At 40.0% G+C, this 71,483-nt stretch overlaps 6 protein-coding genes and 1 long non-coding RNA gene across 11 annotated transcripts in view; 5 read left to right on the top strand and 2 right to left on the bottom strand.

Moving 5' to 3' along the window:
- Window positions 1–110, top strand: part of itpr2 (inositol 1,4,5-trisphosphate receptor, type 2) — a 94,001-nt gene extending 93,891 nt beyond the window's left edge. For all 3 annotated transcript variants that reach the window (XM_017690590.2, XM_037539905.1, XM_017690580.2), the window contains one exon: window positions 1–110. This exon is cut by the window's left edge and continues 1,020 nt beyond it. The gene's annotated coding sequence lies outside the window, so the exon portion shown is untranslated.
- Window positions 111–4,205: 4,095 nt separating this feature from the next.
- sspn (sarcospan (Kras oncogene-associated gene)) lies at window positions 4,206–15,294 on the bottom strand. Its single transcript, XM_017690606.2, has 3 exons — window positions 14,618–15,294; window positions 12,093–12,179; window positions 4,206–6,132 (listed from the first exon to the last, which is right to left on the bottom strand). Exons 1-3 carry the CDS (start codon window positions 14,828–14,830, stop codon window positions 5,773–5,775), a joined length of 660 nt encoding a protein of 219 aa, XP_017546095.1. The 5' UTR covers window positions 14,831–15,294; the 3' UTR covers window positions 4,206–5,772.
- Window positions 7,921–10,223, top strand: LOC119263725. Its single transcript, XR_005130484.1, has 2 exons — window positions 7,921–8,032; window positions 10,078–10,223. It is a non-coding gene; the product is annotated as an uncharacterized LOC119263725 (long non-coding RNA).
- A 2,535-nt stretch (window positions 15,295–17,829) lies between the features above and the next one.
- Window positions 17,830–22,696, top strand: bhlhe41 (basic helix-loop-helix family, member e41). Its single transcript, XM_017690623.2, has 5 exons — window positions 17,830–18,066; window positions 18,180–18,243; window positions 18,396–18,503; window positions 18,636–18,747; window positions 19,204–22,696. The coding sequence occupies exons 1-5, from the start codon at window positions 18,005–18,007 to the stop codon at window positions 20,097–20,099; spliced, it is 1,242 nt and encodes a 413-aa protein (XP_017546112.1). The 5' UTR covers window positions 17,830–18,004; the 3' UTR covers window positions 20,100–22,696.
- Window positions 22,697–36,559: 13,863 nt separating this feature from the next.
- Window positions 36,560–42,846, top strand: ctsd (cathepsin D). The gene is made up of 9 exons (XM_017690658.2): window positions 36,560–36,751; window positions 37,754–37,910; window positions 39,103–39,226; window positions 39,881–39,999; window positions 40,096–40,295; window positions 40,580–40,702; window positions 41,288–41,432; window positions 41,672–41,770; window positions 42,075–42,846. Exons 1-9 carry the CDS (start codon window positions 36,690–36,692, stop codon window positions 42,234–42,236), a joined length of 1,191 nt encoding a protein of 396 aa, XP_017546147.1. The 5' UTR covers window positions 36,560–36,689; the 3' UTR covers window positions 42,237–42,846.
- slc6a15 (solute carrier family 6 member 15) lies at window positions 42,519–62,431 on the bottom strand. Its single transcript, XM_017690639.2, has 12 exons — window positions 62,284–62,431; window positions 60,382–60,871; window positions 55,600–55,757; window positions 55,252–55,378; window positions 54,877–55,058; window positions 51,371–51,481; window positions 49,312–49,553; window positions 48,878–49,067; window positions 47,233–47,425; window positions 46,912–47,071; window positions 45,130–45,292; window positions 42,519–44,799 (listed from the first exon to the last, which is right to left on the bottom strand). The coding sequence occupies exons 2-12, from the start codon at window positions 60,680–60,682 to the stop codon at window positions 44,404–44,406; spliced, it is 2,223 nt and encodes a 740-aa protein (XP_017546128.1). The 5' UTR covers window positions 60,683–60,871; window positions 62,284–62,431; the 3' UTR covers window positions 42,519–44,403.
- Window positions 62,432–68,715: 6,284 nt separating this feature from the next.
- The window catches only part of lrriq1 (leucine-rich repeats and IQ motif containing 1), a 44,535-nt gene continuing 41,767 nt past the window's right edge, over window positions 68,716–71,483 (top strand). For all 3 annotated transcript variants that reach the window (XM_017704446.2, XM_037540254.1, XM_037540255.1), the window contains exon 1: window positions 68,716–68,837. The gene's annotated coding sequence lies outside the window, so the exon portion shown is untranslated. The remainder of the gene's footprint in view (window positions 68,838–71,483) is intronic.

Genomic DNA, 71,483 nt, shown 5'->3' with positions numbered 1-71,483 from the left:
GCCAGGAATGAGAGTTATATGTACATCAGAAGAAAAGACATTTGTTATCTTCTGAAAGGAGGGTGTATTTTATGTGGTCAGAATACCTGTAATAAATATGTATGAATGTGCATGACTGTCATGTGACTTGAATTCCATGGTGCACCTGTCAAAAACACACACAGTTGTGTGTTAAGTCGCCTACAAAATGACCCACACATGACCATGTGACATTTACCCCCTCTCAGTATTTATAGACACGAGTTCCGCCTCTCTCAAGGCAGTAGTAAATGATTAACATCAGTAAACGTAAACCTGCTGTTAGCCATCATATCTGCCGGGGTTATGAAGTGGCCTGTGAGGATTGCAGAGTATTTGTTATTATTAAGTGTTTTGTCCAGGAGAAGCCACATGACCAGAATCGCCTCCCCATCAAGTGATTTGTTCGAAATTCTTTCCAGATGAGCAGAGAAAGAATCAGGTTGCCTCGTCTATTTAACCTGTCCACTTTGGAAATCATATACAATATTCCACACACACAGGACCCTGAAAAGTCTGCTTCCTGAAATCATGTGTTTGGGGTTAGTAATGCATGGTACGTGTTGTGTGTGGGTAGGCCGCCTGGCCTGTTTCCAGAAATGGCAGACTGGTACGTGAGGCCCGTGGCTGCTCATGCTGTCTCTGTGACACAAGTTAAATTTAGCCCCTGACTGAGCTAGTAGCACCAACAGCTGTCATTTAAGCAGGAGAAAGTCTAACATTTCTAGAAGGCTCCATCTGAAAGGAGAAGACAGTGGGTGGCAACACTGGACTCAAGCGTACACTGGCTAGCTGTGTGAAGAGGGACAGGAAATGAAGTTGTATTCAAACTGTCATACAGACAATTGGTACTTAGGTCATACATTTTTTTTAATGTCTAATTTCATTATTTTCTTAATCAGAAAGGTAGTCGATACATGAAGTATATCACATTATTCTGCAATATACAATAAAGTGAATAGCGTTTCAGTAAAATTGCTTATAGGCTCTTAAAGTGAGGTGGTTGCGACCACCATATACGCAGATTAAGTAAACCTTTGCAGTAATTTATTCATTTACACTTTGAAATAGTTTGACGTGGTTTTATATTTGAAATCTTCAAGTTGTTGACAAAATGGAAGCTTTCAATGTACTTACCTCATCATTGATTCCCATAACTCAGATGTCATACAGCACAACAGGCAACAAAGACCTTTTATTCATGCTTTAAAGACGGAATAGGCTGGGTTGTGCACCATAAAGATCTCAAGCGACCTTTATGGTGCAAGGCCAAGGTCAGTAGCTATTTCACAAGTATTGAACAAATGTCATTTTTGAGTCATGGTTAAGCTGGCTTAGTTTAGCAGGTCAGATGGTTTGACTCCCTAACCCCCCCCGCCCCCCCTCTTGGTGACAGACAGTGACTAGTTCATACATATTTTTTAGTAGTAGACAACTTTAAATTATAATATTTTCTATTAATGTTTGGTGCCACCTGACATTTTCTGGGTAGTAAAATTGATGACACTGTTTAAAATTATTTCAAAACATAAAAGCTATGAAACAAATTTCAGTATTTTGATTGAACAAGTTTCAGTATATTGATTTTCAAGAATACAAAATGCACATCCTATATAAAACATATCCTTTTTAATAAGAAATTTTGCCTGATTTGTCAGTGACCCCTTTATATTTGCACATCTGCACTACCGAATTAACAGTAGACGATGCATATTGATCCACTTTCATAATCTATTGCTCTGTATTCCAGATCCATATGTTAATACTGATACATTTTTCATTCCCTAATCAGTCGAAGCTGAAACATGGGTTCTTCAAAATGCTCAGGTCAATTTAGACCCTGCCTTGATCAGATAGGCGCTCTCGGTAACAGCAGGAGCGAAGAAAAAACATCAGTGAAAAACAAGCAGCATAAACACATATTAATCTAAATGCATCCTCTCTCCTGCATGTGATAAGCCTGCATGTGACGTCTTGTGTCATGCTGGAAGGATGCGGAGCAGATCAGAGCCGTCACATGAGTGTGTTTCTGAGTGGCGGCGGAACACCCCTGCGGCCCTCTTCCTTAAAAACACAGTGGAAAACATGAGCCACATTTTTTTTTTTTTTTTTTTTTTCATTTGACTCAGCGTTCCTGCCTAATCTGATAAATGGCAGCAGAAAGCAGTGAAGGCTTGCTGCTCATCCAGTGAGGAAAGGTCAAGGAAAGCTGTCCAAGGTTCTGGCAGGACACTTTTCTGTCCCAGAGGGGGCCTGGGGGAATTTCACAAAGCAGGATTTCTCGCTTAACCAGATAACTTAAGATGAAAGTTTAGTCAGTCATGTGGTTCAATCCCCTTGGCTGACAGTTCATGACTGAAGTGCCCTTGAGCAAGGCACCTAACCTCCAATTGCTCCCTGGGCGCGGTGGATAGGGCTGCCCACTGCTCCGGGCAAGTGTGCTCACTGCCCCCTAGTGTGTGTGTTCACTAGCGTGCATGTATGTGGGTGTTTCACTGCACAGGTGGGTTAAATGCATAGGTCTAATTTCACAATACAGTGCAAACACATTCTAAATTCTTTCTAGTCTGTTTAATAGGAGGAGAGGTATGGGACATATAGGGCAGTTCACACAGTTGTCTGGCTTTCTGGAATGCACCCAGGAAGTGGAGGGGTTCAAGCACTCAGTTCGTCAAGGAAATGTTGACCCATGGTCCTCCTAATATGTTGTCAATAATTATATTCAGAGCTAATGTCAAGGTTGGTTAGGGTAGGTCCAATGTAGTGTTTTATTTTTCATGTAATCAAGCTAATGCTAGCATAGTTAGCCTGTCACAATTATTTAAACTTACTAGTTATTTTCCACAGCTGTCTTGACTTTCACAGTCATGTTTATTTCACAACAAAGAGAATGTATTTCGGGGTTTTTTTCATCACCTGGTTTGAAGCAACACGTAAAGAAAAGAATGCAGAAAATGCATTTATTGAGACGTCTGAATCTGAAAACTGCTCAGGCTCCTGACTTGGTGCTACAACACCTTTTAGAGAGCAGGGGTTGAGCTTGAGCTGTGTCTGTCGTCAGCTGAGAGCTCCTAAGTATCCACGGATAAGCTTATCAAACAATTTGGCCATATTAGGCTAATACTTCAAAGCAACACTATGTGGGATTTGGGGATTTGGAGACCTCTCTGGTGGAAATATGTAATTACATGCAATGTGCAGAAAAACATTTTGTACTGTCGGGTGTGATTTGGACTTGCACAAGTGGATGAGTGACTTTTATGAGGGCATTGAAAGAGTATTTGAAGAGAGCACAATTTGGTGAAGGGTGCGTCTTTAGAGTATGTGAGTGAATGATATGCTCAGTAATGCCCTTTCAATTTCAAAAAAGATGTAGTGCTGCTTTAGTAGACCAAAAACAACACGATTGTTGATCGCAATTATTCATATGGCCATTAATAGTCAGACAAAATTTAAAGGTTATGACGGGCCTACATTGTGGCAAATTTGTCTTTGTTGTTTCCAAACTGCCTAGTTATAACATCACAGTCCAGCTTCTGTTTGAAAATGGAATCTGTGTTTCTTAGTAGGTTGAATGGGCTTTTGGCCAACATTAAACAAACTTTTTCATTTATTTACAGACATCTAAACTCTTCTGCAATTCACCGTAACGCTTTACAAAAGAGCAACATTCGTAAGGCTACATGACACCAACATAAGCACGTTTTGGACCACTGACATAAACCTACATTAACATTTACAATTGCTTATTCCAGAGAATGTTATGTCATACTGCCTTTTAAATGCTACTCTTCAGTAAAGGATACCACATCTAAGTAAGTAAGTAAACATGAATATCCCCTTGCATTGCCTTGCTGTGTTCTTATACCATCCAAAGTCTAAATCTGCAACACATGCATACTGGCCTATCTTTTATGAACTGTCTGAGAAATCCAGCTATTTTAGGAGAGGAGCATCTAGATGGTGAGGGAAAGACTTACGTAAATGTCTTTTATTAGAAAAAAGCTAGAAGGAAAGATGAGTCATAGATGAATTTAGGGGTCTGTGTTTTTTTTTCTTTTCTTTTCTTACCCAAGCACCCATTCTGAATGCTAGTTTCTAAGCATCGGTCTAAAGAGTTGAGGCCATGTAAAAGCTTCACACACTTAGAGCTTATTCTGTAGTAAAGCCCCTGTTTTCAGACAGTCCAGTTGAATAAACACTTTAATCCAAGCATACAATTTTACCAAATATCACACATTCAACAAAGTCCAGACTCAGGTTCATTTAAATGTGCTAAACCTGCATTGGTGCTTTTTTATTATCTAGAAGGAGAAATGATCAACTCAGTCAGTCTGCTAAGATTCCTGCATTGCCCTGTTGCCTGTTCCAGTACCCCCTCTGACCTCCCCCCCATTGCTCTGCACACTCACAGTGGCGGCTGCTGTTTACTGCCTGTGAGTCAAGGCTTCTAACCACAAGCCTGGCCAGTCCTTTTACTGGACATACCTTACAACCCTGACTGCTGGCTGTCTGTGCATGTTGTCCATTACTATTTCTGTTAGAGATGGTCAGAAAAACAAAAAGAGAAACAGTAACCTGTTATATTACAAAGGTATTATGATCGTTTGTTGACTTAAACAACATTAATGGTTAATAATTCATTCTTAATTATCAATGTATTTATCATTATTGGGGTATTTTGTAAGAAATACAACAATATGCAAAGTAAAAGGCAACAAAACTACACTGAATATGTATGATACTATTGTGATTGTTAATATTATGTTTTTTAATACTGACATATGATATCAAATGAGAAGTGTAATTGTAGGCAAACCCAGTTTTATGTTGGATTGCTGTGTTAGTTAAAATCTCCTGATGTTGGCTCCCCCCACTTGTCTGACCACATTTGTGTGCGTTTGTCCAGCACAAAAAATGATAAAATGAGAATGCGTCATGAGTCTCACACACACACACACACACACACACACACACACACACACACACACACACACACACACATACACACACATGCGCAAATCAGTCAGACAAGTGTCAGTGTAACACTGGTATATTGACCAAAACAAAACATGGCAAAACCACATATAAAACAATATGTGCTACAAGTTGGAAATGCTTTTATGTTTTCTAGGTTACACACAATAATCTTTATCAACCTGTTTACAATATTATTTAACATATCTTTAGAAAAAGAGAACAGATTGAAATGTTAGGTATAAAATTCTTAGCAGTGCTTTTTGCTGAGAGGTTAACAGTGGTGATTTGTCATTTGACTATACTAAATCTTAAGGCCATCAGTATAATAAAAATCCAATGCAAACAGTAGAGCAAATACATAACGCTCTCAGAATTAATGCTCTCTTATAGCATCTCAAATTCAGCTCAATAGACAAAAATATCCTCCCTGACTCTAAAACACACTGGCAAAGGCAAGTACAGATTTACATTAGTGGAAATGTCCAGAAGCCACTGTAGAAAAATACAACAGCTCTAAAAAGGGACCATCATTTGCCACAATAGAGTGTGCCAATAGCACTGTTTGTAGGTATGCTCTCCCACCACCACCTCCCTCACACACACGTTTACAGTACACATCAGGCACACACAAACAAACACACAGCTCAGAAAGGGCAAGTTCTGACCTTTCCCTCAACACACCCGCACCCATTCCACACATTTCCTCCCCAGGAGAACTTTCTTCCTCTTTTCCTTCTCATTCCTTCTCCCAGTTCCTCACCCTAGGCCCTGCCCCTAAACCTTCTGCCAGTGTTGGCTGGTGGGGGAGCCCATCTGGAGCCCCACAAAGAACACCTGGTAGCGGTGCTTCCACATGATGAAGGCTCCCACCATGCAGACAATGGCCTGGGCCAGGTTCAGCACCATCTGCAGCAGGTAGTAGAGCATGAGCGTGCTCGTGATAGCCGAGCAGTTGCTCACCTCAACGTAGGTGAAGGTACGCGCAATGGGGTCCTCGGGCTCCAGCGTGCACACACAGTTTTCACCCATCTCCCTGCACGCGAAGCCATTGGTCAGGGAATAGTGGTGTCCCTGGAAGGCGATGACCAGGATGGAGATGACCACCCCCACTGAACACAGGAGGAAGTAGAGAAGCTGAAGCGAGGGAGGAAAGGACAGTTATCCAACAAAGCACCAGCGGCAGGTGTAACAGTTTTGAAAACAGCCATCTCAGTTCTTCACTTTCATAACTACGTAATTTACATATTAGCTGTACAGTAATCTTAGCTTATGTATAAGAAATATAAAAAGTAATAGCTTAAATACTTATCCAAAATGTAGTTGATCAGCCAAGGCATGTTTGTTTCCATAGTTTCTTTAGACTGTAGTCCATCTATTTCTCTGCATACTTTGTCAGCCCCCTTTTACCCTGTTCTTCAGTGGTCAGGACCCCCATGGACCCTCACAGAGCAGTACTATTTGGGTGGTAGATCATTCTCAGCACTGCAGTAACACTGACGTGGTGGTGTGTTAGTGTGTATGGTGCTGGTCTGAGTGGATCAGACACAGCAGTGCTGCTGGAGTTTTAAAACACCTCAGTCACTCCTGGACTGAGAAGAGTCCACCAACCAAAAATATCCAGCCAACAGCATCGTGCAGCCTGCGTCCTGTGACCACTGATGAAGGACTAGAAGATGACCAACACAAACTGTGCAGCAGCAGATGAGCTATCATCTCTGACTTTACATTTACGAGGTGTACTGACGAGGAGTGTCTAATAGAGTGGACAGTGAGTGGACATGGTGTTTAAAAACTCCAGCAGCACTGATGTCTGATCCACTCATATCAGCACAACACACACTAACACACCACCACCACGTCAGTATTACTGCAGTGCTGAGAATGATCCACCACCCAAGTAGTACTTGCTCTCTGAGGGTCTTTGGGGGTCTTGACCACTGAAGAACAGGGTAAAAGGGGGTAACAAAGTGTCAGAGAAACAGATGGACTACAGTCTGTAACTGTAGAACTACAAAGTGCAGCTATACAGTAAGTGGAGCTGATAAAATGGGCAATGAGTGTAGAAACAAGGAGGTGGTCAGAATGTTATGCCAGATCGGTGTATACCTTAAAAATCATTAATAAGAAATAAGTTCCAAGTATAGTAATCCAATAATAATTGGATTTCTGCAGATATCTGATTATCAAAATGATCATGTAAACAGCATAGTCCGATTTCTTAGATCAGAGTAAGGTCTAGTAATCCAATTGTGAAATTCGATAAAAAGTGCGTTTACATGCATTTAATAATCTGATAACTGCAGAAAATCAGATTTTGTCAGTAATCCAATCAACGTGTTTACCTGCTCTTGGGTTATCAGATGATGGAAAACTCCAGGTCTTCTTGATACCTGGATTTCTGCTTTGCAAGCAGCCAAAAAACTCACAGAATAACAGGTGATGTAAACTTAGCGTACACCTCAAACAAATAATTGAGCCACTTTGTCTGAAGGTATGAACATGCATCATCTAGAAGATAAAGAACATTTATATCCTGTTTTTCACTAAGCATGTAATCAGTTTCAGTGTCACTCCAGAAGTGTTTTGTTGCTGTCTCGAGGATGCTGTGCTAAACACTGCTTGCTTATTTCTGGGACAGTGGACTTTTTTTCACATGCACAGACTGAGAAATCCGAAAGAAATCAGACTGAGAGCATGCAAGTGCTAAGAAATCTGTTTATTGAACTAAAATCCAGCTCTCCTTGTGCAATAACTTAATTGGACTTCTAGACCTTACTCCGATCTAAAAAAATCATACTATTCTGTTTACATGACCATTTTAACCCCTTCGGACCCAACGTTCATTGCAATGGACATGACATATTTCTGTCTCTAAACCAATAAATACCTTGTATTTGAATGATGTCAGTAATGCTGGTTACTGATTGGATCCTGATTATCCAATCACAATCATGTCATGACTTTGAGCATGCTCTGAGAGAGTCACAGACATCGGCCAAGACAAGCATGGCGGAGCAACTGCAGAGAGGGAGAAGTAAGTACCCATTTTCAATCAAAAATATACATTTATGCTCATGCTAACCAAACAAATTTGCTGTCAGCATATGTGTAACTGTTGCAGATGATAATATTTGAAGTTATTTTGAACAAATATATTATCATTAATTTACAGGATTTTTTAAAAGTACGATGTCCATTGCAATGGACATCAGGAGTTGGGCGAGCTAAGCTAACACTCATATGTTTAGTGTCAGTATATACAGAAACAAAATACTTGTAAGCTTTCCATAAGCAAAGTGTGGTGTCACAGTATATTTATTCATGATTATAAATTTGTAAATATATATTTTTTGTACAAAATGTTCTTATAGAGTATAGAGTCAAAGACTTGAATGTCTTGTAAATGGAGAGTTATCTGAACTTGACTCCTTGAATTCAGGAGATGAAGATGACACTTCCTTTGAGAATCCTCCAATTCATGAGGATCATCCCATGAGACCCTTTGAATACTTCAAACGGTGTATACCAGATGAGATCTTCAATTTGATGGCTGACAACACAAATGTTTATGCCTTGCAAAGTGCTACATGATGTTTCAAACCAACAAGTTCAGGAGAAATCAGAACCCTAATTGGTCTCCACCCTGCTATGGGAGTGATGAAAATGCCAAGAGTTTCCATGTACTGGGAAGCTGGGATGGACACTGATATTTTTCAAAACACCATGCCCTGTGACAGATTCTTCCAGCTTCGGTCACATTTGCATTTGGTCAATAATTTGGAGAAGCCAGCTGAGAACAGTGATGTGTTTTTCAAGGTACGTCCTCTCTATGATGCCATACGCAGTAGATACTTGGAGCTTCCACTAGAGGAGAACCTTGGCATTGATGAACAAATGGTGCCATTTCGCAGAACTCTGTCAAGCAATTCATCAAAGGCAAGCCACACCCATGGGGGGTGAAAATATACTTCCTGTGTGGGAAAAGTGGCATGGCCTATGACTTCCTGCTGCACCAAGGTACTACAACTATCACAACAGCACAGTAAGCAGCTGGGACTTGGAGCGGGAGTGGTGTACCATCTTAGCCAGCGAATCACTGGCCAACCACAAGTTGTATTTTGACAACTATTTCACAACGTACAATCTTCTGGAGCTGCTAGCTGACAGGAAAATTCATGCCGCTGGGACAGCAAGGGTCTCTCGCTTTGCCAGGCCTCCTCTACAGTCTGACAAAGAGATGGCTAAAAAGCCTCGAGGAAGCTGTGATGAAGTTGTAAGCCGTGATGGTAAGGTTGCACTGGTCAAATGGTATGACAACATACCAGTTCTCATTGGCCTCTAACTTCATTGGTGTTGGCACAATGAATGAAGTTCAGCGGTGGGACAAAAAGAAGGCCCGATTTGTGACGGTGTCCCGTCCAGAGGTGGTTAAGTTGTACAATGATGCAATGGGTGGTGTTGACCTGCTTTGTCAGTCTGTACCGTACAGAAATTCGGTCAAAAAAGTGGACCCTGAGAATGATAAAACATGCCTTTGACATGGCTGTGGTCAACTGTTGGTTGGAGTACAGGCTGGACGCCAAGAGGGCCAATATCCAGACCAAAGACATCCAGGATCTCCTCCATTTCAAGATGAATGTGGCCCAGTGTCTGGTGAGAGTCCATAAAACAGTGGCAGCAAAACGTGGAAGACCCAGTATGTCTCCAGAACCACAGCATGTCCCCCCAGAGACCAGTTTGCACACCATTTCAGGATGTAAGGCCTCTACCTAAAGTGCAGTATGACATGGTTGACTACATGCCAAATTATGATGTAAAGAAAGAGGCTACCAGATGCAAGATGCCAAAATGTACAGGTTTTTGTGTACTTTTGTGACAAGTGCAACATCCACTTGTGCTTTGTGCCCCAACGAAACTGCTTCAAGGCTGCTCATCGAAAATGAGAATACAGGTTCCAGTTCCATTCCAAGTTAACATGTTATAAGTACTGAAGGCAAAACTGATTTCAGGTACTCTACAATCATACATCTTGTGTTCATGTGCATGTTCAGATTGTGTTATTTCCCTCTCTTCTTGCAGGCTCTGGGTTTTCCTGGTGATGACTGCTGTTCCCTACCCATGCTGTGACATACTGATCAAGTTAATGTGCATGTTCAGAACTGTACACAGACTCAAACACATGCAAACATCCAGTTCCAGATGTTTAGGTCGTACCTGATTGATTACTATGTGGAAAAACTCAGCCTTATTCTTCCTAAGTTTTTATGACATTTTACGCCCATTGTGTTGCGATGTCCGTTGAAATGGACATGAAAAAAAACTATTAAAAACATGAGTTAGCAAAAATTTCATTTTTTCAATTTGTTTTTATGTTGGAAAGGAGTCACAATCAGTTTAAAAAAAATTTTTTGGCCCAGCAGAAAAAATGCGGGTCTGAAGGGGTTAATAATCAGACAAATGAAGAAGTGTGATTATGATCAGATTACTGGGTGCATCGGAGTGCTTAGTGATGTACACTCTTACTGTATTTCTCAGTCTGCACACGTTTGAAAATAGACCATGGTGAATAAGGAAACAAGCAAGCAGCATGTAATACAGCATCCATGAGACGGCAACAAAACACCTCTGGAGTGTTGAAACTTATTAAATGCTTGATAAATATTCTTTATCTTCTACGTGATGTATTTCCATGTTTTAAAAAAAAGTTGTGGCATGATGTTTGAGTTTATGTTACAATTATGTCTTATTCTGTGACTTTATTGGCTGTTTGTAAAGCAGAAATCTGATTTCTGATTAACTCATGTAGACCCAGAGTTTTCCATTATCTGATTATCTAAGTGCCCGTAAACATGTTGAACGAATTACTGACAAAAGCATCCATCCATCCATCCATCCATCCATCCATCCATCCATCCATCCATTTTCTAAGCCGCTTCTCCGTCAGGGTCGCGGGGGGGAGCTGGAGCCTATCCCAGCAGTCTTCGGGCGGAAGGCAGGATACACCCTGGACAGGTCGCCAGTCCATCGCGGGCAGACACACAGACAGTCACTCACACCTAGGGACAATTTAGCACACCCAATTGGCCTGACTGCATGTCTTTGGACTGTGGGAGGAAACCGGAGAACCCGGAGGAAACCCACACAGACACAGGGAGAACATGCAAACTCCACACAGAGAGGACCTCAGTCACCCGGCCGGGGAATCGAACCCAGGCCCTCCTTGCTGTGAGGCGACAGCGCTACCCACCACGCCACCGTGCCGCCCCTTACTGGCAAAAGCAGTTTTTGGATTATTAAGTGCATGTAATTGTATTCAGTGACCTGTTGTTTGCCTAATAGTGAACATTCTATACTGTTAAACCCAGATCTTAAGTGTTTCTTGTCTACTTTGTCTTCTCCAACAGAATTAAACCTGTCAACTTCATAGGATTTTCAGATTTAGCAGATACAGCAGCTCACTGTTGCTTTTTTTATTAATGTGTTATAACTTTTTATTAATGATTCTTAAGCTGCTTATGAGTAATTAATAACCATTAATAAACCATGCAGAGGGTGATCTTATTGTAATGTGGTACCTCATCAATTAGCATTTTGCAAACTGCATCCTCAAACTGTGTCAAGCTGTTAAATAATCTCAAATACTTGTTTATGTTCTTATTAGTTTCTGACTCTATGACATTATTTATAAAAATACATAAAAGTATATCTTAAAACATCCATCACAGTCATTTTGAAGCCTGACTTTTCCATACATTTGTATTTTGGACACCAAAGTAGACACCCCTGCCTGAAAGTATGTTTTCCATAATCTTAAAGACATTTCGGTCTACAGGCTTACGCTTAAATGTTTTAGTAGATGCTACTTAAACAAAATGAAACTTTACAATTTTTTTTCTGAAAAAGTAGTTTCAGCAGCCAATAACATCTCAGCATACATGGATCTACTTCAATTCTCATGAAACAAAAGATGATCTTCAACCTGGCCAAAAATTTGAGCCTTGTTTACCACGTAACAGCCGCTGTTAAACTTCCAAGGCTTTAGGATCACTGTTTACGTGCAAACGATTTGTATAATTATACATTCTCTTTCTCACCTTTATGATGAACTGCATGGAGGTTCTCTCATCAGGCAGGTAAGTGATGCAGTAAAGGACAAATCCCACTATAGACACCACACACAGCTGCAACACAGCACACAGAGAAATGCTTGTAACGCAGCTTCCGTCCCACAAATTTAAAACAACCATTTAACCATCTACCATCTTTGTGGTCAATTTGACCCCAATATTTAATGTCTCTAAATAAATGACTAACATATTGAAATTGAACCCAATGCTAAAACGTGTTAATAAATTTGGAGATAACAGGAGGGCTATACAAATTACACTTTCTTGACCCAGTTCTATGAGTTTGCTTCTGTACAATCTTAACCGTCACGTGCGTCCCACAGTCAGATGCCGAAAAACGTTGCCATTGTATCCCATGTTATAAACACATACCGTCTACTGGATTGGCCTAATCTCATTTTCAGGCCTCTAAGACAGTCTCTTCATTTCTACGCTTCTGCCAGGCTGACCATGATTGTTGTAATCAGCATTGTGCAACTCAGCACTGAGTTGTCATCTGATAGTATAATCACTGCCTTTGCCAAATTGAATAGGTTTTTTCCCCCCTCCTAAGATAACACTCGCTTTCTCAGTGCGAGTGGAGTCTTGTGACTAACGTGCAGTATCTAATTTGATTGTTTTTCCCAGGTTCTTAAGCAAAGAAATCTTGATGACCTCAGTGTTTTTCTTCAGCACTGGTCTCGTGAGGCCTGAACTCGGGATATGGCTTCGTCCAGAGACTCTCTGATGATGTGTATAATGTGTGCGTGTTGGGGGGGGGGGGGGGGTGGTGAACTCTCATAAAAAAGCTCTGCTTCAATGTAACTGGCATTTTTACCACCTCACATGATGGAACAATAAAAGCATAGCTGAAACACTGCAGTGATTTGAGAAAATGGCACAACCGTCCAACAGGCAACTTGTACAAAGCCTCCATTCAGGCCTTTGAATCTGATTAAATGCTTTCCATAAAAGTGTGAAATCTAAAACTTTTATTTGGAGAAAGCCAGTGGCATTAAGCCTCTTTCTTGCCTTATCGAAGAGATAAGATATATTGACATACAGGTCTGATGTGTCTCAGCTGAGATTAGGCAATATAATCATAATGATTTGCTACAATAAAACAATAATGTCACAATATACAACACATCTCAAATAAATGTATGTAAAACATTTCTAAAGCAGGTCAGAAATGCAGACATAGCATCTACTTTAGTTACATTTTAGCATTTGAAATTACACGATTAGGGCAAAACCACCCAGGCGCCCAATCTAATTAGTAAACTCAACTACTTTAAGGTGCACCCTTTACTGATACAGCCATTCGATTGTGCACACGTAGTTTGTATAATCTCTGCAGGAAAGCCTTGCAAATAGATTAGGATGCTCTGAAGCAGTCACACATGAGCCTAAGCTCACCGTGTCCCCACATCCCCCTGCCCAATACTGGGATGTGGAGCAGTAGAACTGTGTTCTTTGGAGTCATGGAGCTTCATCCTATACCTCTGGGATGAGCTGGAGTGGAGTTTGTGCCCTGACCTCACTGATGTTCTTGTGGACAAATGCAATCAAATCCTTACAGCAATGCTTCTATTTCTAGTGTAAAGCCTTACCAGAAGAAGAGTCTGTTACTCCAGCAGAGAGGAAACAAACTCCCTATTAAAAACCTTGATTTCAGAAGGAATACGCACAAACTTTGGACATGTATTCTTGTAAGATTGCATAACCACTAATGACCATCTTCTCCTGTCAGAGGTTGTTTTCCATGCCCAAGTTCAGCTTTTTTTAAGCGAGAAGCTTCTGTACTAAATCTGTTATCTTAATATATGTGGATTTTGCTTGGGCAACAGTAAATTGTTCCATTTAGCTACTGTAACTTTGGCTCAATAAAAATAATTCATTATTTCATATTCTTCATTATAGATAGTCAATAATGGTAATTAAGTACTTTTCTTTTGAAAACAACTCTAATCTACAGCTACAATATCAAACATCAAATCACCAGAAAGATTCTCTGGAGCAATGGCTCAGAATAACTAAAGAGTTTACCAAAAGTGGCTCTTCTGTGGCATCACTCCAAAGAACCCTTTTTAGCACTTTTATTTTTAAAGGTGTAGGCTTAAGAAAGCACAAATGAACATAATGGCCTATAGCGAATATTTCTATAGAACAACAATCAAGGTTCCAATTAATCAAAAGAACCTTGAGACTGTGAGCAAACTATGGGTGTATAAATTGTGTATAAACAGTAATACTGAATATCCTGCACCAGTGAAGTGTATAGAACCACTCAGCCATGTAATACATGCATACAGAGACAGTGTAATATTAAACGAGGCTCCATTACAGCTGCAGTGAGATGCATGTGGGCTGCATGGCAGCGTGTTTACTGACTTGGTGATGTGGGCTGATATCATGGCCTCATGCTTGGCCCAGGCAGTGGGAAAGGCATGCTGGCAGCTGAGGAAGAGGATGGCGACGAGCAAGAGGAAAGAGGGCACTGAGATGCTTACGATGATGCCGGCCCAGTGAGGCGTCTCCCTGGCCAGCAGAGAGGGGCTGATGCTGGCCATGAAGAAGGCCATAATGGCTGTGGAGCTGCCGAGCAGCAGCTGCAGCAGGGCGATGAGCAGCGGGAAGCGGCAACCGCAGCATGTATGGCTGTCCTCCGGCCTGGCCTGCCTCTCTCCTCCACCGGACGCTACTGGACTCTTCTCTGACCCCATACTTCCTCCTGACCTCCGCCCTGGACTTACTCTTCCTCTAAAAGGTCAACTGGGGGCTTTTCTCTGTTTTTGCTTGTCCTCTCCTTCCTCTTCTCGCGTTTTCTTCTGCTCTCTTTCGCCTGACTGCCCTTCCACTGTGCTGCCTGACACCACTTCTGCCCTGCCCTTCCCTTCTTTCCCCTTCTTCTCCCCTCCCTGCCCTGCTAGGGGCTCTTCTCTGAGCAAAGCCCTGCTATTTGGAATCAGAGAGGGCTCTGAACTAATATGGAAAACATTTGGAGCGGAGCTGCCTGAGAGCCACATATAGAGTAGAACGCAGCGGAGGAAACGAAGGGAGGGAGTGAGAGAGGAGGGAAGACAGAGAAAGGGGGACTCCAACACACGACCAGAACAACAGCCACCAGCAAACTCGGCTGGGAAAAGGGATCTTACACAAATGAGGAAGAAGTGCAGTGAGTGGGGATGAAGGCTGCCAGTAACGCTGTCAGACATGTGGGTGAATACATGCCAAGTGCTGCCACACACATACTGTGAGATCTCTTTATAACAATGCTGGAGCTGTCACATGATTCCCATGGAGAAGTAATGTGACCTACAGGCATGTGAGAGGGTTACAGCTAATCCCTTATAAATATTACTCTAATGTGCTCATAGACAGAGTGTGGTACTTTTTATACACACTATATATATATATATATATATATATATATATATATATATATATATATATATATATATATACATTTATATAAAAAACAATAATAATTAAAAAAACTTGTTTTTGTTTTTTCCTAAATATATGTTGTTCTATATGTTTTACATATGTTTATTATTTTCTTCAGAAATAGTTAAATTATATTCACTACAAATAAGAACATCGTTTCATCAGCTTATTTTGTTGTTTCTTTTATTGTATTAGCATTGATGAATGATATACTTGTTACTGTTCTTTGTGCTGGAAACCTCTTTTCAAAAACACTGACTGGTCAGCTGCACCCTTACCTCTGTTAGCTTGAGATTTAATATGTTTAACTAAAGCTAAGTTTCATTCTCAATGATGATGAAGAAAGATCAGACTTAGTAAAACAAAATTTAGTCTCCATGACACTGAGTCAATATAAACAGGCCTAATAATGCAACAGATGTGTACTTTAGTGGCATGATACAGAAGTGTGCACATTATATCATAAGGTGAACTTGATATTAGTTTGATATTAGTTAAGTGAACCGTGATATGCACGCAGTGTATGTCCCTTTCATACCCCCTTCAAGCCATATTCTTTCAAATGGGGTGCCATGCTCCACTCACACATTATAATGTAACATAATGAATGTAGTGGTGTTAAAATAGACTATGACTAAGACGAACAAAAGAACAACATCCAGTAAAATCGCCCAAGCTGGATTAACACCCACAGTGTTAGTTTGAATCTTTAAACTCGGCAGGAGAACAATTAGGTTTATTCTCTTGAATCTCCCTACACTCTTTACACAATAGGGTTTTTGACATAACGGTGCAGTCCTTTTTGGGGCTATACACAATCAAAAGAACCCTGCACCGGTTTTCCACAATATAGAAAAACTATTTAACCTTGAAATGAACCACGACCAGTGGCAGTAATTACAGTTCTACATATAACCAATTCACTTTCTAAAGAACTCTGGAAGAACCACTTTTTAAGGATGTGTTCTCAACTTCTACTGGGCTCCTGAAGATTTCCACCTGATACTGAGAGAAAACAAGGATGCGACAATGACTCAGTGGAAGCAGCATATATATGAAAACGAACTATGCACGTACTAAATAATGGATGCTAAACAATGTCACTGACACGGCCCCCAGATAACACTGAGCTGTTCATAAACCAACTCTGCATCCTAACAGCAGATCGCTGCGGACGTTTCGTAACACTCATTACGTAAATGAGCGAAACGTGTAGGCATGCATTTGCATAAATGAAACAAAAACAGCCCGACTTCATAAGCGCGAGCGTTGTTGGACCAGACTATTAGTATGACGTCACATTAAAAAAAGGGGTGATCGTCTCGTTTAGGCTCTGAGGGGAGAGCGAGATCCGGAGGAAGCTGCTTTGGAAATCTGAGCCGGGTCCATTAGGCACGCGCTGCTGTGTGTTTATGAGTTACAGCAGGAGCCCTCCGCTCTCTCGTGCTCCTTCACGCCGTCACTCTCAAGCTCACGCACGGCGCGCGTGACGCTGCACTTTTGCACGAAACCGCCACGTAAAGTTTTAGTGCACGCGCAGCGTCTCGCTCCGCGCACGTGTCACAGCACGCAGCGCGACGATCCAGGACAAGGCGATCGAGCGCACGAGCGGGTCTTTTTGCCAGACGGTCTTTTTGTTTGTTTTCGTTCACTATAGCACATTTATTCACATCAAGACCTGCGGTCGGTAGAGACCGCCTGCTAGCGCGTGCAAGTTTTCGATAGTGTTTAAAGTTAAAATGACCCCGCCTCCTCCGCACCCCCCCCCCTCCGGGATGTCTGATCCGTTCGCAGCGTGCAGTCAGGAATAGCGACTGTCTCTGTCTATGACGACGGCTCGTAATATCTCCTTCATTAGCAGACCGCACGGTGCAGCCTACACGTGAGCTTGTCGGAGCTGTTGCGCCGCGAGCGGCCGCGCGCGTGCGCTCTACTTCCTCTCGCGCAGCGCTCGGCGAAGCGTTGTGGGGTTTGGACTTCAGGGCCCACCCGCATTCATTCAAGCCCCGCCCTCCTGTGTTAGGATTGGGCTGGTAGTTCATTTCTATTACTCACGGTGTTTCCCACCTCTATTCACTATTTTATTTCCACCCGTATTTGGGCACGCCCCGCCCTCGCTCACCACGATTGGTTAGGAGTCCTGCGGAGAACCGCTTCAGAGATTTAACGACTAGCCAATCCTAGTCCAGGACGTGAGCTGCTATTAGCCAATCATAGTCCCGGTAAGAGGGGCTTGTCTGAATACGGGTGGGAAACCAATGAAAAAAAAAACGCCTCGGCAAAGTGGCAGCTGAGCTCAGGCGAGTGCAGGCATCAGTCCGAAAGCGCTGCACTGCTGCACGTAACCTACACAACGCTCCCTCATCACTTTCACTCTCGGATTTACAAAAAAAAAGTCCCGAAGAACAAATTTGGCAGAAAAGGCGTGGATGAAAGAAGGGTGAAAAGTTATGGACGAAAGAATAGCGCGACTACAGGACAGGCAGTTCCTCGATCATGCAGATTTCTTGGGGTAATGGCTGTTTTTATGAGCGTTAACTGACACGTTTGTTTACTGCTGTGTTTGAATGATGTATTCATGAGTGTATTCATGAAGAACTTAGAGGTTCTGCTTTGTTTTTTTAGGGTCGAGTATTCGTCCCTCTACATGTGCAAATCAAAAAGAGGCATGAAACGAGAGGAAGGAAAGGTAAGAACTCCTTTTTGGTCAGATGGAGACATTCACGCCAGTTTATCCTGTGTACAGTTTATAGTTTTAAACTTAAAGTCGGCTAGATGTCATTTCCAGAACTTCATGCTGTCTGTATTTTTTTTCTAATATCCGTTATTTTTTAAACACAGGACGCTTACAAGTTACCCCACAGACTGATAGAGAAGAAGAGAAGGGACAGAATTAATGAATGCATCGGACAGCTGAAGGACTTACTACCCGAACATCTCAAGCTGACGGTAAGCTACACATAAACACGGCTTCTTCAGTGGCGGTGTGCAAACTTGTCTTCTGCTGTGGGACCGACATATAAGCACGTATGAAGGAAAACTTGGAGTAACGTTAAAGTTTTCTGTCCGATGTTCTCGTAGACGCTGGGTCACCTGGAGAAGGCAGTTGTTCTGGAGTTGACCCTGAAACACCTCAACGCTTTGACGGCGGTGACGGAGCAGCAACACCAGAAGATACTCGCTCTGCAAAACGGTAAACGATTAGAAAGTAGCAGGAATCAGAGCAGCTCAGCCAAACACACAGTGCTGAATGAACGCCAGCGGAGTTTATGACTCCAGCTGGACCTGAATGAACACTAAAGCCAGTTTCCCGGACCAAGATTAGGCGTAATCCTAGACCCAAAAGACTTTTATACGGGACTAGGCACTAAGCTCAAACTGTGCCTCTCTAAGAGTTACTTCAGGACTGAAGGAGTTCCCTTTTAGCCGTGTACTGTGCAGAAACGCACTGAACCAGGCCAGTATATAAAACTGTAGGTCGGATAGTTTAATAGCCTAAACCTTCATCAGACAGTGTTGCCAGCAGTTATTAAACGACTAGCCTAAAGTAAATAAAGTGCTTGCTATGAAATTAATAAACCCGCACTAATATTACTCTCTCTCTCTCTCTCTCTCTCTCTCTCTCTCTCTCTCTCTCTCTCTCGATTAGGTGACCGGTCGCTGAAGTCCTCTCTCCAGGCTGATCTGGACGCTTTTCACTCGGGCTTCCAGGCGTGCGCCAGAGAGGTGGTGCAGTACCTCAGTAAAGTGGAGAAGTGGACTAGCCGCGAGCAGCGCTGCACTCAGCTCGTGGACCACCTGCACAAAGTGTCCGCGCAGCTTCTCCAGCACCCGCTGGCCAGCGGCGACGGCCACGGCCACGAGCGAGAGCGCGAGGGACATTCCGCCAAAGACGGCCACGCCAACTGCGTGCCCGTCATTCAGAGGACTCAGCACCCGGAGCTGAACGAGAACGACACGGACACCGACAGCGGCTACGGCGGCGAGGCGGACAAGAGCGACGGGCGACCGGACAGAGCGAGCGACGTCGGAGCCGTGAAGGGACGTAAAATCAAGCAGGAGTTCGAGGGCGATGAGCAGCGGCCAGCCAAAAAGCCCAAACTGAACTGGGCCGCAGGGGGCGCCGCGGGCACGGACGCTGCCGGCCGGCCGGAAATGGCTTTTATGAACTCGCTGATGGCGGGAATGGCAGGTGTGGGGCAGCAGGCCCCCTTCTGCATGCCCTTTTACTTCATCAACCCGTCGGCGGCGGCTTCTTACGTGCCCTTTCTGGACAAGAACCACGTGGAGAAGCTGGTTTACCCGCTGGCCGCGCCTTTCCCCTGGCTCTATCCCGGACTGCCCGCAGCAGCGGCCACGTTTAACTCCAAGAGCTTCGACGCGCTATCCAAGGATGGAGACTCTTCTCCTCCTCCTTCTGCCGTCGCTCACGATGACCTGGAGAACCGAGCAGAGGCTTCCTCCCCAGCGGTCGGGGAGCATGGCTCAGAAATGATGGAAAACACTGGAGAGCAGAGCCAAAGAAATGAAAACGAGGGTACATAGGCTGCCAGCTCACTTTGCACCTCGTTTTTGGCTTGTAAAATCGCGTAGCCTATTTATCCGTTCCTTAATTTAATGGTTGTTGAGTGTTCATGTAGTTGTTTCTATGGAGTTTTCTGACGAAAGCTGTAATTTCATTTATTATTCTTTTCTCTCTCTCTTTTTTTTAAAGGGATGTTTTGGCAGAAATATCAGATTTACACAGGTTCCTGTGTGTTACCCCAGGTGTGGCTGCTCAGCCAAAGTTGACTTCTTCATTAACTGTAGTAGTATATGTAATAGAAAAGATGTTGGGCTATTTTATAGCTGTAATTGCCCTAAAGCTCCAGTGCAAAACCAAAAAAAGCAAGCTTTGGACGCGATGTCTGGAGTGGTCGATTACACCTGTGGTGAGGAGTAAACTGTGTAAATTAAATTTTTCGCCAAACTGTTTCTTTACGTTGGAAGTATTTGCAGAACAAGGTTTTCATCGTCCAATTGCTCTTTAGCTTCTGTGGGAGAATGAATGGGGGTAGTTGTAACAACCTAGTGCCTTCAGCACTCAATCCTTGAGCTATTCTGAATGGAAATCGACACTGATTGACAAGAGCCTACATGTCTGTCATTATTGCCATTTTAAAAAATCAATGGCGTTAGTCTTAAGAGAAAAATGGTGTTAAACTGAAAATTTGTTCCTTTTTTGTTTGCTGAGGAAATTTAGTCTAGTGCAATACTTGTTAACGCTCTGTGAGTTACAACCAACTGCACCTCTTATCAACCGTTTGGAAATATATTGGCCTCTTGGATGTACCGTATGATAGTGACCTCAAGCAAGCTGAAGCGACTGCTGCAGGGTTTTGGTAGAAGAACTTTATTTTTGGTAGAACTACTGGATTTGCCATTGACAGTGAGGTTCTTTTTCATGTTTTAATCTTCAGTGCTTGAAAAGAGTTACTTAAATACCTCAACATACTTTAGCATTTAGATATTTTAGATCAGGATCCATTCATTCCTACAGACGCTCCTCTGGTAGGGGCGGTGCAGTGACCTGAACTTTCTCAGATAGGACAGGACTGGTCTCCTTTTTTTTAAATCAGAAAAAAAGAACTTTGTGAGTAACAATCCTCTGACTTGCTGTTACGACAGCCCCCGCTCTCTCCCCCAATAACTCATCCGAAGTTAAGTTTATGTGAGGCGTGAAATCGCACCTTGAATATTTAAGGCTTAAAGTGGGCTTGTCACTTGTACTCTCCGACTCTCTGAAGGGTGCTTGTGATCTGAGGAGGATGTTTCACCATCTCCAACAATTTAATAACTTCAGGCCAATTTTCTAGATGCTGTTAGGCCTAGCGTTGGACTAATTTACACCATCTTTGGGGGTTCCCATTTAGTCTTGGACTTTGTGTCTGGAGAGGTGGTCCATGTGTATGTGGGGACAAACCAGACATCTCCAGCAAAAACATTCAGAATATGTTAGCACCTTATGGAACTTTGATATTGAATGTAATCTGTGTTTTTGGTAGACATGAAAGTTTGTAAATATTCTGATAAAAGTAGATCTCTAATCCGCGAGGTAAAGTGCACTTGTTCATGCCTTTTTTGTTCCTTTAACACACTCCTCACGTTTCGTTTCTAATCCGATGCCCTTTGTAATTCCAATTGTAATATATATTTTCTTAAAGAAATCCTGGCTGAAAGGCAAGTCATGGACTAAATGTATCTTGAATAAATGTACAAACTGCGACATAATAGTTGACTCCATAGCAACACATTTCAGTAGACCTCTTCTGAAATCTGACTTTTATTCAGGCAGCAAATTCAGGCAGCTTCTGCAAGTCAGTGTTGAAAATCTTATGATTTCAGTACTAGTCTGGCTAAACAGTTAAAACAACTAATGTATTTTGCCTTATTTAGTACAGCCATTAGCCACAACATGATGTAGTAACATTAGGTAAAGTCCCAATCAGCAATCACGGCATCTGTCCAGACAAGTTATTAATACTGCAGCAGCGCAGGAGTTTAAATAACAAGAAGGAAAACAGTTCAACCGATATTGTGTACATAAACCATGCTCCATGCTACTAAACTCAGAGCTGCACCTGTGGTGGCCATGGCACAGGTCCTGCAGTTGCTGACTGGGACTTTACGTCTTGTGTAACATGCATAGTGCATGTTGCCCTGCACGTGCACACAAAAGAATGCAGACGACCTTGGGACTGGAGGAATATAAGAAGAGAAGCATTGATTTTTACCACAAGATCAATGTTAATTAGACTGTAGCAAGTAACTTTCCTGTTGGAAAATACTGAGTATGTATTGTTTATAAGTACTGTTCCTTTACATTTGTTAGGAAGAGAATACTTTTGCATAGAACACATTTTGTAGGCCCCTTTTAGCTTTTTTTTTTTTGCCTCAACTGTCTCTTTGCCTAAGCAGCGGCATGTGTCATGTACATAGGATGTGAATATGCTAAATGTCCAATGTTCATGTTGTAGGAGAAATCTATGGATTTTATAAAGGATATAACTGAACAACTGTTGCACATTTCGTTAACGCTTTACACTATTGCTGTTCTAAATTATTGCCGCACAGTTGTTGAATAAATAAAAGCTCAAAGACTACGTGAGGTCTCTTTATTTACATGTATGTTTATTTATTTATTTGTTTCTTTTAACCCCGTTTACTATACTCTCTTTCATGCATTCTAGCATCTTGGAGAAGTGTACTTCACTGACTTCAACTTTGAGTGCACCTAAGTGGCTCTTTCTGTAGTCTGCCTCTTGAGAAGCACCTGTTGTCCCAAAAGCACGCTAGAGTTACAGTCTTCTTAACTTTAAGTCAGACTGTTCAAAGAGATCACTCGAGGACTGGAGTTACACCAGAACCTGAGTGAAATCGGAGACACGTGATACACTGTTTGCATATGCCACAATGAGGGTGCGGACACTTCTAAAGGACAGATTCGCGGTTCAAAGATGTCGTTCTAGTGAAAGCAGTGATCACTACATGATTCCTGTTCCCTGTCACTGAACACCAGCTCATTGTCACTATACTATAAATTTAATGGTGGTGAGCCTAAGGCCATCTTGATAGAGCCATTCCTGATTTCAGAAACAAATCAGCTGAGCCGAAAGTCAATGAGCTGGAATGTACAGTAAGCCAGGGTTTAGCTCCTATCATGTGATATGAGAGGGATTAAAAAATAGACAGGATTGCTCACTTTTCACTGCAGGGGCAAAACAACATCAATAATGCATGAGTGGTGGATTTCTGATATCTTAGTGCGCTTTATAGTAACCTTACACAACATGTGTTACAGTAAGTGCAAATAGATAACATTGGCTAAAATATCTGGACATGTAGAGCCAGTTTTACTGTGTTAATACAGTTACACAGTTTGTTATGTGTGTATATTATACGTGATGAATCAGGAACCATGCAAAACATTACATTGATCTCATCATTATCAATATGCATAGTGGGCGTACCTTGTCTTTACCCATTGGTCTATTGATCTAATACAGGGATGCCTAAACTTCTTGTTTTAAGAGAGGCCAAAGTGCAACGTTTGAGATAGGCTGAAGGCTAAAAAGATAAAACAATATAATAATAAAGGCAGTAAATACGTTTCAGGTCTAATTTCATAATATTAAACTTTACTTTGTTACTAAAATACTTAAAAATAAGAAATGAATGTTACACAAGGTATAAACACCTTACCTGAAATATAAGTTAATGTAATTATACTTTTTCCTAGTAGTTCTGGGCCATTTCTTTTGTTCTATTCTCAATGTAAAGGGAAATAAGCACGGTCAAATTCTGTCAAAAACTGAAAAACGACAAAAATGAAGTGACATTCCGACAGCAGCAATATATAACATTTAAAAAGGGGACAAATCAAATGCCCTCCCAGGCCAACACTGGGCAGTCCTGTTCTAGTACATAATAATCCAAGCGTGGTACTGTAATAGGACGCCACTATTGCAAAAAGTTAGTGACATTTCTAGATATTAGATATTCCACAATGTGCTTTGAGTGGTATTATTGTAAAAAGTGGAAGCATTTAGAAACCACAGCACCTCAGCCGCAAAATAGCAGAACACGTGAAGTTACAGAGCGGGGTCGCACATAATGCATAAAGGCCGGCAATGCTCTGCTGACCCAGCAACTGCAGAGTTCCAAACCTCCTCCGGTATTAACATCAGCACAAAAACTATGAAGGGGGCTTCATGGCATGGGTTTACATAGCCAAGCAGGTGCATGCAAGCCTTACATCACCAAGCACAATACCTAGCGCCGGGTGGTGTAAAGCACGGGACTCGGGAGTAGTGGAATCGTATTCTTTGGAGCGAAGAATTATGCTTCTCTGTCTGTCAGTCTGATGGAGGAGTCTAGGTTTGGCGAATGCCAGGAGAATGTTACTTGCCTGACTGCATTGTGCCAGCTGTAAAATTTGGTGGAGGAGATATAATGATAATATGGGGTTGTTTTTCAGAGGTTGGCCTTAGCCAGTTATGTCCATTGAAGGGAAATCTTAATGTTTCAGCAGACCACTTTGTGTTTCAGCACAAAGAAAGGCCCACACAGAGCCCTGACCTCAACCCTATCGAACACCCTTAGGATGAACTAGAAGGGAGATTGTGAGCCAGGGCCTCAGTGTCTGACCTCACAAATGTTCTTCTGGATGAATGGGCAAAAACTCCCACAGACACACTCCAAAATCTTGTAGAAAGCTTCCCAGAAGAGTGGAAGCTGTTATACCTGCTTAGGGGGACCAACTCCATATTAATGGCTTTGGATTTAGAATGTAATGTCATAAAAGCTCCTGTAGGTGTGATTTACAGGTGTCCCAATACTTTTATATAGTGCATACTAGTGCATACTTTCCATATAGTGTGTGTGTTTATCTGTGAACATAATTACTGCGCACATAAACATGCAGGATGCTTACAAATCCATTCATTTTATAAATGCTCATAATGAACCTGGTGTATTAGTCTCACTGCTATCCAATTAATAGATCAGAGAAATCTATGAAAAGTTTTTTTTCTTTTACCTTCTGTTACTGAGATGTCACAGTGCCTTTAAATATCTGATTCTTTGATCTGGAAAAAATGACAAAACTCTCCCACAGTCCCATGAGACATACACGCCCAAACAGGACGGCCCTGTTTCACTCTTCATTATGTAGACAACAGTGCCATCTCGTGGTGAAACTGCAGATACACATACAATTATAAACATGAGCAGTTGCAAACATAAGCTACAGGACTTATAATATGTAATACACCTCATGTTCACTTTATTAGGTGCAGCTAATGTTTAGCCATAACTGCTATGCTTGATATATTTTACAATTTTAAATATATTAAATATGATACTATTTTCTGACACCAAAGCCAGATAAAGGTCAGGGTATTTCATCTTTTTAGATGTACATATCCAAATAAACATAATATTGCTCCTATAAAAATGACTACTTGCACCAAATTCAATAATATAAAACACAAGAAACACATCAAGCTTGTGTTTTAAGGTGACTTCAAGTTAGCCGTCAGCACTTAGGGGGCTAAGCCCAATAATAAACAATTATGAGGACCATAGTTTAATTAAACATCTTGTTAAATATTTCAGTGATATTGAAAACAATAGCAAGCACCAACCTCTTGGAGCTCTCTGTACAGGTCAGTGCCAGGTGCTCTTACAATTTATCTCACCAGCTGAGTGGTCCTGTGGAGCATGTGCAGATCATTAGTACAGCATAGTAACTCAGTGTTTTAAATGCTTTACTGCATTTTTAAATGGTAGTTCAGTGCAGACTCAGCTTAATATTACTACTTACCCCCTTAACGATGAACTATTTAAGGCTATCAGAATATCCTACTTATTCGTAGGTAACATTTTCTGATATGGCACGATATTTTTACGCAGAAGTAGAATAGTGTCTTGTAAAATGTGTCTTAATGTTGGACATTTTACAAGGCTGAAGTCATTCGCCAGTGTCTTGTTTGCATTTTCACGTTCCACCTTAAATGAATGCAGCTAGCTATGCTACTGCACCATTTGAGACAAAACGGGAAAATTTGAAGGAGAGTTCAGCTTCACAACTTTTTAGTGTTTGGCAGACAGATTTTTGGCAGAAAGTCCGTTTCCCAAATGATCAAAATTATCGATGTTCGTCTTAAATCTTTCTCTTTGCCTTTTCGTTTGTTGCTAGGCCAGATTCTTGTCTGCGTTGCTGTGATAACTAGCAGTCTGCATGCCAAACTTTAGGGTTAAAGGTTAGTGAATTAACATTAGCAGTTCTAGGCTACATTAACTCCAGAGTTTAAGGCCATTTATTTTTAAAACCATGTTAGGGTGATAAGCAAAGTTTTATTGTACTGCAATGTAGAATTATTTTATCTAAAAACCTAATTCTGCTGTTGAGCCACAACAGGGCAGTAAAAGAGCTGCATGTTGGCGAGTTCTGCACTAGAATGGAAATGCTGCACTTTTGAAGGTTCAACGGAAGGTTCGAACAAGAAGCTGGCAAATACGAAGACAACTTCAGCCTCGTAGGTTTAACGCTGGTAGTATTTTTGCTAAGGTGATTAAAGCTATTACAATATCCTACCTAGAGGTTTATGTAGAGAGCTTGTAGATCTATAAATATGCGCTGCGGTAGGACATTTCTACAAGGTGTCACGCAACAGGTTAATTCCCATTCGGACTCCATTTCCCAGGAGTCTCTGCAAGATCCTGTGACTTTGGACTCATGCTTCTGTACCTATCAGCGTTCATGGTCTCCTGAATTTCAATGTGACCTGTGTGTTTGGTCATGTGACTGGTCTAGTTTAATATTTAAGCTTGGGCTTAGTTCAGGTATATTGCATCTATTAGATCATACCGAGCGGTTGTTATGACTGTCTTGTTGCCTTGTTTGACCTTTGCCTGGATTACCTGTTTTTTGCTTCTTTGTCTTTGCCCCTCTGTGCTTCCACCTGTGTTGCTGGATCTGTGTGCTGACTCTTGGACTGGTTTTCGACTACGTGTTTGCCTGTTTCCTGATTTGGTATTAAAACCCTGTTATAAGGATCTGCACACAAGGCAGCACAATGTCAGTGAACAAAAATCTATTCATTGGATAGTGTTTCATTCATGATTTTTTGCAGCTTCAAAGTTTTAACAACACTGCAAAACATGACAAATGTTGGCATTTGTTGGAATCCTTCAGCACATCTTCAATGATAACATATTTCCTCTCATCACTGTTTTTTAACACGCCCTCAGCATGTTTCCTCCTTTTTGATTTGTTATGTTCAAACAGGTCTTGTAATAGTGGAAAGTAGAAAACTACAACAACCCCATTTCCAAAAAAAGTTGAGATGCTTTGCAGAACATAAATAAAAATAAAATGCAATGATCTGCAAATTATTTAAACCATATTTTTATTAGAAAACACAAAGACAACATATTGAATGTTGAAACAGAAATTTTATTGTTTTTTGAAAAATATATGCCCATTTTGAATTTGATGCCGGCAATGTGTTCCAAAAAATTTGGGACAGGAGCATGTTTACCACCGTGTTTCATCATCTTTTCTTTTAATACCACTCTGTTAGTGTTTGCGAGCTGAGGAGACCAATTTCTGTAGTTTTGAAAGGGAAATGTTTTCCTATTCCTGTTTGATATAGGATTTCAGCTGCTCAACATTTTGGGAGCACATTTGTCATATTTCTCATTTCATAAAGTGCCATATGTTTTCAGTGGGTGAGAGGTCTGGCCTGCAGGCATGTCAATTTAGCACTCTTTTAATACAGAGCAATGCTGTTGTAATACATGCAGAATATGGTTTGACATTGTCTTGCTGAAATAAGCAAGGCCTTCCCTGAAAAAGACACGGTCTAGATGGCAGCATATGTTGCCAAAACATATACGTTGTTCAGCATTAATGGTGCCTTCACAGATGTGCACGTCACCCATGCCATGTGCACTAATGCACCCCTATATCATCATGAATATTGGCTTTTGAACTGTGCACTGATAACAAGCTGAGTGGTCTTTAGCGTGGAGGACACAGTGTCCATGGTTTTCAAAAAAGAATTTCAAATGTTGATGTTGTTCATCGGACCACAGGATACTTTTCCACTTCACCTCAGTCCATTTTAAATGAGCTTAGGCCCAGAGAAGGTGGCAGCATTTCTGGATCCTGCATGTATATGGTTTCTTCTTTGCGTTTTAAAGTTAGCTTGCATTTGTGGATGTACCAACGAACTGTTTTCACAAACAGTGGTTTTTCAGAAGTGTTTCAGAAGTGTCCCATACAGTGATTTCCACTACAAAATCTTGACTGTTTTTAATGCAGTGCTGCCTGAGGGCCCAAAGATCATGGCCAGCAAATACCATTTTTTTGGCCTTGTCCCATGCATACAGAGATCTTTGCTATTTTATGTTCAGAAACATTAATCTTGAAATGTCTTTCACAGAGTGGTGAACCCCTCCTCATCTTTACTTCTAAAAGACTCAGCCTTTCTGAGATGCTCTTTTTATACCCAATCATACTATTGACCTGTTGCCAATTAACCACCAGGTGTTTTTTTTAGCATTACACAACTTTACCAGCCTTTTGTTGCCCCCCATTCTAACTTTTTTGGAACATGCTGTTGGCATCAAATACAAAACGGACAAATATTTTTCAGTCAACAATAAAATTTCTCAGTTTCAACATTTGATATGTTGTCTGAATGAATTATAGGGTTTAAATGATTTTCACATCATTGCATTTTGTTTGTATTTACATCTTGCCCAGCATACAAACATTTTAGCAAATGGGGTTGTAATTCATCTGTTATACATGCCTGGTCATGTAAGCTTATTATTTTCCTCTGTTACCTTTACTTTGGTGAACCTAGAAATATAACAATGGCCGTTTCATATATTTCCTTAATGTATGGCATTGAGGTGTGATGTGACATATAAAATGAATATAGGGCCTTGGAAGTGTATGTATGCACATATGTTTTTGACTAAGAACAGTACTAAACATCAAGGTTTGTTTAGCAACCAGCTAAATAAAATAGTTAACATGCTCCTCCTATGATACATATTTAAGCTTCAATTTGAGTTATCTACTAAATATACCATATACTTGAAAACTACAACATACAAATAAAGAATATGACACATGCACACCTCATTTAAGCTAAAACCTAAACATAACTTTAAACCCAGTGTGGAAAATATAAAATGAAGATATACTATTATTAGCTTTGTGCTAACATGATATTGTAGCATTGTCTTTTTGCAAAATTTGCATTATCGTAGCTGTTTTGGCTACTTAAAAAGGCTTCTGTGTGGAATAATAAGTACAGTGGAATTCCTGACTGGTGCATGTTCATGGTTATATTACAAAAATAGACTAATGAACTGGAATATAAAATGCAGTGTTGTCTTGGTTTTGCCAAACAGGGAAGGTGTTGCTGTTACTCATCACTTTAATTCAGTGGCCCAGTCTTATAGAGGATTCTGCAGCCTTGCCCTATTCACACTGTGTCACTGACACTAAGTTGCTGTCTTCCCTCACACTCAGTGCACCTCCTGCTTCTATGCCTGTGGTCAACCACAACCTTGCTGATGAAATGAATGTTCCTCATTTCATAACCATAGTTGTTTACACAGTCATCATTTATGCAAATTCCTCCATCTTAATAATGCACACAAAAGCTAATTGAGTGAAACCTGCCCTCCCTTGTGGAGAATCTTCAGGCTTTCAGAAGATCCCACCTGTCAGACGCTGATCATGTCAAACATTTCCTCCTGTAAGAGAACATGTTTCATTAAAGGACAGAGCATAATTGGGCCTGTTTTATTGGAAAAACTGTATAAAAATCATTGCACTGATATTATTTTTAAATGTGACTCCACTGGTTCCTTTCTGACTGTTCTAATTAATCAAATCTCACAAAAATAAATGTGACAATGTATATTATGTATAATGAAAATGAAGTAGAATGTAGATGTTCATGTAGATCATATGAAGTAGAAGCACATGTCTTGTTCGAATTCTGACATCATTATCATGTAGATTCAAAAGGTACAGTTTGGTTGTTGTGTGGTGAGGGGATGATCAAAGGGTCACCTATAAGAAGGGGGGGGGATGTGTGGGAATGAAGTTTGGAGGTCTGTAGTGGTCCCCACATGTAGAGAAACTAATGAAGCAGCAGACCGAGACTGTGTTGTGTCTGTTCTTTGCACTAACACAGGAACACTCAGTGAAGAGACAAGGAAAACAAGTTTGCCAGACCAAAGGGATAAATGAGTATGAATCAGCTTTTGGCTGTATTACCATTCACTTTAAGCATCAAGAAAACAGTTTTTGTTATAGACGTTCTTATATTAATCCTGACTATGGCATTTTTGGACTGCACAATGTGAAAGTCCCCGGGTTTAGACCTGAAACATACGTCAAAACTACTGATAATGATAACTACACTGTATGGTCAAAGGTATGTGGACACCGATACAGCACACCCATATGAGCTTGTTTGACATTTAATTTCAAAACCATGGGGATTAATATGGAGTTGCCAAAAGATTGTGATTCTTTTAGTAGCTGATAAGAAAGGAACAATATCGTCAGGCGCCTTTTGACATGACAAGGAATGATTAGGTGGAGAATGCCCTGACCTAAACCAGGTATTTGACTAGTGGAATTGACATGTAGAGTAGAAGGAATAGCCACTGGGAGAGATGGCAAGTCTACTATGTCAAACTTTAATTTCTTTAGATCTTCTCTGTGCATCTTGCAGTTAAGAGGGATGATGGTCATTTTGTTGAGTTTAGCTTTAACTTCAACACACATTTTCTCAGAACAAATACAAGAGTTCTGTTCAGAATAGATTCACTCTCTGGAATGGCCAAGGAGCTGGATTTGGGAATCTTATAAATCTCCAACTCTCTGTGGAAGCTCAGTAACCCATGATCCTATATGACTCTTCTTCTTACTGGGTGTCTGGTCTGACTTCTTGTCCATGCTCTGATTAGATCCTGTGGCCTGTGGAACAGTCAATGAGAGAGAAATAGGTTGAGGATCTGGTGAAGGAGAGCTTAGAGAAAGCAGATCCTGGCTGAAACTTCTCTCTGGTCTTCAGCTTTACCTCTGCATGTTCAGTATGAGTTGGTGGAGGAGTTGAGGGAGCAGGCTGACTGATATGTGAGAGGAATAGGACATTTTCATTTAACAAGTCACATTTTACATAAGTGATACTTTTTTGATCCCACAACGGGGAAATTTCACCTCCGCATTTAACCCATCCATGAAGTGAAACACCACATACACACTAGTGAACACACACACTAGTGAACACACACACTAGGGGGCAGTGAGCACATTTGTCCAGAGCGGTGGGCAGCCCTGTCCACGGCACCCGGGGAGCAGTTGGGGGTTAGGTGTCTTGCTCAAGGACACCTCAGTCATGAACTGTCGGCTCTGGGGATCAAACCGGCAACCTTCTGGTCACAGGGCCAGATCCCTAACCTCCAGCCCACGACTGCCCCCCAAATTTGCAGTGGCCAGTAAACATCCTTAAGCACGTCTCATACAATCTTTGTCTTATACACGATTCTTTTTCTCTTCCTCTGCTGAGAAGTTGTAAAATCAGTTTGGATTTCAGTGTGTATTTGTGAAGACTCTGATTCATCTTTGTGAAAACTGTTAACATTCAATAGTTTTAACAGCTACATATTTGTGAATGGCACAAATACAAATATCAGCCAAAATAAGAAGCAAATCTTCTATTAATACTGCAACTATATTAGGATTTACATTCAAAGCTTCAAAGTTTCATATATAATACTCAGTCACAGATCTACAGATTTAAATAAAATAGTAATGTAATTACAGACTTAGAAACCAAATTTGATTAGTTATTAAATCTATCCACCATTCATAACATTTACATATACATTAAAGAACAAACAAACAAACAAACAAATAAATACATTGGGGGTTATTGGATTGTCCTTCCACTCAATTGTGGTAAATACAACAAACAATGATTTTTCTTGCCAAGATGCTGGATAGTCACTAATTTCCAACTGGCACAAATTTTCTCCACCTCCCTGGCTACATCTCAGAATTGATGGATTCAAACCACATCATAGGAGTTAATTTACATACTCCATGGCAACATGTTCCCATGTTCAATATTCCCTGTTGATAGGCTCTGTTTGAGGTAAGAGTATTGATTGTGATTTTTTTGGCATCTGTAGTCTAAATCAGATGATTCATGCATTTGATGTCTGAGGCTTATTTGACATGTTTGCTCTACATACAAAATATATGTGCATCTGACCTTGAAAAACCAAATATACTCCAGTGTGGAGAAGATCCCATGACAGAAAATGTGTAGACTGCAAAGCATGAAACGCAATATACATATGACACTACTTTTATTGAACAACAAGCTAGAATCAATTAATTAGTTGTCGTGGTTCACCAGTGATGCTCACGTATTTTCACTATTGCATTTGTTGTAGTCTAATGGCTATAAACCTAAAAGCAATACATGCACAACAGAAAGGACACACGGTGCTGTTGATGCTGTTGCACAGCACTCCTGCTTTTTTAATGTCTTCTGAGTGCTATGGCTCCCTGCTTAAGTACTGTGAAGCACAAAAAATAAATCTTTGTCCTACCTTAACTCTAAGCAGCTTCTCTTTCTATTCCCCAGTGCTGTCTGTACAGTATGTTAGATTTTACTGTTTGACTTGAATCTATGACAATCTATGTTTTGTCAACAGACATTGAACTAAGCTGATGGCAGCACATAGCTTTATCTAATGGGCTCATTTTGACTGAGATGTCTGAATGGCTGGCTCAGCTAGAAAATCCATGTTATTAATGTGTATGCAGTTTGAACAGCTAAATAACAACAAGGTTTAAGTTGCAGTACAAAGAACACAAGCACAAAACCTGAGGGGGACAGTATTCCACCCAGTATTCTAAAGGGTGTTGCCTCCTCATACCCCCTTGTGGCACCAGGCTTGATTCACACCAACAGGAAAATCTGCTCAATTCACATTTTTGTGATTGCACTGATGTTGTAACTGTTTTGAGCCAAAACATGCATTTTCTTATGAGCTGATTTCAAGAAAAAGCAGTTTTGTCACAAGTTAGTTCTTCACGGTCTGCCGCAGTTGCCCTGAGAGAAGGGAGAGGGGCTTTTTCTTTCACCCATCCTTAACATCTTGCCAAAACACGCTGTAACGTTTGTACCTTTCAAGCATGAACTGCATGCTAATTCTTGCTTCCAAAGGACAGGTGTAAAAACACAAAAGCAACAAACTTGTGGGGCCACTTGGTTGCTCAGGGGTACATCAGTCTTGTATCTACACTCAAAGTCCATTTAATCTGGTGAATGTACCATATGAGTGCGCTTTGTGGGTTTATTATAACTGACTGTAGCCCATCTGTTGTTGCACAATTGTTCAGCCCCTCCTTACCCCACTGATCATTAGATAGGGACCAACATAGGTCCATTACTGATCAGATAATACATGGATGGTGATCCATTATCAGCACAACAGTGATGCCAGCGTGGTAGTGTGGGTATATCAGGTGCAGGAGCAATGCTGGGATTTTTAAACATTATGCACTGTATAAATACATACAGATGTGCAAACATTTGCAAATCTAAGCATGTGATACAAATCATGAGAGGGGTTAACTAATGGAGGAGGAAATGAAAACTCTGACCTGATCACATGAACCTATGTTCTCCTTCTTGAGTCGCTCTCGCCCTGAAACCTTAAGCACAAACTGATCCATTTAGAAAATATGTTTTTAGCGAGTCTCTGACAAAGCAATCTTTTGTGATTGTACAGAAATATAACAAAAGGCCCACTCCGTTTATTCTTATTAGTATTTCCATGGCTGCATAAACAGGATTTACAAAGCAGTATGTTTATAAAAGATTAAGCTAGCACACTTTGGTCACACACCAAAAAGGCCAAAAATGTTGACATACAGGGTGCAAGACTGTGGTAAAATCTTGCATACTCAGTCAAAATAAGTACTGCTGCGTACGATGCAGCCAAGACAATTCATACTTTATAATAAGAAACTATAACGGGGGGAGTGAGGAGGCAGACGCATATGTGGAGACAAGCAACTTTTATTCAGGGCAAATCCAGGGTCAAGGTCAAGACAGTCCAGGTTCAGGGTGCCCCACACAGGGCACTCCACACAGGGCGCAACAAAGCCCAAGGCAAACACAAGGCTTATATACACGAGGGCTAACAAGGGATCACAAGACGCAGGTGGAAACACAGGTGGGAACAATCAGGGGCGGAGTAACCAAACAAGGGGGCAGGACAGAAAAACTAAAACAAACGCACATAGAAGACCAGGAAGTAAACACGAGCACATGGACAGGACAAAGGTAAACACAAGCACATGAGGAGACTGGTTGTGACAGTAACATTAGAATTGATTGGACTCTCATGTAAACTACCTTACTAGAAATGGTAAAGAGGTAAAACACATTTTGTCCCTGAATGTTTCTTATGTGTGTGTATAGTCGCAGTACGTCTGGGAAGTAAAAAAGAACTTACTTGTGGAAAATTCCATATGTGCCTTAATATATCTTTATAACAGCAGCAATTGCTAGTGTGAGCCATTAAAAAAGTGGAAAAGATGAGAAGGAATGGATAAGGAGGAGGAACTGAAAAAACAGAAGTAAGAGATTGGAGAGGTTTCATTTTTATTTTCTCTATGCCACAAAATAATTATTGTTTATTATTTTGTTTTGTATTGTTTGTGTTGGTCCATTTTGTGTGCTACAATATATTTAAAAACATGCACTCAATAGTCACACATTCATTCACTTGTTTTTGCTATTGTTTTGTGCAATAGTTTTAAAATCCATCTGTGAAAAACAGTCAGAACTGTTTTCAACATTCACTGCTGACTTTTCCTTAATCCTTTCAATGTGTGTGGGGGTCTGTACTTGGTCAGTTACTAAGCGCTGAACGCAAATGAGTGACCTGATAGGTCATCATTCACAACCAATACCAGATTTACTAGAACATTTGAACACTTATGCCCTTTTAACCCTGCCATTTGAACCTGTGACATCAGTAAACTAGGGCTTCTCATTCATTTTAATTGACATAGCAGTGAGTTAACCAACAGCTAAGAGAAAGAAAAATATTTCAAAGGCAGAGTATTTGTTGTCAGTAGGATGAATTCATGCAGTGCTTTCTGGGAGACACTAGAGTAATTAGAGTACATATTTGTCTCCTTCATTTTAAGGTGCATTGTGGGATATCATTGGGTGCTCCAGTGCCCTGGAGTTATTTCTACACTGCCACACCCTAGAAAATGGCTGAATCCCCAGTTACAAGTTGAGACAAACATTAAGTGCAGTACAACTGTGTGGCAACTTGAAAAGGTGAGCTGGTTCTTTCTTCATGATGAGAAACAATAAAACCATGTAGATTATGAACTTTACTAACTGGTTAAACTATATTTTCTTTGAGTACAGTTCAGCAAATCAGCAAAATCATCCCTCCTCACAAGCATATTTACTAGTAAATAAGTAAATAACCCTCAGTTCATTTGTGTCTTTGCGCAACAATTAGTGTATTTATTTTTGTGTATTTATTTATTTAAATAATTTTAGTTATTTCATATTTGATATGATATGGCATTCCGATTATATGTATTGACAATCAAATCTCCATTTTTCATTTTTCAACATGAAAAGTTTGTGTTTTGTCAAAATTTCGTGACGAACTGACCAACAGATATCCAAAATTACCTGGAAAGAAATATTTCTCTATGTGCTTCCATTTAAAGTTAAAAGCATTTCTTATTCTCTAAAGTTGCGTTTTTGGAGATGCAAGGTTTTGTTCCGACAGCACGTAAGACTAAATTAAAGATGCATGAAAAATTTAAAGTAAATTAAAAGATAAAATTCTATACCTGCATAGATATTTTATATATTATATAAAGTTAATATAATTAGTTCATATAAAATATGTTTATTAGATAAAATGAAAAAATAATGCATAAAATTAATATTATTTATATATGCTCACAATGCTATGGTATTTATATATTTACTAATCGGTAATGTTTTAACTATTTTTAAAATCAGTAGTTATTGAATTTGAATTTCTTGTTCTTTATAAAGACATTTTCTTGTTTAAGGTACTAATGTTTTATATGAAGAATAAGCAAGGAGCCCTCATCACCATTGGAAACAATGTTTTATCACTCTAAATTCAAAAAGGTTCGGTGAAGATTTACACAAAAGATCCGTGGGAGAAACTGTGTCACAAGAATAAACCGCTTCATAAAAATGTCGTGTAACATTAAAAGTGCGCGTTAATAAAAATGGACGGAATTTAAATCGATTTCGAAAAAGGGGGTAACTCGAACACTGTGACGTAACCGAACACGGAGCGCGTGAGAGCGTTCACGTGACTGTGATGGTGACCGTACGTCGGCCCGCAGTCAGCTGATGAGAGCCGTTTAACAGAATCCCAAAGCGGGGCGTCGGGACAAAACGCCGTTGTGCAGGCGGGCTACGACACGGAGGCGCCTATTGTCCTGCTGAAACCAACAAAATGAAGCTCGCCTGTCTGCTGCTGGTGGCTTTTGCTGCGTGGACGTCCGACGCAGTTGTTCGGTAAAGTCGACAAACGCCTCGTTGCTTGTTTACGCCACAGTCCTTCAGACTCTGCGTTAGCTAACTAGCCTAGCAAGCTTGAGAGGGTCTCCTGAGTGCATTTTGGGGGCTGACTTCGCGAGCTAGCCTGCTAAGACTGCGATAACGAATCCAGCCTGCCCGCTGTGGTTGGGATGGTGTGTTATAGTTTAATGCAGCTAAGTTGGGTTACTGTGACTCAGCAGAAGTATCGTTGGTCTGTCCTGCTGCCCTGTAAGTCCGTCCAGCTTAAGAAAACACAGGCTGGCTTTGTAAAGCAGACTTGGTTGCCGGCACAAAAACACTACCTTGAAAACACAGCCAGCTAACTATGTGTATTATTCCCACTGCAGAACGGACCACTGAAATCTAACTCTTCAGTTTGAGGCATTAATACTTGAGAGGGCTTTATCGAGCTATCGAATTACATTCGACCATGTTTTGTTTTTTTTTCTCCTCAAGTGGTCAAAAGCTGACTCGGTGGCCTCTGTTCTACATGACGTTAATTCCATTCATTTAGCCCACAGAAAGGCCACTTCTTAAGAAAGCTCACACACCAACGTCTTAACACCCCGCATGTTTGTTTCCGTGGTGAGCTGCCGTGTCAAAGTCCGGCTCCGTCAGAAAGCAAACAGCTTTTCTTGCACAGACGGAAGTTTCCAGTGTGTCAGGTTCATGCTTATATGACGGCTGGGTTTCGTCAGAGATTCTCTGGCTTGATTAGATGAGTCGACATGCTGAATTAGCCTGTATCCTTCATTTTGTTTAACCTCACCTTTGGCCTGTTTGAATGCTTCGTTCTGCTTTAGTACGCGACGGTTTTGTTGTTGCCTGTCATTGGTGCAGAATGGAACAGATCACTGGGAACATTCCTTGCTTACCGCAGGTGGTGTTGGGGCTGAGAGATAGTGTAGTGGGAGCTACTGATATAAAGGCAACCTCTGTATTAACGTTTTTGTGTAATTTTTGAATGTCATTTCGCAGGATTCCACTAAAGAAGTTTCGCTCCATAAGGCGTTCCATGTCAGACTCGGGGCGAGCTCTGGAGGAACTCTTGGCAGGCTCTCGGTCCACAAAGTACAACCTGGGTTTCCCTTCCAGCAACGGACCCACCCCCGAAACTCTTAAGAACTACCTGGATGTGAGTGCGTCTCCCTCTGCCGATTAAATGGATCAGTCTTGACTATTCAGCACTAGTCTGATTGTGCTCTTTTGCCCTGGTTCACTAATCCTGTTGAGTGGCTGAAGGAAGTGCCCCTAATCATTTACTGAAGATCCTTGCTTGGCCTGATGGATTCAGCAAATATAGTTTGTGAATAAGTCACAAATCAGTTACATGGATCATGCATCAGTGTGGCTAAGCAAAAATCTAGCAAGAAACTTTTAGGATCAGTTTCCCAGGCCCAGATAAAGCATAAATCTGTACTAAAATTAGTTTTCAGTGATGATTCACCAATGACAATGTTAAAGACTAAGCTTGATATGTCTAGAAAGTCAGCCCTTAATGAGTTGGTTGTCTTATAAATGCTCATCATGCCATATAATATTACTTGTTAATTGGAGTATGTGCAAGGACACTGATTATGTAGTGAAAATTGGTATATTATGATGTGTTCTCCAGTGCTAAAAATGTCATGGTTGTTTAATCAGTGACAGAAATTCAGTATCATGTATTTTATAGCACTGAACATTTAAGCTGCAGCTGAAATTGTGGCTTGCTGAGACCACTACTCTGCTACAGCCAGAGTGTGTTGTGTAGTTCTGAGGAATTTTTTTCACTGCTTTTTTCTGTCTATCTCTCTGAGACCACAGTGTGTATAGGAAGGAAGGAAGTCATTTAGAAGACAGCAGTCCTGCAAAATAGGTCACATGAATATTGTTCTTAATCTCATGATTAAGAATGAACCTTTTAAAATGTCCTGTGTGGCTGAAATTGGCAGAGATGAACACACAACTTGCTCTGTCATGTTTTAAAAGAAGAAGTGTATGATTCATCATAAGCAGCAGTAATAAAATGACAGTGTTAGACTGTGCTTAACGCTGCTTATCATGAGACTTGTTTGTCATGCCTCCCTGAAAAAGGGCTGACCATGCTGTGTCATGAGAGTTGACCCAGTCGGATTTGGCAGTGGCCTGGTGGTTTTATTGCCAAGTAATAACTTTGTAAACAATGTTTGTTGAAAAAAATACTTTCCTTTTGGTTTGAAATAATTTTGATTGTACGAATCTGTGTGTTTTCAGTGGGCTTTTGTGTTGAGTTTAGTATATAATCCTATTTAGACATTACTCATATTGTTTAAGAATTTGAAGATGTTTTTGTTTTCTATTAAAAGGCTCAGTACTATGGAGAAATAGGTCTTGGCACTCCAGTCCAGACGTTTACTGTGGTGTTTGACACTGGATCCTCTAACCTGTGGGTGCCCTCTGTCCACTGCTCTCTTACTGACATTGCTTGTTGTAAGTCATAATTTAGTCTTCATATAGAATGTCTTTTGGTTATTGTTAGTGCTGAGCAATATTAATTTGAAAATTCTGTATCACCATATTTTCTAAATATCACCATATCAGATGATATTTAAGTTTGCATTAATAGAATTATTGACCACATGCTTCCAGTGTGCTCGATTGATACGAGTGTCTTAGAAACCAGAAATAGCTTTTGATTGTTTTATTCTGATCAGTTTCTCTTAATATTATTTTAAAATGAATCTTGCACAGTATTGTAAATATTAACCAGACAAAAAAGAGAGAAATTGACAGAAAGGATGGTTACTATTTATTTTATTTTTTATTTTCATTTTTAACTGTTCTTTCTAAACAATATGAAGCTCTAAGCGCATTGTATACATTGCACTTAAATGTCAATTTGAATACCATGAGTAAAGCACACAAAATAGACTTATGAAATAGAGGTTACTAAACAAGCCTCTTGGCAATAGGCTTTGAAATTGAAACACATGGTGTGTCAATGTGACAGTCTAGTGGTGTAAGCGACATATTGCCCAACACTTATTACCATTTTGTTTTTGTGTTCAATTGTATTGTGAATCCTACTCATGCAGAAGGAGGTTGTTGATGATCTCTGTGTAACTTAATATGTTGATTTTTCAGTGCTTCATCACAAGTACAATGGGGCCAAATCGAGCACTTATGTGAAGAATGGCACTGCCTTTGCCATTCAGTATGGCAGCGGGAGTCTGTCTGGATATCTAAGCCAGGACACCTGCACAGTAAGTATAGGAAGGATTTTTTGGGTTTGATAAGTTTTTGGAGAAATTTTCTTTTGAAGTCAACTGACTGACACTGAAATGCACTATGTATTTTAGATTGGTGATATTGCTGTCCAGAATCAGATATTTGGAGAGGCCATCAAACAGCCTGGAGTTGCCTTCATTGCAGCTAAGTTTGATGGCATTCTGGGTATGGCCTACCCTCGTATTTCTGTGGATGGGGTTACTCCTGTTTTTGACATGATGATGAGCCAGAAGAAAGTAGAGAAAAATGTGTTTTCTTTCTATCTGAACAGGTTAGTGTTTGCTGCATGTACAGCCACTGTATTGTCCTATTGAAGCACACAAGTATTTTACTTGGTTAATGATCAAATAGACAAGTGAGTGAAACGGTTGAATAAGAAGCAAAGTCAGCATGGCTATATTCAAAACTGCTGAATTCAGAGTGAATATGCTGATTTGGTGATAAAGCTTGTCCCAGCAGTTTCTTGTTGTTATTAATACTGTTTGCCTGTTTTTTTTTTTTTTTTATTTATTTATTTTTTATTTATTAATTTTCTTTTCCTTTTTTCTATGTCAGGAACCCAGATACCCAGCCTGGTGGTGAGCTACTCCTAGGTGGCACTGACCCAAAGTACTACACTGGAGATTTCCACTATATCAATATCAGCAGACAGGCCTACTGGCAGGTCCACATGGATGGGTGAGAGTTTGTCTCTGATGACTTGTCATTTCCTAACAAAGTCACGTTTCTGTTATGCTTTGCTCAGAGGAAGCAATTGCTGCATTCATGCTGATTCATAGAGATTAAGCAAATCAAAAACTGTCATGTGAAAGAAAAGGGTCAGTTTCACATCCCTTACTCAACTGTTGCACAAGACAGTGACAAGTACTTTTTCTCAGAAACTCAATCTTCCTCTTAAGAGAGGCCAGTAAATTGAAGTGGTTGTTTTCCCTAAGACATGGAGTGAGGGAAGGCTAAAGTGCTTGGCAGGTGACTGATAATGCTTTTTATCATACTTTGGCCAGTAGTAAATGGGGGCCTTTCAACACGAAGAGCTGCAAATAAACCCTTTAAATGACATCAATCCTTTGGCTGACATTTGCACATCATGATGTTGTATAGATCCAAACTTAATTACCACTCTCATGTATCTTAAATGTAGCATTGTGCTTATCGTTTTTGTCAGTCCTACATTTTTATTAGATAATTTGAGGAACTTCAGTTTCAGGGTTGCCCTTGAATAGGTCACGGTTTGAATTTATTTAATGATGCTGTTTTTTCCAGCATGAACATTGGCAGCCAGCTGACCCTTTGTAAAGGAGGCTGTGAGGCCATTGTGGACACTGGAACGTCTCTGATCACTGGGCCTGCAGCTGAGATCAAGGCCCTGCAGAAGGCCATTGGAGCCATCCCCTTAATCCAGGGAGAGGTACAACACCATAACCTTATTTTTAATGAAAACAGTGCTGAAATGGTGAACTAGTTGTATACTAATATGATCATTTTACTTTACTGATCTTTTAGATTTTTAAATTAATTAAACAGGAATGTTTATTTAAAATGTAAAGGCAAAAAACTACATTAGAAAAACTACTTTTTTCTTTCATTCATTCATTAATTCGTTCATTGATTTGCTATTGCTAAAGATTCATCTGTGTTTCTCTGTAGTATATGGTTGACTGTAAGAAGGTCCCTTCCCTTCCTACTGTCTCCTTCACCTTGGGTGGAAAGTCGTACACCCTTACTGGAGAACAGTACATTCTCAAGGTTAGTCGCAAAGCAAACGAGGCTCTACTGTTTCTTCTGTATTAATCTCATTAAGGTTAATTATGTGGGCAGATTAATGATGTGGCAAGCCATGCCATAAATGTTGAAACATGATTTTACTTTTATATCTAAAGCACACTTTTTGTAAATGCTGTACACATTCTGAGTTATTGGAACATTTGCGCCAGTAGGGCACATGTTGTTGCCCGTAAGCCATGGTGTAAATATTTACCAAAGTGGCAAGCAAGGCACAAAACTTTGTAAAGACAACTTCCCTGTCTCTTTTGTGTGTTTGTGTGATCAGGAGAGCCAGGCTGGTAAAGAAATCTGCCTGAGTGGTTTCATGGCTCTGGATATCCCCCCTCCAGCTGGGCCGCTGTGGATTCTGGGTGATGTGTTCATTGGGCAGTACTACACAGAGTTTGACCGTGAGAACAACCGCGTGGGCTTCGCCAAGGCCATATAAGCCCAACCTACTATAGGCTTTTCTTCAAAAGCATTGGATAGGGGAGAAATGGAAAAAAAGAGTAGGAAAAGAACTCTCCACATCATATCAGCTACTTTAATAATACCTACATAGCGATATGATGGTGTTTTATTGCACTGTGCATTGTTGGCTTGTTAAAATACTCCGTTATGGGCTTGAGACGTCTAATTGAATCAGGGAAAGATACTACAGATACGCCAGGAGAAATGTAGATGAGAGAAATGTGGTTTTACTGAGTTTTAACGTTTTTACAATTTCATGTCAATTTCAGTTTTAGCTACTTTCAGTTTTACTGTTTGCCTTCTTTGAAAATACCTCATTGATTGAGTGAGTACAATTGGATGAAAAACATATTTTAAAACCTGTGTTAATAACCTATATTTACTTCCCAGCTGCCCGGTCATCTAATTTGCTTTCTTTGTTGTGGGTTGGGGCAGAGCTGTACGTGTGGCTGATGTGCATAGTAATTGTGATCTTCTGAAATGTTCAGAACCACAGCACTACACTGATTATTACTCTAATTTAGACTTCTATCCTGTCTAATGAACAGCCATGTACCAATACAACAATTAAACAGATGACACAGTGACTTGCTTTGGGTGAATGTTTGTTGTTGTTGTGTTTTTTTTTTTTTCTTCTTCTAATTTTTAATCTCAATGAAGAAAAGAGATGTTTCAAAGCTTTTTCATGAAAAATCAAATATTTACAGTAATCAGGCAGAATTGAAATTCCATACAATGACAGTACGTAGGTAAACTAACAAAAAAGAACTAGCATTTGGGATTTTTAGCACTGCTTAGCAAAAACATGTCTTGATATCCAAACTATCATCAGATAAATATATTTATAATATATATTTACAGAATACCTTAAATTTACAACATCCTCCTTGTATTCTATAAACAAATAAGAAATTAGGCACACATTTTTCAGAACAATCTTCAGGGGTTGTAAATGCCATCCATATGGTGGTGCACAATGTCATAGTAATTTTACCAAAGAAGTGCTATATTGCATGTTGTATTTTCACATTTTGCACATACGGTACATTCTAAACTCTTCCAAAGCGGCTAAGCTGCTTCTAATCTCATTGATGGACAGTAACTGCCTTTACCTGCGACATGATTGGTATTTACAGCCGTTCTACGATACAGCAAACCCATAGGCTACACATCCACTCAGACATACAGGGAAGGAAAGGAGTGTTTGCATGCGCACGGGTGATGTTTGAGGGTGTGGAGTGCATCTATATTATCTACAGACATAATACAAGATGAAATACTGTTTTCAAGGCTATTAACAGCATAGTGAAGGTTGAAGGATAGTGGTTAGTCTGAAAGATGGTAATGTACGTGTGCAGTTAAACGATAACAGGCCCTTTTTCTGCATTTTTCTTTTAATTTTTTATGCTGCTTTGTATGGTTTTATGTACCACACCAGTCATAATTCATGATTCACTTTTTTCTAACATATTTTTAGCCCTAACAAATGCAAGAGGTTTGTTCTGACAAGCTGATTCTTTCAATAGTGAAAAGCAGTGCAGGCTAAAAACAAACAGAACTTGGCAACGTCCTTTGGATGTTTGGATTCTGTGGAAGGTTGTAATGATACTTAATTTCTTTCAGCCAAAAACAGCATAGCAGTTTGTATTTTTTTCCACGTCTCCTGTTGCAGTGATTCTGCTGCAGACTGTCATTTTATCACTTTAAATTGAATGGGTGGCTAAACTGCAGAGAAAAAGTGTTGTGGATGGTCAAATCTCTTCATGGTTGTGATGTGACATGCTGCAGCTTATTTTCAATGAATAAGTTAGGAGGTTTTAAAATATTTAAAATGCTTACATAATTCATCAAACTATTTCATTTTAAATAAAGGAAAACTTGGATTCTATTAAATTGACATTTTATGAAATTGCAATGTGAATGAGAAGTTTTAGGGTGATCATGTGTTTGGTCAGTAAGGAGAAGGGTTGGAGTGGCGAAAACAGTTAGAGATGACAAAGATGTGTGGTATGCGAAAGACGTACTTGACTGACATTGTTGCCAATGTCATGGATGGTGAAGCATGATGAATAGTGGTGGAATGGTAAGAGTTCACATAGAAGCACTGAGCTTGACCTCAGAGAGAAATGAAGCCCGGTTTGTCCTCACAAATCTGACTCGGGCATGTCCGGTGTGTCGGCCATCAGATAACCAATGCTATAGTGACCGTTGCTGGCAGAGTCTGCTTGCTTAGAACCACTCTGTTTGCGATAACTGCTGTTGGGAGGCATGGGTGAAGGTGCTTCGCTGGGGGTCTTCCCTTGGATCAGACTGGTGTCATCTCCTTCATCCTCCTCTCTGGTTCTGCTGGTTCTGCGCACACTCTCCTTAATCATCCGCCCCTTCTTGTAGGAGATGGTGGACATGCCGCCGGAATTCTCGTCAATGATATTGAAGTAGCGTAGCACAAATACTATTGGCACAGGAAGGATGGCGGTGACCACCAGCGTAATGCAGACAGCCAGGCCCCATGGTGGGTAGCTGAGGGATTGCTCCTGAGCCTGAGACACACAGGCACAACAAATGGATTATTCTGGCAAACACCAGCAACCTTAATCTTGAGGTGAAGCCATCCACCATCCATACCTGTTAAGGTCTGTTGTACGGTGACATAGCCAACAACAGCTGATTACATCAGTCAGTACCTGAACTGCTATTAAGTACATTCTCTGCTATTACTGGATTACATATAAGCTAATAGTGTGTTTTGCGTTGAAGGAAACCTTTAAGGCAGGCCATAAGCTACTATACTGGTACAACAGATGGCGATTTGGTGTAATTCTCCTAATCTGAAACATGAAAGAAGGCAAAACAAGCTCTGTAGGACTCACCAGCTCCTGAATCCAGGCACTGTAGCTGGGAGGAGCCATGCCCAGCTGAATGAGACTGGCACTCAGCAGAGCTAAGAGCAGCAGAGGGGTCACATACTTCCACATGTAGTAATAGTAGCGGAAGGGAGTGAAGCCCAACATTTCCTTCAAATCCTCGAAGAACCTGAAGAAAATCAGATAAGTGGGTTTTTTTTAAGAATACACAAGAGAGAAAACTAAAGTCATATAGCTGCTTGATGACCAGATTAGTTTTGGTTCTGCAGAAATATATAGAAACTTAGCTGGAGTGTCAGAAATGGTACTTGCAAGATTATCATTTCAGTTAAACTCCTCCTCAACTGTAGTAAGTAATAGTAATAGTAAGGCAGAGTATATGGCATAGTAGTTCTTGACTTTTCCAATCCAGAAATGCTGTTACAACTGAACTATTGAACTTTACCAACAATATATACACACATAATTATGTATTTTTACAATTATTTACTTTCACCAAGTGAAGAGGTTTTACATTCAACTTAATATAAAGAAGCAGTGTTTTTATTAGTTCTAGTCATCACCATCAGTCTAGTTATCATTAGACTACTAAGGTTCATACAGCAGTGCTTAGTCATCCATTCAGCTGAATGAACCCTGTGAAACGTCTTGTAAAAGGAGGATTTCTGTGACTTCTTGTTATCATTAATATTAGTGTTTCTTGAAATTACACAGTAATTAACTACTTTGCTCTGTTTAATGTTCAGCTAGGGAGCACAGCACATGGCAGGATGACACCAGACATTAAGCATTACTATCACTAGATGGCATTGCTGATCCTCTCAAAAATAACAATTCCTTGGGTAAAAACTAAAACAAAAACACTAAAAACTATTCCAAGAAGGCATGCACCAATATCGCAATCCTGGTCTGATACCAATATTCAAGATTTTTCATGTACATATCTGCTGATGTTTATAAAATGTATATATTGGGTCTAAATCCACCTGGATGAACATTACAGGGAAACATACGTAAGTTCTGTAGGGCTACAAACAAATACGTCATCAAATATTAGCTTAAAATATTGGTGAAATCTAAACATCTGCCTAATGCAGACTGTTTAGAATATCCATGATGGCCCACTAAGTCATATCAAAACAACATTTACAAACAAAAGCTGGGAATACAACAGCATTAATGGAGAACACAAACACAGAGAGAATTCAAATACCAAATTGAGTACATCAATACAAGAGAATGCAAATACATTACCAGAAATAAAGCATTTAAAAAAAAACTGTAAAAAAAAAGAGAACCCACAGCATTGGAGCATGAGACAAATTTACCAACAAATGTTTTATTATTATTTATCTTTAAACATGTACACTTTCTAGATGCAGAAGCAGTCAGCCTCTGGTGGCCGTAAGCATTTCTGGCATGAGCCACCTTAAAATGCAGCATTTTTAAAATGTTTTTGTTTCAGGTAATGCTGATGATTCCTGGCTTAATGTTTCAGTGCTGTGATTTGTGTTTTTTTTTTTAATCTTTTCTACAAATGCAGTATCTTCAAAAGCTTCATGTCCGGTACCGTATTTGCATTCTGTCTTTTGTACTTGTATTCTCACTTTTGTATTTGTACTTGTGTTCTCCCTTAATGCTGTTCTGCTCTCAGCTTTGTTTGCTTCGTAAATATTGTGATATGACTCAGCAGGCCACCATAAGTAACTGCAGATACTGATATATTTATTATTGTGCATCCCTAATTTCAAGCCTTTCAAATACAGCTTAGAAACAGATGTGACATACTTGTCAGTGCCATAAACCCAGGCCACAGCCACATTTTCCAGAAAGACTACGATGAGGAGGGGCAGTGTAGCGGAGTAATCATCAAACATGGCCACAAAGTAGTTGCCCGATCGCTGAACAAAGATCAGGCCAATACTGAAAGCCAGCAGACAGCAGCCAACTGTAAAAAGTTAACAGCAGTGCTTAGTAGATAAGAAGGACACATACATTAAAGATCATGATTCATGATATAAATGAATAAAAGATGGTAAAAAAAAAAAGTTGTAAATGTATAAACTTATCATGTCTAAATGTTGTGGTTAGCATTGCCTTTGGTCTGACCTGTGAGAAACTCTTTGCGCACTTTGAAAGTGTCTACGATGGGTGTGATGATGCCCTCAATAGTGCCGAACATGCTGCCCAGGCCCAGATTCACCAGCATGAGGAAGAACATGACTGACCAGAAAGGGGAGGCTGGGAAGTGGGTCATTGCCTCAGTGAAGGCAATGAAGGCCAGCCCTGTGCCCTGCACTGCCTGAGGAAGCGAGAGAAAGCAGCAGAGTGGGTATTTAGCTTCATCATGTAACTTAGAATTAAATGTAAAAACACAGTCACTTTTTGCAAATGCTTATATTAACACTACATTTACTACACTACACCACATTTATAGTAAAGACCATGCTCACAGTGCTTTCTGAGTTGGCTCAGGTCTCACCCCAGGGCAGCTATTGTACTATAATTCCAACTAACACCTTAAATCTTAAATTCCATGGTGTATTGCATCCTAAAGCATGCCATTCAGTAATTACATGGACAATGCAAACTGGCTGACTTATTCTTAAATTACAGGAGTGAGGAACGGAAGCCTGGACATGCTGACAGATACTGGCCATTTAAAAGGCTGAGGTGTTGGGACAGATTGTGTATTTGGAGGTGAGGTACTACTCTGAGCCCTGTGAGCAAAAGCAATGAAATTCAAGTTTGGATTTTCAGTAAAAGCAGGTAATTTTAGTCTATAACTGTGTAATTCCTTTGTCACGTCTGTTAGTGCCACAATTATTGCTTTGCCTTGTCAACAATTATTCACTCTGATTCACCTCAATAAGGTGTGGAGGTTTATTTACAAAAACTGACATATACAAAGGACGAAGTCAGCTTGTGCTATGAATAAATGTGTTTAGAGTGACTACTGGCTGTTCTTGGTCCTTTGTATGCCCAAAGGAATGTATGGCATCACCGCAGCAGACTCTTACTGCATGCATTTCTGTTTATTTCATCATCTAGAAACGCACGACTCAAATCTCTCACTCTCCACTCACACTTCCTCTTCCTCACGTGGGACAAGCTTTAGTTTACAGCGTCCCATCTACTGCAGATAAGACTTTTTAAGAGCATTCTCTATGAAAAAATGTGGGTTTTTTTATCTATGAGAAACCTTTACTACATATTCTCTACATAAATGACACAGAAGGATGGACATGATTAAATACATTTTATATCACAAAACAACGAAACACTTTAAAGCTATGTGTCTGTTAAATATCATAGTATCAAATTTAAATTTAAAAGTAGGTACATTTTCATTTAGGTAATGCTTAAAAAAACATTTTGTCTGTTTTAAAAATACTTTAGACCTTTTTTAAATGCATTTTTATAATTTGTTAAATAATCCATACCAATGGAATAGCAAAAAATGTATTTCAAACATATATGCATGTTTTTTATTCTGTGCATAAAAGTTGTCATTTAAAAAGAAAAACTTAAAAAAACAATTAAGGAATTCTTTAGTTAATGGCAAATGAGAGTCTGCAGTGTCTGTTTGCATTACATAAACAAGGTAATGTAATTCCTGGAATGATAACGTGCAATATAACACATTCAGAGCACTAAACAAGAGCAAGCCTGCTTTTTCAGTCTACAGAAGGCTCTGTACAGTATTTCTTGTTCCTACTAGGACCAAGTAAATAACTGCTGAATTGCTCCCTACCTTATTCAGCTCCTCTTTTATATCACAGTTGTCCAGGCCCAGGCGAGAGTAATCGCTCTCCATCACACCACGGATGATTTCAGTGATCTGCTGGTAGTCCTCATTGCTCACATGACTGAAGTTGATGTGGTGTGGAATCAAGTCATGACTTATCTCATTACCCAGGTAACCAACAATCTTCTTTGCGTTCCTAAGATTTAATAAAACAGAATGGTTGTTTGTAGGCAACAATCTGATTAAAAACATTTAACTAGTGCTGATCATTCTAAGGTTATGAAAAGCATGATCATTTATATCCCTTAATTAAATAGGAAATGTACATCAGCAACTGCATGCGCTCAGTGTCTTCATGCCAGAGTAAAGTACAGTAGGTGCTCATGGACTTTCCTAATAACCTTTAACTGTATTTGCTTTTGTAACAAGGCTGGACTCACAGCTCGACACATTTGGCGTTCATGATGTTCGCTTTAAAGCCCAGCACGGCAAACACTACCAGGGTGGCCAGCACAGAAGTGAAGAAGTTTATGAAGGAGACCAGCACAGCATCAAAATGGCAGTTGTTGTCTCGTTTGTTGTAGCTGGAGAAGGCAATCACTCCACCGAAGCCCAGACCCAGAGCGAAGAAGACTTGAGTAGCAGCCTCTCGCCATACTTTAGCCTCTAGCATGATCTCCAGCTGAAAGAAGACACACCCCAATCACCATCTGACCAAGTGAACATTCTGAACTCAACCAGGTAAGACATTAAGGAAGGCCCTTATGGTATAGAAGACAGTAGAAAAATACTTTTATCTCATTTAGCACATTCCTGACTGTGTAGAACAGTTTAGTTTTTGCTATAATTAGATGTACAGATGACAAATTAAAGAAATGGTGGTGGAGAGTACTAATAGTTTTATCTGTTTTTATAGAATGCTGAAATACTTCACTTTCATAAAAAAAACAAAACCAAATATTATTATGTGAATAAAAATTATGCAGTAGTATTATTTCACTGTAAAAGTGTCCTTTACTAAAGCCAGCAGAAAAGAGCAAATTTAGCACAAAAGACACTTTGATATACTTGTGCATTGACATAAAGAGACAGATAGACACAAAGACAAGCACGCTCATTGAGACACAAATGCTGAAAATTTTTGATGTGAGATGAGATGGTGGTCTGAGACACAGAGCACATCACACAGCAGACATGTGACAGCATTGTGTGTGTGTGTGTGTGTGTGTGTGTTATGTAAAGTAGCTGGTGGAGGTACACAGGCTGCTGAGATGCAGGCTGTCTGCTGAAGGAGGAATTAATTTGTTTCTGGAACCTTCTACGCTACAGGCACAGACGCTTGCTGGGAGAATGGACAGGACAATCTCGTTTCTATAGTTACTATTACTGTTTTCTGCAAATTCTGTTTGAATACGTAGAGGAGCACATGGAGGATTGTTGATGAACAATTTGACAGTGATGATGTAAATGAGATGCACTGTGTGTGTTGAGCATGTCAAATGAATTGCACTAAACTGTTGTTGGCTCTTTGTAGCAATATTAGGTTTTTAGATAGGACTTAACATCTTGAACTCTACGTTAATTATTCAGTTGTTAACCTATTTAATCTTTCATTTTCCTCAGCTATGTAAATCATGAATTTTACTCCTTGGACAGCCCCATGACACAAACTATATGCCTTTTCGGAAAATGCTTTATTCTTGGTGACAATTGTGACCAGTGCGAAACTAGAGTCAAATGTTGCCTCAGAACAACTTTAATTAGATCTAATACATGAAACACAAGGAAGATAAAAAAATGAACTGATATACAGTGAACTGTACATCAAAAAAAGAAAAAACCTGAGGCAGCTTACCGTTATAATGACGGAAATGTTCCATGTCTCTAGTGGACCATCATTTTCTAGTACACCTAACATGTTAGATAAGGGCAAACTATATTAAAGAAAACAACTGAATATTAAAATTATTAATGTTGAATTTGAGCCACTGTGTTATCTCACTAGGCATCCATCCACATGTATGTTTATGAACGCAAATAGATCCTTTAAAGATTAAAGATTATATGTAATCTGGTAGTTGTATGTGTATTAACTGTGGTTTTATTTAATTTATTATTATGTCTTACTTTTTCTCAGGTCTGTTCTTAAAGTAATTGTCTCTGTAAAAAGGTCAAATGCATTTGAAATCAAGACAACTAATAATTTAGGTTATACTTTACTGTTCAGTAGGAAATACAACAACAAATCTTTTACAAACTCAAACCAAACTTTTACATTAAATTGTTTCAGTTTAAAACTGAGCATTCAGTAAGTACTATGAACCTAATATGTAAGGTATATGGTTATGAGATTTGAGGAATTGAAGTGTGGGCTCATATATGGAACCATGCAGTTTAAGGGGTTCAGAAGTGCACACGCACACACACACACACACACACACACACACACACACACACACACACACACACACACACACACACACACACACACTCGCTCACCTTGGGAGTGAACATGTGGGCGATCCCGTCTACAGACCCCTTAAGCAGGAGCGCCCTCACCAGGAAACAGATCAGCACCACATAGGGGAAAAGGGAGCTGAAGTACATGACCTTAAGACAAGCGAAAACCAGCATGTCACATATATTGCCGCAGCAAAACAGCTAGCTCAGCTGCACCCAACATCACACTGAATGCATCTGAGAGAAAAAAGAGCTTCTAAAAATAAGCTATTTTTGCACACAAGCTTTTGAACTGTTTGTAATAATTCCTCTGCACCTCACAGACTGTGATTCTAATACTGTATTATTAACTTTGGCCTGTAGGAGGCAGCCTTTGTCTTGTTCACTGGCTGCTTGGTGGTTGTTTGCCATTTATGAGCTTTCCTTGATCTTGCACTTAAATCATAATTTTCTACAGGATGCTTAGAACAAGGACAGTTGTGATTTTTTTCTCTTTTTTTTTTTGCAGAGCTGGGGGTTATGAGTGTGTTACAACAATGCATAACAGCTCTCACAGTCATTTACAAAGCAGACAGCCTTGTATTCCAAGTATAACTTCAACAGACTGTGGGCTGCAGTGCAATGGTCTTAAAGGGTTAGTTCAGCAAAAAATTAAATCACCACAATTTTCACACTTAACACCAGGTGTAGTTTAGCGCTGTAGCTACGAGGTTAATGTTGCCAAACAAACACTAGAACTCAATAGCCACCCAAAACACTGTTTTAAATACACCTGCAAAACTTCTTTCAACCTTCTCTAATTACATTCAGCTCTTCATTAAGGTCACACAGACTTGTCAATGTAGTTTAATATACATCATCACATAGTGAGAGCAATAAAAATCAATGAAACTTCACAGAGTAGCCAAACTGTCACTTAAGACAAGAGACGTATATTTACAGAAATAAATTGGGTGACTTTTGTCTTCTAGTGTTTGTTAGCATCATGAGCCTCATAACACCACTGCTAAGCCAAAGAAGCTAAATTTTGACACCAAACATGTCTTGAGGCTGATCAACTGGGATAAGTGGAAAAATGTAAATTAGATTTTTTTCCTGAACCATTATTTTACCATCTTCCATTTTCCCCTTAAATTCTGTGCTGCAAATACTAATGTAATTTTCAACCTTATTAATAATCTTATTAGTCAATCATATAACATTGATTTTACATTTTTTACACACAATCCTATTTACTTTGAGCTTCACCAGTAAACAATAATAAACCTGGCTTAAAGATGCATTTTTACCTTACCATTAGCTCAATGTTACCGGCTTATTTTAATCCTTAAAATAAAAGAGATGCTAAAGATACTAAGATCAATGACTAAAAATAGAAGTAGGATGTTGGCTAATTTACCACAGCGTGATAAAAGATAATCTACATCCTTTCAAAGGGGTGAAGGAGATGAGGTAGTTTTTTTCTTTATACAGTCAAACAAACCCAGATAAGTGCTATAAAGCATTTAAATTACAATACAGTAGTCATACATTTCTGTGGGATAGTGTTATAGCAATCCACTTGAATCATCTGCCTTTAAAAGAGCCTTTAAATGCTCAGTTTCCCGCTCCAGACATACTGTACTTGGGCACTCCTTAAAAAGCGTCAGCTTGCCTCGCCAACAGATTTTTCACTTTGCCAGTGAGAATAGTGCGCGAAAAACCATGGCAACGGGCAAGGCTTTTTGTTCTCTTTTTAACATGTGCACACATGCACACACACTTACGCTCACACATACACACTTGTAAAAAATGTCAGAAAAAAGAGCACGTCCATGTGGGATTTCTTTTTTTTTTGTGAAATACGCTTTTGTGGAAACTGTGAATGGGACATTAATATTCTTTTGTTGTTAAGCTTCAAAGACCTCCCTGACCCCCTTCAGTTTCTAACACGGTCCAGTCCCAGATCTTCCCCTGCTATGCTGGCAGACAGAGGCCCATACAGAGGCAAAGGGCCCACACTCACTGTAATCAGCCCACCAGCACACTATTAGACTGAGAGGACATTAATAAAGCACGCTTGATCAGAGAACTCTACTTTACATACTGATGAATAATCTGGTGCATTTCAGCACATCCCTTCATTGAAGAAGAGCCTCCATCTAGCATTGTTATATCCAATGATGAAAGAGAGAGCACAGGACAGAGTGAATGCTGGCTGCTGTTGGAGGTCTACTAAATGATACAAAGCCTTGACTGGAACTTCATGGTGCAGGCAAATTAATCCATACAACTGCCAGGCCTGTAAAACAGGGATTTGCCTCCATAAATCAAAAGAAAGAACCCAATTCTACTGAGAGGAGATCCTGGTGACATACTAACCTTCCTTACAAGGAAAAATGTAAACAGACAAGACTGAAATTAAAACGGACTCATGAGATTATCTGGAAAAAATTTCACATTGAAAACCCTTTTTCTAATATAATAGCCTTTACTTTGAATATCACTACACTGGCTAGTGCCTGTCACAAGACCAGAGAAAACCTAAAAGAGGGAAAGGAGAGAAGTCAGGAACACACTGACGTACAAGGGCCCCAGGGCTAAGCTGCTGGGGTGCTATGTTGCATTCTGATTGTGCTAAGTTACACCACCCTAACGTGAATCATGTGACGGACTGAAGGTTTTTAGTGCCACTGAAGGCATCTGCTGGAGGCAAAGGGAAGTGTCTTAATTCTTATCACTGTGCTTTTCATGCTAGTGTTGCTATGACCTTCCTAGTGGAAGACTGCTGACTTTATTAAGCTTGTTGGCATGCAAACCCCAAAATTAAATATAAAGTTTTATACAAAAGTTTACATACAAATTGCATGTTTTACTGTTTTCTAAATGAAAATCAGTTACAACATCCTCTTCAAGGATGGCATTTTTTTCAGATTTATTGCACTATATCAGATCAAATATAAAACATAGAACATATAAAATGTGCCTTAACGTATGCACTATATATTTTTTTTAAATCATTTTTTCCAATATGATAAATTCAGCAGAAAATCAGTTACTGTGCATTACAATGTGCAGAGGTGTGTTCTCTGTAGAGAATGTGTACATCTAACGTCTACAGTGCCCAAACCTTGTGTACGATGGTCAAATTCTAGTTTTGGAATATTAGAATTGAAAGTTTTGTGTTCTGGAGCCTTCTTTTCAGTTTTTCAGGAAAGAGAATTTATTATTTATATTGAGTTTTAGTCTTAGATACCTCATAAAGCAAAAAACGTTCTTTATATACAGTGCGTGTTTCTGTGTGGGATGTGGTTTGTTTGCAAAAATGGCATATTTAGATTCTGCTTTATGCCCTGTTGAAAAGAGGAAACCTTGTCTTAGTTTACATAGCCTAGCTAGTCTATATATAGTAGCGTAACTAAGTGAAGTCTTTGTGCTGTATATTCATTTATTTTTTGTAGTCTTGGAGAGAAAGCCTACATCCTTTTACTCTTCCAGTCTAAATGTAATAAATTCCAAAAAAGATCCAGATTTTCCCAGTTCCACACTGTTGCTGCCCTGCTTACCTTCCCTGAGGACTGGATGCCTTTGATCATGGCTAGACACACCATGGCCCATGCGGCCAGCAGGCACAGAGTCATCTTCCAGTTCAGCCCTCCACTCTCTGAGATAGAGTCAGAGATGTCCAGAGCCTCACGGTACCAGTAGTAGGTGGTGGCGGAACTCTTCTCACACTCAGGCACCACATCTAAATAACAAGAACATTGAGTTCTAGTGTGAGCAGTATGAAGCTTGGTTTAGAAAAAGGCATTTTTATATATTTAGGTATGTCCCCATGATAAGTAGAAAGGTTATTTAGTAAACTTAGGCTATGTAAATTTTCATAGTTACTATTGTCACTAAATATTTTAAAAATAAAAATATTAAAATTAAGGCCTCACATGTGCTGGTCTTGTTTTTGACCAGAGGGCACTCATGCCAGGGTAGAGGCTGCTGGAAGGACTGGGAGAAGTAGAAGAGACTCCAGCCAATGATAACATTGTAGTAGAGGGCCACAAAGAAGCACACCTACAACAGTAGAGAACCCATGAAAAACAGCGTACAATACGTTGCCCACGTCAGGAGCACTGTAGCACAAAATAAAGCCATCTACGGCCACTAATGAACAGCTCAATTAGTCCTTTCTTTCTTGGGCAATGGCTACGTCTGCCTTTAAGTATCTTTATCATGCACCTGAAATAACAAATGTGTGTATGGATGCTCATATGGGAGCACTATATGAAACTCACCACACAGCTGGCAAAGCCGATGCCCCCCAGTCGAGGGCTGATGTAGTTCCAGACGCCGATGCTGCCACGACGAATCCGCTGGCCTACCGACAGCTCCAGGAAGAACAGTGGGATGCCAATCAACACTAACAGGACAAGGTAAGGCACCAGATATGCACCTACAAATGCAGACAAGATGCATCTTAAACGTTTAAGTGAATAATTAAAAATGCATTAAGGAGTCTATTAAGTGGCAGCATTATATTACAACAGAATAGAAAAAAGCTTACATTAAACATCTACAGATGACTTAGGACTTATCAACCACCAATGGCAGAGAAAAGAACATTCCTTTGTAATACCCTCAAGGAGACGCAGTGACCATACAATGGCAGTGCATTGAAACAAGGATTGAGGCTGAACTTGTGTCTCAGGGGCTGGCAACATGTGCTAGGGTCATGAGGCAGACTGTTTTTTTTTCTCTCTCCTCTCTCTTTCTCTCAATGGCTCAGGTTTCAGAAGTCATAGCTCACTGTGTAATATTTACTAGCACACCCCCTTCCTCTGACTCAGAGTACTTTAGCGTCCTGTTTCATCAGGACCAGCGTGTGCTGTGTTAGTTTCAGCATAGCTGTTGTTTCATTCTGACAGTGCTCTCAGGCTAATAACCTCCTGCTCTTGTGCCAAACCACCACCTGCTCTGATGTCTTGCCACAGCCACAATGTGGTACTGTGATTCTGTACAGCTTAGCTAAACAGAGAAGTCCTGTTGTGGTATAGTCATTCATGTTTGTAGACTTGGAGGATTGAGATTCCAACAGCTTTTTCAGTCTCAATTTAATACATTTAAACAATTTGTATTCACTGCATATTTTCTGCAGTAAGAAGCTGTTACTAGTAATCGCATAATATCACTTTTTCTATTTTTGATACCAATTCTAATGCTGAAAACTTAAGTATCGACCACTATAATACTATATATCTTTTACTGCAAAAATGACTAAACTTGTAAAGTTGGTAAAATGAACTATTTTTAAGCAAAGCACTTCATTGATGAAGGCCAATTTGCTTGATTGCTTAATACTTAATTTGCTCCAATACTCTGCTATCATACAGAAAGACATACACAGCTAAAAACACAACTCATACAGAATATAAGACTTTATCTGCTAAGACTTTACATTGGATAAGGCAAGATTTATTCTTATTTTTGTTCTACATCTGATCCAGCTTTTTTTGCTGATATTGGCCTGACAACGAGGATCAGCTCGGTGCTATCTTTAGGTATTACTGCTACTGTTTAAGATGAATCCAAATTGTTTTAATATATTTATTTTTTTAACATCTGAAAACAAAAGCTACACATTTTATTGATGAACTGGTCAATAGAAATGATCCAAAATAGTATGGAATAAAAATGTGTTTGCATCCACTTAGATTAACTTAAGGCTATTTTTTTGCTTCTTTTTCAGAGTTGCAATCCTACATTTTTCATGCACACGTCCGGCGATACTGATACATGAACATTTTTAAAATATAAAAATCTAGATTAACATTACAAAGAAATCTAAAACCTATTTTTGTTGGGTAAAAAAATAAAGTCTACGGATACAGTTTCCCAGTGTCACCTAAATATTCTGCTCTTCCACTGTACAATAAATATATCATCAAATATTGGTATGAAAGATTAATTCAATTTAATCTCCTGTCCAATGCAGATCATTTTTAAACCAGTGTTCTGCTAACACTGATATAAATCAGATATCATTATACACTGTATTGCTAAATTGTTGTTTGCTTGCATGTACAGTTCTAGGAATGCTAGGACCCTTCCTAGGGATGCTTTTCTTTACTTCTGTCTTTGAGATAGAAGTGTTGCATAATGGGAAGGTACTTCACATTCACAAATATTCATTTCTGAAAAATCATCTCTTGACAAATATTTTATGGCATCATTCTTTTGCCCTGTTTGTCCCTTTGGGCACCAGAGTGTAAATAAAGATAAAGAATAACACATTTCATTATTTTAATGAATATACCCAGGAGGATGAAGTGACATTTGGCCTTATGACTTTCTCTTTGAGTCTACAACCACACGGTTAAATTAAAAGACTATAATAATTTTGTAAAAAGAAAAAAAAGGCCTTTGTGTGTTATTACTCCAGAGGATGAGATCATTAATGCAGAAGGTTATGGTGCAGAGCTGGGGTGTGTGTTAGAAGGTACAGCTGTCTGGTGTGACTCGGACAGTGAGAAGAGGATACTTAGAACAGAGACAGTGAGCAGACATGAAGACAAGCAGAGGCTGAATCACTGCCACACGTACAGTCTGGGCACTTTTAATCTAATTACAGACCAGCACAGCAGGGCAGCCACTCACTTATAATGATCTGGAAAATGACCACTGTTGTGGCGAAAACTTGGTTTGTGACACACTCAGACACACCTGTGAGGCCCTAAATGTGGAAATAGCTAAACTACACTCACACACATATACAAACACAAATGTGTGTTATTAATATATAAATACTTAGTGCTACCAGCAGGCCATCTTGAGCTACTATAAATCCATTCTCAATGTAAACAATAGATACAGAATGCTCTCCAACTCTTGTCAAAGTAGACAGAAACTACTGCACGCCTCTATCAGAAAGACTAGGGTACTACAGTATAATCAGCTTTCCCTGGAGACTGAAGGGCTTTGTATAATCTCAGGGTGGAAATATAACCTATGATTATCCTTCAGACATGACAAAAGCAATGCAAAACACATGCAAGATATATGCAAGAGGTGCGATCACATTACACACAAAGCAGTGATAGTAACACTTCTTGTAAACGAGGAACTGTCTCTCACTTTTCACAGCAAACAGAAACTAACTGTCTGGTTTTCTTGCAAAGTGATGCAGTAGAATGTCATTCATTCATTACTGCTGGGTCCCTGGGGTGCTGCTCTATGATGCCACTAACGCTAAGGCCAATACTTTGTGCTTTTATTTCTAATTCATTCTGACTGATCTCCCCTGGTGTGTATCTCATAAATCAACAGCCAGCATATCATCCTTCATTCTTTGCCCTCTTGTAGTGTGTGTCCTATTGAAGTAGGCAAATAGACATTGGCAGTTTTCCATTGTTATCTATTGCAACTCATAAAGAAAGAAGGTGTAAAGATAGACAGAAGCTGCAGTCTCATATGGTACCTCACCTAGTGTAAAGGCCTGCACTTACAAGAAAGGTTTATACAGTAGACAGTCAAAAAGGCGTCCTCTCAGTTGTAATCTTCTATTATAATAAAAAAGGGTGTTTTTAACTAGGTTTCTTTAGCACTTTCCAGAGTGGCACAGCTGGAGTGACATAAATTATCTTGAAGATTGATTTTCCAGACTCAGAATCTCCATCATGCAGAGGTTATTTCTCACTAAGGGCATCAGCCCATCTCTGAGTCACACCTCCACCCAGGGCGCAGGAGGAAACATCTGTAAGAGTCTCGTTAGCAAATCAGTTAAAAACATTAATAGTTTAAAAACTCCACTCTCCGGACCTTACAGCCCATACGTAGAAACTAAGCTGCAAAAACCACTCGTTTAAAACTGTTTTTGCGATGTCACAAAACCAACACATTGTCATGTGTCTGTCTGTTTAGCTTGCAGCAGTTTAACCTTGCCCGTTCACACAGACACTGTAAGGAGGTTTTAGCCTGGAATCCTTTTTGAATGAGGCACAATACAGCAGAGCCAATCAGAACAGAGGTCATTTCCATATATGTTTTAAATATGCAGCAACCCAAAAACCCTGTTTAATCCTAAGGCATAAAGAGAGAACGGAAAATGGTCATGTAAACTTAATGAGCGCTGTTTTCGGTAAATAAACCTAGAAAATCTTTATGGGTTCATCACAAAGCAAGAAAGAGAACAAATGAAGATGTGTGGCCTTTCGAGGATCGCTCCTTCAGTCACATGACCCTTTCTTCACAGCATGAATAGCTTACACACTTAAACTTCAAACTACCTCAGACACGCCCAATAATATTTATCAAGATTTTCATTACAGGGCATTTTTATAAATGGACAATACGTGACAAGCAGTACTACATCACATCTATAGTCTATAGGCTTGCCAACCTGGGCTAAACAGCAAGGGTGCGACAGTTTAATATCGTATGAAAAAGTGCTTAAAGGTTGAAATAATAAACATTTGAAACAGCGTAGCTGTAATCACTGTAATTGCGATTTGCACCTAGGTCGTTTCCAGGGGTTTCTTCTTTAATCGTCTTGCTTAAAAAAAATTGATCAGACAGATTAAAATTCACCTCATATTTGGAATCAATATTTGATGATGTACATATTGGCTCTGAAAAAGCCGAATGGTTAGATGTTGCTGGGCTTTTGTACTAAAAGTTTTACTGACTTCATTACATTTGCAACCCTATAGCAATGACATGTTACTCTGGAGATCTAATCCAGGTCGCTTTAGTCCTAGTTTGTAAATGTTCATTTAGTATTGCCAGATATTTACATTAAAAATTACTGGCTATTGCCATTGGTCCACAGATCCCATGTCGGTGAATCCCAAATTCACATGAGCCAAAACAAACAAAATATCGAAAATCAAACGGAATCTTAATCGAAAACCGTATCAAACATGAGAAACTACGAATCGTCACACCCCTCACAGGCTAAGCAACGGTTTCCACGCTTAGTGAAGGAGCACCTGCTCGGCATCTGACGCGGCGTTAACTGTAATGGGATGAGAATTTTTTTGCGTTTTTGGGAAAAGAAACAAAGAAAGGAAAGAAGGACTCACCCCCTCCGTTTTTCTGACACAGGTAGGGGAATCTCCACACGTTTCCGAGTCCGACGGAGAAGCCGACCTGCGCGAGGATGTACTGCAACTTGCTGCTCCACGCGGGTCTCTCCTCCTCAGCGCCGCACGCGCCCTCCTCCGCCTCGCGCGCCTTCTCTCCCGCGGCCGCGCTCACGGCCAGCGTGCTCCTCTGGAACGAGTCGTCGCCCGCGTCCTCGTTGGAAAGCAGGTCTTTGACAGACTCAGTGACATCGTCGTCGTCAAGCTCTGCTCTCTTGACGGCTTTGCTGTTTTTGGGCATTTGATAAGCGGTGAAAATGTCTCTGTTTCTTGGCTGATGGGGGGGAGGGGGGCGGCTCGGTCACCTCGGCTCCTCAGGGCAGAGTCAGAGCAACAGACGCGGCTCGGGTGCTGAGTTCGTGCGTTAGGGATGGAGAGAAAAGGGCGGCGTGCTCCGATAATCAGCTCTTCATTTTCACAGAACGGGCGGCTGGGATGCAGAAAGAAAGAGCGGGGCATTAGACCACGTGGTCCTCCGTACGCGAGCGCTCGGCGTCCATCTGGCACGGCGCTGTTTCTACACTCTTTAAAAAGACGGTTCTTCAGTAAAGGGAAATGTTCTCTCAGAGCCGTTTCACGCTTTAAGGAGCCTTTGTAAGGCGCAGTGGTTCTTCAGATTGACCGAGGAAGTGTTTTCAATGGCATCTTCTGTAAAAAAATGATTTCATACAGCACCCAAAAGGGTTCTCCTATTGTTAGAAGCCATTTTGTTATTTCGCCATTTAAAGTACCATTTAAGCACGAGACGCTTTTCCATGGAACCCATGGATCCAAACAGAACCATCCCTTTATTAAGGAACCCCTGAAGAACCATCTTTTTTTTCAGAGTGGTGGCTAAAATGTCGTGTCATTTATTTGGTGAAATTGTCTCAAATGTCTCTCTATCATTTGTTTTGGCCTAGAAAATAGTGACAGTGGTGACAGTGGTTGCGTGACGTCTCTACAGAATATTCGTGTTTGAAGTCTCCACCTCACGCGCAGCCCAAGCAGAACCTACTGTCTTTCCTGTTTATGCAATGACTACTTTAAACCTGATTCCGCTGTGGGGTCGTTTGCTCTGAAACGATCGTCTTCCTGCGCTGTGATACCGGAGCTCACGGTGCACGAGGTCATTTGCATAAGAACCCAAACACTCCTCAGCATCGCGCAGCGGCCACTCGGAGAAGAGCGCCGCACCGAAGCGTTCACCACAACCCTCTTTTAAAAAGAACACGAGACACACTAGAGCATCTCTGTGTGTCCAGTATCTATCACCCGGAGTGAGAAGTGGGCTATTCCACAGCGGAGAAACGGCCCCACAGGCTGGTTGTGATGCGGCAGCCTATCGCTGCCCTCCATCAGGGCTTATAGGCCATTAATAGAGCTCTCATCTCCTCCAGATTAGCCTCCACTAAAACGTAGTTCCTTCATTTTAACGAAACCTTCATGACCCTAAAAAAAAGCAGTTATAAAGCTCTTCAGAATAAACTGCAGCATGTGGCTGAGGCTAAATGGAGAAATCCTCCCGGGCAAATACAAGCATGAATCTCACCATTTCAATTCTTGCCCACATTGTCCGTGTAATTGTAGGGATTTAAGAGCAAATGTATACAAATGATTAAATAACCTACATTTAATGCTCAGTTATAGAAAAACGGACTGCTAAATTAGTTAATCATCAGCTATGTTAATGAATTAAGCTAATATTCGATCCCCGCCCAAACGTGTGCCATACATGTGGGGTATTTCATCATACACCGCACCGAGCCCGCTGCCTGCGCATCCTTCCCCTTATGAGCGCGGCTACACACACACACACACACACAAAACCATGAAAACAGACATAAAATATACCTTTCTCACCTTTTGGAAATCAATAAACAGTCGAGGTTACAGCTCTTGTAATTTCTCACGCTATAATTTGTGGTAGTGCGAGCTCGGTAGCGCTGCGCATCTCTTCTCCGTCCGATTCTGATGATCCTGCCGGTGCTGCTCACAAGACGCTCCGCGTTGACTGACAGTTACGGAGAAGCGCTGTGAGGGGGGGGCAGGGTGGCGAGAGGCTTCGGTATGTAAAAAAATAAAGTGGTACTTCTTTCATGTCATCGATTGAAGTCAAACATTTGTGAATGTTTAAAATGATAATAATGATTTTAATAATTAGTGTTTTGCTTTTGTAGACGTTTTCAGGATTGAAACAATGTATTAAATTAAGACCCCCCCCGAGCTAAAGCGAATGGTACAGTCTACTACAGTGTACAAGACGGTTCGTGTGGGCGGATTTTGAGGCCATGTGCTGCCAGTATCCCGCCTTTTACCAATATTGTGGCTAAATCTTGTGAAGAAAGATGGTCATTTCAAAAAAACATTTGTTTTAACACTGAGAGGTTGAAGCGCCTCTACAGCAGAGTGTCCAGCGATGACCAGCAGTGGACCACAGTCGGCCAGAATAGGCTACTCGCTCTGGGATGCTGGATTAACTGTGGTTATGGCCAAGCTTTTATGCGTGTGTTGTATGGTACAAGCTTTGTCCTTTGTCGTCGTGCTCTCTCTCTCTCTCTCTCTCTCTCTCTCTCTCTCCCTCCCTTCCTCTCTCCCCCTCTCTCCCCTTTGCGCGCGCGTTTTGTGTGTGGTCACTCTGAAAGGATGTAGAGCCTGTATAAATTCGCGTGCATAGTGATGAGCTTTAATCTCTGAGCTTTTCTGTCCTATGGGCTCCACCACTTCATAGCTTTGCCTCCGCCAGTCAGTGCAAATCTAAGTGGGCACCGATATTGATTTAGCCTGACAGTGCAATTCAGATCAATGTGGGTGTAGTGTAGTGAATAAATGACCTCAGTTGAGTACTAGTATGACACTGTCTGTTATCAATATTCACAAGCAGCTGACGAACGGAAACAGACAAACACAGGCTTTTGTACAGTTCTGGATTACTATAAATACATACTGGAAATATCTTCTATGTCTCTATAATGTAATATTAATTGACTTATTTGTAATTTTTTTTGCTCATCGAAGCTAACCTATGACAGACTATCTCATGTTTCTCTCTCTCTATGTATATATATATATATATATATATATATATATATATATATATATATATATATATATACATAAAACCAGGAAAACAACACATACATATCTTCTAAGCTGCTCCTGGGTCACGGGGGGTGCTGGAGCCTATCCCAGCTGTCATTGGGTGAAAGGCAGGATACACCCTGGACAGGTTGTCAGTCTATCACAGGGCAGACAGACAGACACATTCACTCACACATTCACACCAAGGGGCCTGTCTGCACATCTTTGGACTGTGGGAGGAAACCGGAGAACCCGGAGGAAACCCATGCAGACACAAGGAGAACATGTAAACTCCACACAGAGAGGACTGTGGTCACCCGCCTGGGGACTCAAACCCAGGCCCGCCTTGCTGTGAGGTGACAGCGCTACCCACCATGTTAGCATATTTTAGCAAATATCTGTATGGTGACCACAGTGAGCAAATATCTGTATGGTGACCACAGTGAGCAAATATCTGTATGGTGACCACAGTTCTTCTTCAGTGATGCTTATCTGTCCTTGGCATTTCAAGGCTGTTCTTGAAATATAGTAAATAATACTGTAGTTTACTATTAAAGACCTCCTTCATAGCTGTCACATGTCATATATATATATATATATATTCAATCAGCAATTAGGTTTGCGTCAGGTTAGTATAAGATAGGAAACAGAATAGGCTATATGGAAAAAACACTTAACTTCAGAGTGAAATTTGCAGGATAAAACAAGAAAAATGGATTTTCAATTCAAAGCATGAACACTGCAACATTGGATTGCAGTGAAGTACCAGAAACCAATAATAAATAGTTGTCAAATGATGTATGTACATATATATATATATATATATATATATAATTTAACAAGAATTTATTTTACATCACAATTAACAATTAAAATTACCTTATTTTTTACAAATACATAGATGAGCTTGGAAAACATTGTAACACAGTGAAACATGGAAAAAAAATTGTAAACAGCCTGTTTTGTTTTTTTGTGATGTCCAACATATTTACATATATTCACCTGTTTGGCCTACAGCAGTTTAGCTCCACCCATTCACACTGAGGTTATAAGGAGTGTTTCAGCCTGGACTCCTTTTTGAGGTGCAGTACAGGGCAGACAAAAATAGAATGCAGATCATTTACATATTTCAGTCTTAAAGACATAGTGATAAAAAATGGCTGTTTAATTCTAAGGGATAAAGAGTTGGAAAATGATGAAATATGGTTCTGCTTTACAACGAACTGCAGCAGTCACTAGTTATAACACAAACACTGTAGACCTCAAGGGAAAAACATAATATACAAGAAATAAATGGGATGTGGGCATTTTGAACATAATTTAGCCATGATAGTACTTTTCTCAACAACTGTAGCTATAAAGGTAAAAACTTAAAAAGTGTTTTATGGCAGTCTGTATGGTTAAAAACACAATTTTCCTTTTCTGCAGTCATCAGAGCATCTACTTCTGTCCTGGTCTAATGACCAGTAGTGTGTAAGTCATAGTAAAACATAACTCATTGTATCTTAAACCTTTGTAATTGCACACAATGCATGACGCACTTCTGTAACGCTTCCTCGTGTTTCCGTTCTCAAACCCCTTTCTATGGATAGCAATCTAGGGATCGTTTTGAAGCATGTGATGATGAAGTCACAGGTGGCAAGTTCCTTTCCGTACCTGCTCAATCATTAATGCATTACCCTGAACCTGACTCTGGTAATCTGAAGCTCTTCTGCTGTCACGAGTTTTACTGACCAGTATTTTTAGCACTGGTAGATGGTCATGTTAGCTTTGTTTCATGCTGTGTGTCATAACAAAGCAAATTAAAGAACATACTGAGGAAAGCTCATCAGTAGCCATCTCACTGTGAAGAAGGTACACTTTAACCAGAACACTATAATATATTAAGATGTCACATAACTCTCACTTTCTGGATTGTTTCTTCAACTGGACATATTTAAACCCAGTAAAACCACAGGTTTCATGTTGTCACACCTTATGGGTGTTTATGCGTTTGTAAGTGCACGTATGTATGTACATGAACATGTTTTGTATACCAAGAAGAACAGTTCGTTTTTTTATAATTTTGCTATAGTGCAATTGGTGACAGTGAAAATGTGTTATAGTATGTTACTGGAGCCTATCCCAGCTGTCATTGGGTGAACAGTTTAATGTGATAAAATAGTTTAATATAATATGTAAACACTGTACCATTCACTATCCAGTGTACACACCCCATGTATGGAATAAAACTGCAAAAACATCCTGTTTTGAATTCACTGTTTTTGTGATGTGACAAAAATACACACACACACATGTTTTTTTGTATGTGTGAATCAATGATAGTTTGATGTTAACATACTAATAGAATCATATAGGGACACTAGCATAAATTAACACTGTCCCAGAGGTGTTCCCTTCCTTATTTTGACATTTATGGCCTGAACTGAAGGCCTAATTCTAATAGTCATGGTTCACCATGGCATAAATTGTAGCCATAATTAACTGATGAGAGATATACATCTTAATAGTAAAGAGTCTAGGAATATTGTATGTCTCGGAGTACTCTGTTCAGTTAGCTCTGCCACCCAGAAACTCTCACTCTCGCTCCCTAGTACTAATACTCAATGTCCTATTTTAAATTAATTTCTGAATTTAGACTAAAAAGACAGTGGACCTAGTGTGTGTATTTGTGAGTCGAGAGTGGCATTCTCTCATGCTTTTGTTGAGCTTTTTGTGTTCCAATGAGAGGATTAATTACAAGGTAGTAATAAAGCTCTTTTTTTCACCAAAATATTGTCTCTGCATCACAAGGTTCACTTCAGTCATGGGATCTTCAGAGTCCAAAACACTAGGAGTCCTGAAGGGATTCACAAGAAGTGACTGCAAAATAAGATGGAGAGCTGCCAGTAAATGCTGCAGGGCCAAAGGGAATTACACTTAGCCAGACTCATTTATAAACATTTTTGTGTACTGTGGATGAATAGATGTCATAGTTTCATTATACTGTGGCTATTTACACTTAAACAGGCAAATAAACAGAAACTGAGCTCTAAGATTTGTAGAAAAGTGCAATAGTTTGTTCTCTGTAGATGGTGTTACAATGTTTTCATTCAACTAAGTATGTAATTAGACTGTAGATGTTCAAAGTTTTGCATATGACTGTACAGTTGTACAAGATCATACTTTAAATAGATCTGTCCACACATTATTGACATATTTCAGAGTAATAATCTTTTTCAATGAGAAAATCATTGCAGTTTAAGGCTACGTTAGCCTGCCTGGAAGAATCCACAGAGTTAGTAGCATAGTGACCCAGCAGCATAGTGACCTTTATTCTAGCTTGCAACCTAAATGGAAACGATCAGCTTGAAGAGTGGTGACCAGATAATGGCTACAGACCAGTAACAGAAAACCCTTGACAGTGCAAACACAGGGACACTATCCAAACTTGAGCTCCGTTTGGAGCCAAGCCGCCTTTGACTGGTCTAATCTGCAGTATAAATCTGCAGCCCCGGCCTGTCTGGTCCCTGTCTGGGTTCTCTGCTCTCAGACAAAGAGCTCTGGACACCTTGCTCACTCACAAAGGGGTGGACTTCACTCTCCTCTAATCGGAGTGGACAAGGCTTGCTGATCGGGCCTTTTTGAGCAATTGAACTTGGTGAATGCTTCTTATGGATCTGATGAAACACGGACAGTTGGTTTGACTTCAACAACAGACTCTTGCACAGTGAGGTTCTGCAGGTGCACAGAATAACACTATGGGGCATTTTTAACGTTGTGGTTATTGATTGTGAAGAGGTTTTTCTTGGCATTTGAGGAAAATGTCTTTCTAGGCATGGGCCAACAGAAATTCTCTTGCTGGTTTCTTTATAGAGCACGGGTTAAGTGTTACCTTTGAAAAAAGCAGTTTCAGTAAGTTGCAGAAGGTGGCAGAGGTTCATCACAATTATGACAAGCTAAAAGTCAAGGACTTACTAAAAGACTTCATCCATACTGGCACATATGGAGCAGGCAATATATAGCTCCCAGAGTCTGTAAGATTATTAAGCCAATGTAAGTCTAAGGTCATTTTCTCTAATATTGTTTTCTCAAGAAAAATGTGCTGCTTTCCGTCCTTGCTTAGTACTCAAACGTCAAACAGGTAGTCATACGCTAACGCTTTCTGATGAAACATCCAGTACATTGGGGCAGTCGTGGACTGGAGGTTAGGGAACTGGCCCTGTGACCAGAAGGTTGCTAGTTCAATCCCCAGTGCTGACAGTCCATGACTGAGGTGTCCTTGAGCAAGACACCCTGATTGCTCCCTGGGTGCTGTGGATAGGGCTGCCCACTGCTCTGGGCAAGTGTGCTCACTGCTCACTAGTGTGTATGTGGTGTTTCACTTCACGAATGGGTTAAACGCAGAGGTGGAATTTCCCTGTTTGTGCGATTAAAAAAGTATCACTTAACTTACGTCTCTGAGAGAGATGATCCAGTTGATCACAGCATCAAGCCTCTACTTAAGCTTGAATGCTCAAAAACATCGTTACATACATTTTAACACATTTTTAAAATCTGTTGACAAGAGGCAGACTAAAGAGCTTAAAGTGGAGTTCAGTTGTTGAGGTATAGTCTTTCAGAGTGGTTTGATGTAAAATGGCTCATTTTTAGAGACACTTACAGGCAAATGCATATGGATTAAATCATTTTTAAATAAATATATTGATTAAAATACTTCTTAGACCAAAAACGTTATCACAAAACTACCATGAAACAATGTTTTAGACATGTTTAATTCATAACCACTTCATGTGATTTGAGACTTCAGCTTTGAGAGACATAACGTTACAACTCCGACGTCTGGTTCCTATCACCACCACTGTGAAATAATTTCTTAAATAATTAAGTTTCTCTTAGAAAGCATTTCACACCAAACACCTTGAATGACTTCGTTGGCACGTTAACTATTTATTTATGCAGACACTTTGAAAAATCAGTGGAGGTCCCTTTCAGCAGCCTCCTTATGAACTAGCCCTATTGCTAACTGTGGGAGAAAGCACAGCCTAACCTTCCTAAGAAAGCTAAACGGTTAGCTGGCTTGCTTTATTAGAGCGCCAGTACTCGGTTAGTTAATACTAGTCTCTAAAACCAAATTATATAGTTTGTTTTGACTCAGGCTGTTAAAAATCCGCAGGTATACTGCTGAGACGAGTAGTTTGTCCCTCACGCCACCCTATACCGCTGGTTTCTATAGCAACAGCACAGCACAGAGACGCGAGGTCTCGCCAGCCCGTCAGTGTTGGGATAAATATGAGCCAAATGTGTGGATAAATGTTTTCTACATAACGTTTCGTCAGTGCTGCACGCAACGAAAGGTATTTGAGTTACATGGTTTAATTTTCTGATCATGTCGTAGGCTGTAATGTGTTTCGCACAGCGTGTGGAGAGGCGTTTCAGCCTCTGACCGCCGCTAAAGCCTGTTGGTATGTGCTAAGTTGGCTAGCGTTAGGTGGGTTAAGGTACAGCAGCAGTCGTTAACTAGTGTCACGATATGTTAACTTACCTGTGAACAAATGAGTAAAGAACGCATCAGATTTATTTTACTATCAATATTACATACAAAAACCCAAAAGACACGTAGTTTTAGTGGTGGTTTTGGATAGTAAATGAAATGGCTATTATTGTGATGTAGACATCGAGACCCCTGCACCAGTGTAAGGAGCTTTTCTACAAGAGTTTCTCTACAATTAACCATTTCACATCAAACCACCATGAAAAGTATTTCCAAATGGCAGGACTTTCACGTAATCTGTCCAGGGTGTGTCCTGCGTTCTGCCCAATAACAGCTCCCCCGGGGACCCAGAAGGTTAAGCGGTTAAGCAGTGGTGGACGAAGTACACAAATCATGTACCTGAGTTAAAGTAGAGACCCCCAAAGTAAAATATTACTCCAGTAAAAGTAGAAGTCCTTAATCTAGACCTCCACTGGAGTAAAAGTACTAAAGTATTTGCCTTCAAATGTACTTAAGTATAAAGTAAAAGTACTAAAAGATTAATTATGACTGATGTCCTATTATCATTTTTATAACAAGACTGGCTTCATGAACTCATTTCAGGTAAAAGTCCTCCAGCGTCTCTCTTGGTAAACCAGTCTTTTAATAGAACGTCATTAATTAGTGACGCTGACGTCTATTAAAATGATCATAAGCACAAAACACTGAAGGTAAACAGTTTCCATCAGGGAGAACCGAGTGGCTCTGAAATCACTTTTTACACACAAGCAAAGTTTCAGGTTAAGATTACTTTGTAAATTGGTTACAAGTTGAATAAAAAATTGCTTTAAACGCAGGTTCACAAATAAGTTTTCCTTTACTGTGTTGATCTGTAGGCCTCTGTTCATAAACATAAACTAACCCAAACTAATTTATTATAAAATGAAGGTGTTTGTATGAATTCAGAAAAAAGGAAACACGCCAGTCACGACTGCATATGTGGACATATTTCTATATTGTGCTCTATTTACACAAAGTTAGGTTAGTTCCATCATTTAGGTAAACGTATGTATTTTTATGCTGCTGTGCTGACGTTGAACCGTGTGCTGCACTGGGTCGGTATGACCAACAGGTCAAAACAAGCTCAGAACAAAGTGACCACTGTGGCCTAATTGGTGTTCTTGCTTTGCGCTTCTTTTGTTTTGACATGTTACGTTTTTATACACACAAAAACCAAAAGGAACAACAGATTTTCAATAATGTAGCGGAGTAAAAAGTAAAATATTTGACTTTGAAATGTAGTGGAGTGAAAGTAAATAGTCACCCAAAATGGAAATACTTAAGTATAGATACATAAAAAAACTACTTAAGTACAGTAACAAATTACATTTACTTAGTTACTGTCCACCACTGTGGTTAAGGGAATATGTGTGTGAATATTTTCACTTACACCTAAGTGTATGTGGAAAGGAACTTGCTTTAATATTTACGTCACTGACGTTTAATGACTAATTGTTTCTTTGTGTTTATTGTGTTATGTTATGTATGATGTATTATGTTATACTGTTCTGCATCTGTTCTGCTTTGCACTTGTTGCGCCTTCTAGAGAAGAGCAGAGCTCAACAAATCTCAGGGCTTATGCTGATAGATGCTGGATTTACTAAGAAGGAAAAAAAGAAAGGGTATTTTTTACATTAAAAATTCTGCATGTTTCAATAGTAAAGATATACAGTGGTTTGGTGTGAAATGCTCTACTCTAGGGAAACTTAATTGGTCAGAATTGTTCACTGTGGTGGTGATTCTGACCAGACGTCTGACGGGTTTAATGCCTCTAAAAGCTCCTTAATAGAAAACTGTTACTCAAATTGTTTACGAATATGTTGACTGAAGCTTGAGACGTGATCATTTTGAGACAATGTTTTGGTCTAAAATGTATTTTATAAAATCCAATCATGGTGTAGAGGTACATACAGGACTTTAAGGCAAAATAGACCCCAAATCAGAGGATTTTTCTGAATTACCACTATTTTTTGCAATATCAATATTACAAATACAACTAAGATGTTATGTGTAGGGTCATTGGTCGTTTTCGATAGTAAATAAATTGTCTGTATTTTTATTGTAGACAATATGACCCCTGGTTATTATCACAACAGATTTATCTACAATGAAATACACATTCCCATCAGACCACTCAGCATGACTTTGGCAGAGATTTTGGAAAAAAAACAAAAAAACAAAACATGGAAGTAGTTTTTTGACCTGATACTTTTGTATTATTATTATTGTATTATTAGTACTATTGTATTATTTTGTATATTCAGGTTTTTTTGGAAAAATCCTTTTACTTTTACTTGAGTCATTCACCAAAATAACAACACTTTCACTTCAGTGTGGTTTTGGTATACTGTATCCGCCTAAGATTAGTAATCAGAGACACAATATTTAGAGAAGAAATATTTCTATATTTGTGACGAGTTGTGTATAATTCTTGGTAATTTACACTGTTAGAAATAAACGTACTGTGTGG

Source organism: Pygocentrus nattereri, chromosome 7, assembly GCF_015220715.1.
Source record: "Pygocentrus nattereri isolate fPygNat1 chromosome 7, fPygNat1.pri, whole genome shotgun sequence".
NCBI classification, from domain to species: Eukaryota; Metazoa; Chordata; class Actinopteri; order Characiformes; family Serrasalmidae; genus Pygocentrus; species Pygocentrus nattereri.
This window is presented reverse-complemented; position numbering and strand designations above follow the sequence as displayed.

Excerpts from the sequence above, each read along its gene's own strand:
- sspn (XM_017690606.2), bottom strand. The coding sequence starts at position 14,830 with ATGGGGTCAGAGAAGAGTCCAGTAGCGTCCGGTGGAGGAGAGAGGCAG. Across the intron at positions 12,180-14,617 it reads CTCACTGGGCCGGCATCATC|CTGTGTGTGGTGTCTATAGT; the intron begins GTAAGCATCTCA and ends GCTGTGTTGCAG. Across the intron at positions 6,133-12,092 it reads CCATGCAGTTCATCATAAAG|CTTCTCTACTTCCTCCTGTG; the intron begins GTGAGAAAGAGA and ends CCCTCGCTTCAG.
- bhlhe41 (XM_017690623.2), top strand. The coding sequence starts at position 18,005 with ATGGACGAAAGAATAGCGCGACTACAGGACAGGCAGTTCCTCGATCAT. Across the intron at positions 18,067-18,179 it reads GATCATGCAGATTTCTTGGG|GGTCGAGTATTCGTCCCTCT; the intron begins GTAATGGCTGTT and ends TTGTTTTTTTAG. Across the intron at positions 18,244-18,395 it reads TGAAACGAGAGGAAGGAAAG|GACGCTTACAAGTTACCCCA; the intron begins GTAAGAACTCCT and ends TTTTAAACACAG.
- ctsd (XM_017690658.2), top strand. The coding sequence starts at position 36,690 with ATGAAGCTCGCCTGTCTGCTGCTGGTGGCTTTTGCTGCGTGGACGTCC. Across the intron at positions 37,911-39,102 it reads CTCTTAAGAACTACCTGGAT|GCTCAGTACTATGGAGAAAT; the intron begins GTGAGTGCGTCT and ends TTCTATTAAAAG. Across the intron at positions 40,000-40,095 it reads TAAGCCAGGACACCTGCACA|ATTGGTGATATTGCTGTCCA; the intron begins GTAAGTATAGGA and ends TATGTATTTTAG.
- slc6a15 (XM_017690639.2), bottom strand. The coding sequence starts at position 60,682 with ATGCCCAAAAACAGCAAAGCCGTCAAGAGAGCAGAGCTTGACGACGAC. Across the intron at positions 55,059-55,251 it reads CAAAAACAAGACCAGCACAT|ATGTGGTGCCTGAGTGTGAG; the intron begins GTGAGGCCTTAA and ends CTTGTTATTTAG. Across the intron at positions 51,482-54,876 it reads GCATCCAGTCCTCAGGGAAG|GTCATGTACTTCAGCTCCCT; the intron begins GTAAGCAGGGCA and ends GCTTGTCTTAAG.